Raw genomic sequence first — 72,089 nt, 5'->3', positions numbered from 1 at the left:
TTGAAAGCACGGTCGCATTTTTTTGTCTACAAGAAATCAACATTACCAGTTAGTGCATATAGAGGTGCAGCAATGTGTGAATAATGTTCTATAAATTGTCTATAATACCCAGAAAATCCAAGAAAGCTGCGTACCTCTGTTTGAGTAGTGGGGGTGGGGATAAGCAAAAGTATTTGAATTTTGGCCGGATCTACCTAAATGCCAGCTGCTGAAACATAGTGTCCTAGAATGAGCCCTTCAGTCATCATCATATAACATTTTTCGTGGCTTAAGCAAAGTCTGGTAGCAATGCAATGTTGTAGGACTTTTTCTAGAGTGTCTAAAGCTGGATCAAAATCATCTCCATATGGTGTAAAGTCATCCATGTACACTTCAAGTCCATCATTTATTAAATCTGCAAAGATGCTAAGGACAGCCCTTTGGAATGTAGCAGGAGCATTACATAGGCCAAAGGGTAGAACTCGATAGGCAAACGTTCCCCAAGGACAAGTAAAAGTAGTTTTATCCTGGTCTTCAGGGGCAATCTGAATCTGATTGTATCCACTGAAGCCATCCAGGAAAGAAAAGAATTTCTTTCCTGCTAAAGTGTCCAATACTTGGTCTATGAATGGGAGAGGGAAGTGATCTTTTTGTGTGGCTTTGTTTAACTCCCTATAATCCACACAAATCCTCCATTTCCCATTCTTCTTGGGTACAACCACAAGCGGAGAGACCCATTTACTATCAGAAATAGGATAGATAAAATTAACATCTAAAAGTTTCTGAAGTTCAGCTTTTACAACATCTTTTAGATGAGGGTTGAGTCTTCTTTGCGGTTGACAAACAGGTCTTGCATCTTTTTCTATATAAATATGGTGGGTGCACAATTGGGGATCAATCCCTTTCATATCAAGGTAATCCCACGCAAATGCTTCTTGATACTTTCGTAACAGATGGATGAGCTTTATTTCTTGGTCCGGTGTAAGGTTGGCATTGATATTTAGAGTCTTTCCCAGTTCAATTTCCACTACTTTGCTATTGGCAACAGAAGTCACAGGTATTGTTTGGTCATGCACATCTTTCAAAGGATCTTCTTCTAGTTCGCTATCAAATGCAGCTTCTATCATGAAACACTGTGTGTGAGATCTAGATTCAGTTTGACTAATGAAATTATTGATGGCATTGTCTTCTGTTTGGTTTTTAAAGTCTAGAGCCTTCTGTACAGTCAATGGGGATCTGATATTGTCAGTAAGGTATGACACAGGGTGCTGGTTAGTTTTTATCATTGTAAGACTTGGCTGTGATGGAGGGTATAGAACTAGATTTTTAATATCTGGTCCTCTAGTTATAGTCATATTTCCCTGTCGGCAACCAATGTAAGCATCGGATCGGCGGTAGCAAGCCAAGGTCTACCTAAAATTAGTGGGTGTCCATCCAGTCGGGTTTTTGGATTAATTATCAGGAAATCGGTTGGGTATTCCCAGGAATCTACAGAGACCATGACATCGTATAGAGTACCTTCTGGTCGAACTACAGATCGGTCGGCCAATTCTAACAAAGTAGAAATAGGTTCTACCGATGTAATGCCAAGCTTTTGGAAAGTAGAAGTTGTCAAAATATTAATTGCAGCTCCTAGATCAACTAAAGCATTAGTCAGGGTCTGACCATAGATTTGAACAGTTACGATTGGATTTCCCGGATCTTCATATTTAATGGGTGTTCCTGATAACAGGTCAAATAAAGTACCGACTACTTGGACTCTTGGGTTAGTGGTTGCATTCCTCCTTGATTTCTTTATGCACAATTCTTTTATAGTTTTTGCGTATATAGGGATGTTTTTGCGTATATAGGAAAGAAGTTGGGTCTGAAAACATACCAGATTGCCTTGGTTACCATTGGCGACGCTGGTTAATGAAGTATGTTGATTCTGACTCTTCTTCCGCTTCCTTATATATTGCCTTCAATCCAGGAAGTGAGGGGCAGCTCTCAGTAAGGTGATCTTTTGTATAGATAGCACATGTTTGAACTGCATCCAGTGGACATTCCTTGTGGCTATGTTTTCTTCTACATCGGGGGCAGAAGATCGCCAAATTCTGTTCTGCCTCCATCTGCTTCTATTTAGCCTGCACAATATCAAGTTGTGTAGTTAATGTCCCCAGAATATCAGTTTTAAAATTTTCTAATAAATTTCCAAGTTCTACACGTGTTACTCCTTCTGTTGATATTTTGTTATCTCTGACAAACCGATCATATTCTGCTGGTTTTATCCTTGTGTTGCCTCTCGAACTCCTGATACATAAATCAATGATGTCAGCAAAATTCTCTTGATAAATATCCCCTTTTCCCATGATATTAAATGTTTCAATCTACTATTCCTTCATGCCTATGATCAATGCAGTTTTTAACACATTATCAGGCAGAGGTAGTGATGCATAGGGAGATCTTTGTAAATTGTACTGAAAACGTTCTATGTATTCTTCTAATGTTTCATTTGGTCTAGCTATCATCTGAAATATTTCATCTTTCAGTTCTCTAGACCTACAATAATCTTGATATTTCTTTAGGAAAGATTCTTTCATTTGTTCCCAGTTATTTATAACTCCACCACCTAAACCCATAAACCATCTTAAAGTCGCCCCTTTCAAAGTGGAGGGGAACAATTTTAATTTCTGGGGGTCAGTGGTGTAATCATATCCCCTGCATAGCACATCAAATTCAAATAAGAATGCATCGGGGTCCTCTGATGTAAGTCCGTGAAATGTAGGAATGTGTTGAAGGGGAATTGCTTTCATAGGAGCATTTGCTGCGGAATCCACTATGGGATATTGTAATGTAGAAGTTTGAGTATTTGGCTGATTTTGTGCCATGGGATCGAATATATGCCAATAACCTTCCGGGATTTCTAGGAGGGTATTCCTAGGCTGAGAAGGAACGGCCTTGACAGGGATTGTTTTAATAGCACTTCCTTTGTCTGGAATAATGAAAGTCCCTGTTGTTTGAGGAGATTGAATTCCCCCAATAATGATTTTTGCAGCGCTCCCTTTATCTGGGCTATTTAATGGCTGAATTATCCTAGGAGGAGATCTTGGCTCCCCAACTTCCCCTGTTTCCCCTTCTCCTTCACAAAGATTGCTTAGATTCCCTTCCTGCAGTCGTTCTGGAATAGAATTTTCAATTTCTTGAAAGTCCTGTTCATCAGTCTGACTATGCACCTCAGCGAAGGCTACAGATGGTGATCCTGTGGCCTGAAGGGAGCTAGTAGGTTGTTTAGAATTGATTTTCTGAGGGCCTACTGATGGCTGAGATTCAATTTTCTTATAGATTTCGTCTATGAAGGTTGTTCGGCCAAGGGTCACCAGCCCTTTGGATTTTTCGGGTTTGAATGGAGGTTTGATATTCTTTTCTGGCTTTTTCTGCTTAGTCATGCACTCTAATAAACTACTAGATCCTATTCAACCAACAATTCTGCTAGGAAAGCGGACGGTGGAGCAGGGCTTTTACATACTCCGTACGCAGGTTCTTACCTTTTGTTTTTTAAATCCAACTCTCCCCTAGCAGATTTGTACACTACTCTGTAAAAGACAAATGGCTATACTCTTTCCCCGGCAACGACGCCAAAATGTAGAGCTGTAAAAAGGGTCTCTTTCACCTCTAGTTATCCCACATTAACAAGTCAATCCGGGAACGTTTTGTTATTGCAAAGAGTATCTCATTCCGAGGCTATTCGTCAGAGTAATGCTTAGTAGTATAGCGTTCAGAAAATACAAGAGTAAACGGATGCTAAACTATGACTAATTTACTTCAAAAGGATAAAATCACACAAGGCAACTTATCAGTCAAGGGTACGGAAGCGATAACCCATCCCTCTAGAAACTGATGGAAAGGAAATTAGAGCATGGACCATAGGTCTGGGAGCTAGGCAGCGACTGCTGAGGATCACTACAGCCTTAGACCTTCTCTCACACCAAAGCAGCAAATGCAAGTAAATGGAACGGCAGAAAGTAAAATGGAACAGCAAATAAGAAATGGAACAACAATCAAATAAACTAAGTCTCGCGAGTCAGAACCAAACTTGCTTTATTGAACCAAACTCACATTCTGCAATAAAATAACAATCTTCTCTCTTAAGGCAAAGTGGATGGAATGTACTTTATGGAACAACACTCATTGATGAATTATAGAACAACAGGAATCAATCATATATACACACAACACGCTAGTATAGTAATCTGACAGTTAAGGAGAATACGACTATGTTTCCAAATAGAATAACATTACTTTCAGATTCCACTAATCGAGATTTCAAATGAATCCAATAACAGTAATATTCAGTACAAACGCTCTGTAACAGAAATAGCTGGTTTAGACTAATAACATGCAATCAACTCTGAAAAGATTCACTCCTACAATGCAGAGTCACTACATGAATTTCCTGAAGAAACCATTAATGAATTAATCGTAGCAGAGCATGGAATAGCACATGAAAAGCATATCAGATTACCGAGCAATAAAGATAAGCAAACCACGCAGAAAGCAAGTTATAATGATACAAAAGCAAGTGTCCTTCGGAGCCGGGCCCTTAGCTTCCAATGGTACACCGCCTTAGATTACTCCAGACACAAAGATGAAATAAACACCAAGTCTTTTATATTAACGCATCAACAAACGTACAGTAAACCAAGTCTCAGTGAGAGTCGATGATCAAAGTTTAGTCTGAAACTGAAAATTACATAAAAGTCCCTTTGCTTAACGATGCTGTTCCTTTTTATAAAAGTAACGGCGGAGATATCTAGGTAACAAAAATAAGTAAAACAGCGATCCCTCAGGATCAAAGATCCTGAGGGATTCGCCAAGCCGTTAATTCTTTACTTTTCTTTCCCTGTTCCGCCGAATTGGTATCCCTTCTTCCTTTCCTGGGTCGTTCTGCTTCGATCTGTTCGATCTCATTTGCATCTGGTTCCCTTCTAGAGGGACAACAGTTATTCCTCCTTTGTCTTTCCCTTTTGAACGACAGCTCTTCGTTTCCACCTTTCCCTGCATAGAAAAATGACAATTATTAGCGATTAAGCTTTCCATACTAATTCTCACATGTTTTATTAGAATTCTTTATTTCTTTGAGTTCATGATGCAGAAAAGGTTACAATTGTTACTGAAAAGTCCTAAATTGTTTGTCAAAAACATACCTTTCAAGTGCTCCACACCAGCTGGTAGAGTAGAAGCTATTGATGCTGTTCTAATCGGAGATAGATCAAATTCCCATACTCCTCCTTTCCTCTTGACCTACGAGATTTATAATAGAAATCCGCACAATTTCCTAATAGACTCAAGGCTTCATCGAATATAATGCCAGCTTCGGTTTGTTCTAAACTGAATATTAAACCCCAAAAATCTGCAGTGCATATTGTCCAGTTGGATAGAACTAAGGCCCAAGTATTGGGAGAAATCAACTCAGTTACCATTAGGTTATTAGTTGATCCAAGAGTGGTTCAGAGAATTGATATATTAACTACTAATATTCCTGAGTTTTATGGTTTGTTTTTAAGTAGAGACTTGTCTAAGAAACTTCATGGTTACATTTCTACCGATTGGTCTCACATGTGGCTTCCCTATAAAAGAAAGTCAAATCAGATCAAGATTGATCAGGAGAAGCATATGACTCATACTGTAATGGAATTTGAACAAGAAAACCAGCCTATAGCATTCAACAATAATATTCTTGGTAGCTACTCATCTAAATCATTCTTTGGTAATTTTAGTGCTCAATCATCACCTTTCTCAGTTAATAATTTCACATCTCAAATTGAAAATTTTTCCCAAACAGATACATCAAGGTGTGTTAAAATTGCTGAGGAAATTGTAAATAAAACTGTAGATAAACCTTTATTTTGGTCATTATATTTTGATGGGTCTAAATCTAATGACGGTGTAGGAGCAGGATGTATTTTAGTTAGTCCTGAGGGAGAAAAGACAATGCTATCATGTAGATTACAATTTGAGTGCACAAATAATATTATTGAATATGAAGCCTTGATTCAAGGACTTTACATAGCAATAGCTCTTAAGGTGCAATATTTGAAAGTGTTCAGTGACTCTGAAATTGTTATTAAGCAAGTCAGAAATACTAAACATTGCCTTTCTAGTCACCTTAAACATTATCAATCCTTGGTACAAGACCTTGTATCTCATTTTCTAGCATTTAATATTTCTCCCATTCCTAGATCTTAGAACGCATCAGTGAATTTACTAGCCAATATTGCTTCTAAGCTCCTTCCATCTGAAGATTACAGTCCCAATAAATTTTCAGTAGAGTTAATTTTTAGGCCATCAATTCCCGATAATGTCACTAAATGGCGAGTATTCAATCATGACGACGACATTTTAAATTTCTTAACTTCTGATAAGTCCTATGATGATCAAATTATTGATGACAGTGAGCATGATCTTCAAATGAAGAAAAACTGGATGAAAATTCAATACCTAAACTAGTGTTCAAACTTGAAGACCTTTATGACATCAAATATAGGTTTAAATAGGTTACTAATTCAAAACTTCAAAGTCTACTTGAAGATTTGAATTAATAAATCTTGGCATAGAGGTCAAGCCACAAAATATCAATCTAGGATTCGGACTTACTTCAAAAGAAAGATTTTCATTTATCAGATTATTGAATAGATATAAAAATGTCTTTGCTTGGAATTATGATGACTTGAAAACATACAATACTTCTATCATACAACATACAATTCCAATGATATCTGAAGAAAAACCAATACAATAGAAATTAAGGAAAATTCATCCAAACCTTGAAAGTCAGATAAAAGCTGAGTTAAACAAACTCTAGAAGGTTAAGATAATTTTTCCTATTAGACATTCAAATTGGGTGTCCAACTTGGTACCCGTGAGAAAGAAGAATGGTGACATTAGAATTCACATTGATTTCATAAATCTTAATAAGGCGGTCAAAAAGATAACTTCCCACTACCAACAATGGAGCAAACTCTGCATTCAGTAGCTGGTTCTGAATTAATGTCTTTCTTAGATGGTTTTTAGGGTATAACCAAATCTTGGTGCACCCCGATGACAGACTAAATACTACTTTCAGAACTAAGTGGGGAACTTATGCCTATCAAAAAATGCCTTTCAGTTTAATTAATGCTGGAGCTACCTTCCAAAGAGCAATGGATATAGCATTCAAAGGTCTGATTAATAAATCAGTAGTTGTCTATTTGGATGACATTATTGTCTTCTCTAAGAAAAGAGAAAATCATTTACTTGATTTGAAACAAATCTTTGAACGTTGTAAAAGGTATGGGATTTCACTCAATCCTAAGAAGTTATTTTTTGCTCTTGATCAAGGTAAACTCTTGGGGTTTATTGTTTCAAAATATGGTATTTATATCAATCCAGATAGAATTTAAGAGATTTCTGATATTTTATTTCCACATAATAAAAAACAATGCAATCATTTTTAGGTCAAATAAATTTTGCAAAAAGATTTGTTCTAGATTTTTCACAGATTGTTTTACCATTACAAGTGATGATCAAGAAAAACTCAGTGTTTAAATGGGGACATATGGAAAGGGAGGCTTTTGATTTAATCAAGCAAGCAATCATAAATGCTCCCGTATTGAACACTCCTGATTTTTCAAATCATTTTATTTTATATACTCTTGCATCTCATTCATCTTACGCAACAGTACTTACACAAATCAATGATCAAAACATGGAAGCACCAATTTCATTTTATAGTTCAAATCTTCAAGGTGCAGAGCTCAATGATTCTGAAGTTGAAAAGCAAGCCTTTGTTGTATTCAAAGCTACTAAACACTTTCGGCCATTTCTCTTAAAGGCTCACACAAAAGTTATAGTCCCTTTTTCAGCAGTAAGACAGTTACTAGTGCAAAGGGAATTGGGAGAAAAAAGGGGAAACTATGTTACAACATTACAAGAATATGATTTTGACATTAGACCAGCAAAGATTGTCAAAGGCCAAGGTTTTTGCACGTTGTTAGCAGGAGCTTCTAATATTCAGGAATATGAAGGTACCAACAATATTGAAGAAATCAATGAGATAAGTACCATCAATCCTGAATCCCAATATGCAGATTTGATATTTTATTTGAAAAATGAATATGCTCCTTCTAATATTTCCTATAAAAATAAATGTGCCATAAGACTGAAAGCAAAAAACTTCATGATTGTTGATGATGTGTTGTTTAGAAGGAAATATGATTCAATTTTGTTACGATGCTTAGAAAAAACTGAGGCGCAAAAGGGCTTGCAGGAATTACATGATGATCCAGTAGGAAGACTTTTTGGAGCTGATACAACAACTCACAAAATTATTCATGCTCGGTATTATTGGCCCACCTTATTTAAAGACACTCATGAGTATGTAAGGAGATGCAGAACATGTCAAACTTTTAGTGGAAGACAAAGAAAGCCAGCTTTTCCTTTGCAAACAGTCAACATTGAGAAGCTTTTTGAACAATGGGGATTGGATATCATTGGAGAAATTATTCCGCATTCATCCAAATAGCACAGGTACATCCTTATAGCCACGAATTATTTAACTAAGTGGGTAGAAGCAATTCCTTTGAAGACAGAAAACTCTAAGGAAATCATTAAATTCATAGACTAGTTCGTCATTACCAAGTTTGGTGTCCCAAACGCTCTTATTTTTTATAATGCATCTTATTTCTCTAGTAATTCTATACTTAAATTTGTTATGAAAAGAGGATTCAAATTGAAATATTCTATAAACTACTACCCTCAAGGCAATGGTTTAGCAGAATCCACCAATAAAAATCTTATTAAAATCATTAAGAGAATGATTTGTTAGAATCATAAGAATTGGCATAAGTCTTTGATATTTGCATTATGAGAAAACCGCATAACATAGAAGGCTTCAATAGGCACTTCTCCATTTAATCTGGTCTATGGAAAGGAGGCTGTCATACCAGCAAACTTAGTACTTCCATCACTAGCCTTAGTGTAGTTTATTGAAGAAAATCCCTCATCTTCTATCCAATTGAGACATAATCAGATCTTGAAATTAGAAGAAGAAAGAGAGAAAGCCCGAAATACACATGTGAAGCATCAACAAATTATTAAGTCTTCTTTTGATACAACTTTCACTGGCCCAAAACTTTTACAAGTTGGTGATCTTGTTTTGAAATGGGACAAAGCCCACGAGGATAAAGGAAAACACACTAAATTTCAAAAAATGTGGCTCAGACCATTTCAAATCAGTGAAAAGATAGGCCCATCAACATTCATATTTCAAGATCTATCAGGAAAGATAGATTCTCTTCCTGTCAATGGGCTTATTTTGAAAACGTTCTTCACTTGACGAGGTAACCCCTTCTTACATTGTAAATATTCAATTTTAAGCTATATTTGTGTGAATAATTAGTTTAGTTTCTTCTTAATAAAGTTGTAAATAGCCCTCTATTGGTCTTTACTCTTTTGAAAAGGTTACTTAAAAGAAAAATAGTGTTAATATTTACTTTTGATAGATGGAAGCCTTGAAGGAAAAGAAGAAAGTTCTAGGAAATTAGGTATAATTAAACTCTGAAAACCCTTTTTATTTTTGTAAAATCTTCTCAAAACTTGAAAATACAGTGAATCATTCTAAGTTTTAAAAGCCTAAAAATATTATCAATAGAAAGCAAAGACTGATCCAATCTTAGCATCTTCAACTCTTAAAACTGTCATCCATGTTCTCTTAAGGAGTAAATTATTCACTCCATCCATCAAAGTTTATAATTTTTCAGAGTGTAATTCTAAAATATATTTGATATAAGAGATAACAGGTCTCATTACGAGCCTGCTTACCATGATCATGGGGGAGTAGTTCAACTAACATTAACAACACTTCATACCAAAACAAGGTAATGGCTTATAATTATAAGACAAGGGGTCTCATCACGAGCCAGCTTGTTCAGTTAAATTACAACCAGTGAATGGCATTTTCAACAGATGGCCACCAAACCAGGACGATGGCTTTTTATCTTACAAAATAAAGAAATAAGGAAAAGATAAAAATGCAATACAAAATATGTGGAAACATATATTTTGGATTCATTCTTTTAAATTATACTCTGAAATGGATGGGACAATGATAGATTAAATGGTTAAAATGTAATGCTGTCAAGACTATAGACGTTTGCTGGCAGCAGTGGCTCTACCCATGATAAGAGAGTCATTATATAAGCTAAGTTGGAGAAGTATTTTTTTTATCATTATCAACCAATAAAGGTTTACTTAAACTTAGAATGTATGTAATTTTGAGATGAGAAAGAGATAGCAAAAATAGTTTTCATTATATTCAGAGTTTATGATTACCTAGTTATATTAGATTTTCTCTATCCACTAAGGTTTTTAGATTAAGAAGGTTAAAATATTACATTACTTTATTAGATATAACTGTTTCTTCCAGTGAATCACCAATTGTTGTTCTGTACAACAACCCCCCATTTCTAAAAAACTTTTACACAAAAATTTTAACAAGAAATGGGTCCCTTTTTAAATAAACTTAGTGAGATTTGTGATTTGATAAATAAAACTGGTATTGACGTCATTATAAGAGAAACCTTTATAAAAAAGCCCGATGTAAGTAATTCATTTTGTAAATCCTTTTGAATAAAGTATAAAGTGTTCCTTTGAAAAATATTATAAATAATTCTACATTGTGATAAAGCGATCGGAGATCGCGTATCGCAATGACAAAGGGATACACCTAAAAAAGTCCTCGTCAAATCCTTCGATCCAGTAAAGGTAATCACAATCAGAAATCGGAGGTATCATATGCCAAACACCTAAAACACAAGTCGAACCCCTAATTGCGATCAATAAATAAGGCACACATCTCAAGAAGAAAACATTTGCGAAAACGGTTTGCATGCATAAATCTTTAAAAAATTAATAAACCAAGCCAATTCAATGAAAACATACTCTGCCTTATTATAATATCACCTTATCACAATCGGAGATATTCATCTCAAGTGATGAAGCCTAGCCCTTTTGAAACTCCTGATTGCAATTTGCGATTTATCGCCAATCGCTGATCGGTAAAATCAAAAGACAAGCTTGAGATAATCATTCAATATATGATCGATGAGATGGGTATTTATGGTATTTATTCATCATGATTTCCGGCTTGAACGACTATTAATTTCACATTTAAGAGTAAACCCTTCAAAGATTTCACTCGTGGTGGTTCTTAATTTCGTCCAACTTATCATATGTCAACTACCTTAATTCTGATCATCTTCATATTGGCTTTCAGCGGCAATATCCTTGTGTTACGATTTGTAATTGTCTATGAAATGTTTCTTGAACTCATGAATCCAGAGAAGATGGGGAAGAAATCTAAGAATTCTAAGGCAACTCCTATAGCTAAAGAACTAGGACCGAGCAAGAAGGGACTAATATCAGATAAAACATGTCTAGGTCTGGGAAACGTGAGCTGGGAAAGCATCTACAATTTGATAGAAGCTGAGGAGCCCAAAGAATTGGAAGAGGAAGGCATAACCGATTCCACCAGCAAGTTAGAAGGAACTCTCAAAGAACTGGCCTGTTCATACCTTCACAGGATAGTAGCGCGGGCCAAAATTTTGCCATAAACTGATGTGGTTAGATGGGTCATTGAGAAAATCCAAACTTCAGATAGAACATTTTCCACGACTAATGGAAGAATGTTCGGGTCATTTAAACCTGAAGATCTCAGGAAAATGTACCATCTACCTCCGCCCGAGAAGCGCTATAACAAGGCATTCCTGGAAGCATTTGCAAAAGAAAATTACTTGGAATCAGACCCAATTAGACACTGGAGGCATTTCCCGGAGAAACATAAGCATAAGTCATCGAGTAAGTATTCTGTTGATTCATTAGCCTCTCCTTATTGATATTCAAGCACTATGATGTGTAGACTATGGGGACAACATGATTCTGCAATATTTACTATAGATATGGTCCCGTTAATGGAAGCTACAATTCATGGTTATGTTATGGATTGGGCAAATATTCTATCTGATATAATAGCCACTGAAATACTAGAATACAGAAGGAAAGCATATACAACTTCCTGGATCATTCCTCCTTTTTACTATAGTGCATATATTCTTGATATTATTTTTTTAATTCTGAATACCCCGTACTTGGATGGAAGTGGACTTTCCAAGATCCTAATCCTATTCATATCTATCACAAACATTTGTGGAACGCCCACTATAAGAATCACTTGTATAGAATTTGCGATGGTTTTGTCCTACCTATATACTATTCTATCTTCAATAAGCCTACCCCTAGGATATCTCAAGAAGCAACAATTGACCTAACAGCAGTGGGTAGCTGGTTCGGAGAAGAGAAATTCACTTATGTAAGGATTTTTGGTAGTCTTACCAAACCCCATGTTCTTCCTCTATATTTTCTTGATAAATTGTTAGCCCGAGAGTTGTCATATCAGATAACAGTTGAAGGAACGTCAAGAACCCTGAAGAATTCCAAGAAACATATGTGGCCTACATTCCCCCTAAGGTGTGGCATTTTTACATTACATGATTATAAGCATGCACAGAAAGAGGCAGAGAAGGTTCAGATGTTAAATCTTGCCACCATTCCGAATAGGAAATTTGATCCAAGGAAGGTTACCTATAACGTTACTTCTCAGGCTAAACTTACTAGATTTGATCATGAAAAATATGACTTTGATGATTTGTTTACTTCAGCTGAAATATTTTATTGGATTAAAGGATTGGCTAGTATCAAATATGGTGAAGAGGGACTAGAAAAATTCAATAGGCTCAGAGCGCAGAGGTTGCAAACTTTGCCTTTGGATCTATTAGCTACAACCCCAATAGTTCAGCCACATAGTCAAAGTGAACAGAAAGTTGTCGATAATACTCCTGTAGTAGAGAAGGTTCCCGAACAGAAAAAGTTGCCAGAGCATGAGCACAGACAAGAAACAAGTAGTGGAGTCATTGATTCAAGCATTTATGTTGATCCTAAACTGATCAAGGAATGGCAACAATTTGATTCCATCATTAGTAATACTGAGAGCATTCAAGGATTCAGTACACCTGAGGTGACCACTACTCAGAAGTTAGTAATCAACACAGTTCTAACTGAAGGAACAAGTGGCCCACCCATGATCCATAAGGATGTAGAAATAATCCCAGAAAATCCCTCTGATGAATTTTTTTTTTACATATAGAAGAGATACCACCATTAGATGTCTTCTACAGCCCTAAGCATAGGGCTGTAATCAAAAGACAAAGGAAAAAGAGGAAAAATGATCACTCTCCTCTTTTGACTTCACAAACAGAGATGATGAATGTGGTATGGAGAGAGGAAATTAATCATTCTAATGATCTCACCAAACTTTCTCAGTATGCTGGAGCATACACAGTGACCACAATGGATAAAGCATCGAAGGTTAGTAATTTGCTAAAAGGAAAAGACCAAGCAGTCAGTTTGCCAGAAGCACAAGAACATGAAAAACAACAGACGATAGAATAGCTGGAACAACAATTAGCAGTCCAGAAGCAACTAAATGACCAGTTGAATGAGCAATTGCTCAAAGAAAAGCAAAGGATTGATGAGAAAGCAATTCATAAGTAACAGGACTTATCCCAAGCATTGAGTAAGTTGCAATTATTAAATGAACAGCTGAGTAAATCGAAGGAAGAACAAATTGCTCAACTATCAGTTCAGATAGAAAGATTCAAGGAATATCCTCAAGTGGGAGAATTCAGATAGGAGGCTCTATAAATTACCAGGGCATTGTCTAGTCAGTTGAGCCTATTATGTCATAATATCTCACTAGTTCTTCCTCTGTGTGAAATTTCATCATCCATGGTTGACAAATTTGTAGATGCAAGACTAGACTTGGAAAAAGCAAATGAAAGATTAACAATTTTTACAAATTCTAGAATCGCATAAAGAAATTTATTTATTGAATGGAAACCTCAACTAATGAAGGAAAAAAGAGCGACATAAAGATGTAGATCGGAAATAAACAACGTGGTAGAGTTAATTAATAATAGTCTTTATTTATCAAATTTAATAACAGAGTGTTCTCCATGGAAACTTCCACCAGTAAAAGCATTAGAACATACATGGAAACAAGAGCTGGAGAAGAGGGAAAGATTGATCGCAAGTATTCAAAGTTTAACGTGGGGAACCTTTTGGTTTTTCCTTGTCAAACCATATAGTCAGTGGACAGCGATGAAATGCCTCATCGATGCAATTGGCCATATGATTCCCGAACTTAATGATGCCACATACATCGCTCAGTTATTCTCACGCATGAGTCATCCACCAGAACTTCAGCCGATGCTCACCATTTATCAGCTCCAATCACAAGATGATCAGCGAATATAGTGAACCATTTTTGGCCTACCACAGCATGCCTATTTCAAGAAGATTTTCACATTTTTGTGATTTGGTTATACCAACGCATATCATATTTATTTCATAGTTTGTTAATTTAAATAGTATCTATAGACCCTTTCATGTTTTTAGAAAGGGTCCTCAAATTTTTGTATTAAGAATTGGATCAGAAGTTGCACTACTGTGCTTTCGATATATTTATTTTTATAAAAAATTGGACCCGAATTCTGAGTTTTGCTAAAAAACGCTTTTATGTGATATGCACTATTTCTTCTTGTGAAAGTATTCCCAAGTTCAAAGGTAGGATCTGAATGCGATTCATATCGAAGGAGATTCAAATGCATACGGTACTACTATATGTGTTTTTTCTTCATGCTTTTATGTGAATCAACACTTACTTATTTTGCTATTATTGATATATGTATATGTTCTTACAACAATTCTTTGAGTTATCACTATTGAATGTTTAAGAGTTGTTATCTTTCATATATATGTGTGTCAATGATATATAAAGATTAGTGTGATAATGTTTTAATTATTACTTTGTTCGACTACTTGAACAAAGTAAGTATCATATGAATGAATATTTTTATTTATGAGTAGAGTCATCTATATGCCTACTTGTCAATAAGAACCATAAAAAATTGCACTAGTAAAAAGACTTCCCGGGATAGATTAGTCACTTTTATATTGTTGCATTTTATAATACATCATCCATCATACTCATTAGATACTATAAGTCGATCACTTATTCATCCAACTTATATATCATTGGGAAACTAGTCCCATTATATCCAGCCAGAGCCACCACACCAAATGGAAAAGGAGCTGCTTTTAAGGTCCAGACTGGGTGGTTTTCCCCAATGTTGATGCAACTATTTTCGAGGCATCAACGCACTACTAAAGCAAAATTATGACTCATGGATTCTTCATTGCTACCAAAAATGATATCATCAACATAAACAACAATAATTAGAATTTATCATTTTCAATCTTTGTGTATAAATTTCTATTTGCAGAACCTTTTGAAAAACCTTGTTGTTGTAGATATTTTCAAGATGGTAATACCAAGCTGTTGGAGCTTGTTTCAAACTGTAGAGAGATTTTTTGAGCTTGCATATGAGTTTTGCATCATTTCAAAGAATGAATCCTTCTCCCTATTCAATATAAACTTATTCTTTTAAATCTCCATTAAGGAAGACTGATTTTACATCCATTTGATATACTTTGAATTTTCGAAAACTAGAAATGGCAAGAAACATTCTTATGGCTTCAAGTCTAGAAATAGGTGCAAAAGTTTCTTCAAAATCTATACCTTCTTGTTGAGAATACCCTTTACAAACAATTTTGGCCTTGTTTCTAATAACTTCTCCAATTTCATTCAACTTGTTCTTAAATATCCATTTTATTCCTATAATATTTTTATCATGAGGTCTAGGAACTAATTCCCAAGTATCATTCTTTTCAATTTGGTCAAGTTCTTGGCCTTGACCCAACATTCATCTTTGCAGGCTTCATTTACATTTTCAGGTTCAGTGGAGGATAGTAATGCTAGATAGCTTGAGGTCCCTGTAAGAGTTCTTCTTGGTTGTATACTAGCCCCCTTTTCTCCTAGAATTTGAGATTCAGGATGATTCTTCTGAACATACCTGGATGGAGTCTTTTCCCTATCTGTTGTAACTTCTTCTTCTGGTGCTTCATTTGTTTCTTCTTCTATATCATTTTGATTTGATGCAGGAAAACATTCCCCAACTTCCTCACTATCATAATTCTCTGTTGATTTCATTTGTTCCGGATTTCTCCATGCTTCATCAACTGCAACATCAATGCTTTCATAAAAATTTCGAAGTCTTTTATTATAACATTTGTAGCCTTTACTTCTAGAAGAATAACTAAGAAGAATACCTTCGTCTACTCTAGGTTCAAACTTACCAAGTTTTTCATCAGTTCTTTTGATAAAACATTTTCTTCCAAAAACTCTAAAGTGTTTTACAGTAGGAGGCTTACCATACCAAAGTTCATGTGGAGTTTGATTGCTATTTACCCAAAAATTTGCTTTTTTGAGAATAGTCACAGCAGCAAATGCAGCTTCACCCCAGAAGGTTGCAAGATTTCTAGATTTATCTAGCATAGCTCGAGCCATTTCTTGAACTGTTATATTCACCCTTTCTACCACACCATTTTGCTGAGGATTTCTTGTGGCAAAGAATTTCCTTTTTATTCCATGTTTCTCACAAAATATAAAGAATTCATCTGATATGAATTCTCCACCTCAATTAGATTTGAGACATTTGATTTTTCGATTTGATTCATTTTTAACTAAAGCTTTGAAGGATTTAAACTTTTCAAATGCTTCATCTATATGTTTTAGAAGACCTATCCAACACATCCTGGAAAAATCATCAATAAACAAAATAAAGTATTCTTCTCCACAAGGTGACTTTTTCCTTGTTGGTCCACATAAATCAGTATGGATGATTTCAAGAGGCTTACTTGCTCACCCTTTCTTTTCAATGAAGTGAACTCTGGTTTGCTTACTGATTTGACATGGTTTGCATATGGTATTTTCTAGTATGTTGATATCTGGAAGATCACAAACTGCCTTGAACCTGCATGCTTTTCTTATTTGAGAAAATCTTATATGTCCCAATCTTCCATGCCATAGCTAGTTTTCATCTGTTTTTCTTAAATAGCATTGTTGTTGTCTTCCTTTGAGTATGTATAAGTTTTTTGGAGTTCTTTTACCTTTGATCGAGGTATCTCCTGTATCAAGCTCACGAACGACACATACGTTTGATCAAAACACCACTTCATTTCATTGATCACACATTTGACTAAAACTCAAAAGGTTACGCTTTAAACCATCTACATACATGACATTCCCAGCTTTAACCTTTTCTTTCAAGAAAATAGAACCTTTACCTTTAATGACAGTTGGAGTTGTTAGTGTCAGTCTTTCGAGCCTTCCTCCAGTGATCAAATATGCTCTTACAAAGTGGTCTCAGAGTGTCAAGGTCAAATTTTGTCATTTCAAAGAGTTTTCAAGCAAAATTTGGTCACTAGGCATTAGGTCTAGGGTTTGCTTTCACTCCTTCTAAAGTTGTCCAAATGTCAGTCCATGTCATCATTCAGCTGAGTCTATCATCATTCAGAGGGTTTTCATTATCATGTCAGTGTCTAATGAGTCATTTTACACCTTGTTGATGCTTCAGTTGCGCCTAGGCAAGGTCATTTCCCTCTCCTAGGGTTTTGAAGGCAATTTCTCTTGGACGGTCAAATCATCGGTAAAACTTGTATCCTGATGTTCATACACTTTCCATCACTGAGATCCCCCAAAATCCTCATTTTTGCACAAACCCTAGTTTCTAGCTACAACCGGACAATTTTCTAGGTTTGGCCTGTGTTTTTCCCTTTTGGACCCCTTCCCCTCACTCAATCTCTAAGATTCCACTTTCCCCTGCTTCCTAACATCCCTCCCCACTCCCAAAAATTTCCCCAAGAATTTAGAAGCCCCTTATCCCCTTCATTTCACTTCATTTCGACAAAATTCCTTGTTTCACACATCGGGACAAGTCGCACTCAAATGATGTTACAGAGCAATAAAAGATGAATTTTGGAAAACTGAGAGAGGTTTTTGTCCATAACATGCCAAAGAAGAAAAACCTCCTTCACATTTTTCACAGGTGTCATGGTTTTAGAGAAATATCAAAATTGCAATCGCCTGATCCGAGGAGGTTGGCCAAGGCACTAAAACGACGGAAACCGCCCGATCCACTCCAAATTTTGGCCAAAGCCTCTTTGAATGAGCATGGTACTTGATTGGGGACTCCCAGCCCAAATTTCAAGAAATGTGGATAAAATTTTGTCATTTGTGAATTTTTTGTGCCATAAACAGGTTTTTCCCATTAACGGGTCTCACCCCCCGCGCGACCCTTCATCATGGCAACTCCATTTGACAAAAACTCAGCATTTCCAGATTTTTCATGCAAAGTTACACATGCTCATGGATGGACTTGAGATTTGGTGAAGTTTTGGGCCTCCAGAAAGTCAAAAAACTAGCAAAAAATGACTTTCTGCCACTTTTTTGAACTGCAGAAAGCCGTCTTAGGATATTTGATTTTTGACAGGGCAAATGACAACCAAATTCAGAAATTCTAGTTGGGTTGGAATGTAGACTCACAAACCTTTCCAACAAGCCTACGCTTGCTCAATTTGGACACCTGTAAGTGCCCCAAATGTGGTCCCAAAGGCGCGCGACCCGTCAGGCAGAGGCGCGCGACCCGTCAGGCAAACTTTTCCAAATTTCATTGTACAGCTCAGAAAAACGCAGTTTGACCGTGTCTGACTTTTTGGTGTGGATTATTAGGCTCTTTGATGTAATTATTGTAATTTTATTACACTTTTACTCTTATGTACTTCTTCTAGAAGATTCATTCATGAAAAGGGTGAAAATTAAATGAATGAATTGGTTTCCTAACTTATAGAGGCAAGTTGTTTTGACTGCCTAGTTTGTAGTGCTTAGTTTAGAAGTAGTTGAAACAGCTCCTAGGATAGTGAGCTCGACCCATGGAGGCAGGGAAAGAGGTTAGATCATCTATATTATGTACTTTCTTGCTCATTTTCATGGTTGGACTCTTGAGGGAGAAGCTATCATTGTATTATTCACTGTATCTCTGCAATTTTTGGCTAAGGAAGACCAGGGTTTTGCAGTCCTCTTTGGGATTCTTGTGGACTCATGTGTTGATGGTGTGTTTCTCAATGTACTTGTAAGCTTTTTATGTGACTCATTTCCTTTCTTTTATTTCTGCACATTAAACAAATGAAGTGTTAAAGTAAGAATTCATGCCTGCCATGCTCTGCTTTTAAGTTTGTTTAATTTCAATGTTTTCTTATGTCTAAAGAGAATTCAAAGTTATTGTTTGCTCTCTTTAGCTCCTCACCTTTCATTCCTGACCATCCACCTCAATCTAAGGCATCAATACTGTCTCCTACCTCGCCCCAAAGAACTCCCTGCAGAAACTGTGTCCAATCCCCGCACCCGAAATTGCCCTCTCCTCAATTTGCCACCAAAAACCCAAAAAACCCCAAATTAACCCTTTTGATCAGTTTACTAGCCTAATATCAGTGTTACCTTATTGGTCATTTCATCTATTGAAGATTTTACCGAGATAGACCGGAGAGAGCCTTCTCCTGCCCCGTAGGGCTAGCTACGAGGCTAAATGGTTTGATGTTGCCTTGAGGTTTACCTTTTTTCAGCCTGAGGTGAAATTTCAAGCGCTAACATATTGGCGACCATACTGGGGAAGAACAAACTTGTTTGTGGATTGATGTGTTTGTTTCATAAGTCTTAGACGGAGCCTGAAGTTATGCCAGGTAACCTTCGAAAACGCTCTTGTTTTACATCAGCGTTAGTAGATAAACGCTGCTTCAGTCAATCTCCGTGAGCTTGTGAATACAACACTTCGATTGCATTTAACCCCAGTACATGTATCAAGTTCAGATCTGATTGTTGATAGTGGACAACGATCAGACACTGACAAGGCTGAAATCATTCACTGGCGACTCCTTCACTGAAAACTCCAGAGATCAATGCTTCATGGTGACTTCACTGCAGAGAGATCAGTAGCTGTGAGATTTTCAAGATGGACCGAATCGCAAGAAGATATGCTCCCTTGAGCCGAGATCACATCCCTGGTTTTCCGAATAAAATTCGAAAGGTAGATTGGTCAAGGAATTTTCCTACATTTAATGATGATGGTAAGAAGGATGCCGCTTTACATCTAGTTAGATTTCATATGCATATTCGCAAATTGAAGGTGGAATTTCCTGAAGATTGTTTGATGAAGATATTCTTGGCCACTCTAGAAGGTAAAGCCCAATCATGGTATGAAAGTTTGTCGCCTGCTTGTATTTACTGTTTAAAGGATTTTCATACTATGTTCATTGAACGATATAAGGACTCTTATCCATCATTAAATTTAGTTCAAGACTGTTGCAAGCATGCTTATAGTGTTATTGAAAGCCTTGAGACATATTATGAAGATGATAATTTTATGGATGTTGAGATCATGGAGGCTCTATATGAAAATCTGTTTCAGCAGCACATAGAAATCTTAGAGGATACTTGTCGGGATCAGCAGGCTGAAGATGGTCATATAGTGGAAGATGATGAAAGAGAAGAGCTTGTTTCAGATCTACCCACAGAAGAAGACCAGATTGCAGAATGTGATGATGTTAGAACAGCTTCATAACAACATTTAGATTATGATGACCAGGAATATCTTGTGCTGAAGCCCATCAAAGAGAGCTCTGCTGTTGAGATCATAGACAGAGTTTTGGATTCAGATGTTCATGAACAACAAGGTGAGACCTTTGTGCAAGTAAGTGATGAATCTCCTTTCAATAACTCAGTAATAAATGATAGTTTGAGTGCTCTATCACATGAAGATAATTACTGTTTAACCAGAAGAGAACAAAAGGCATTGTCTCCTTTGTCTGAAGAGGAGATAGATCAGCTTTTGAAAGGTCTTGTTACAGCCCAAGCTACAGAAGATTTGCAATGCACACATAGTCAGGAAAGTGTTGGGGAAACTTCTTCCTCTGTTGAAGAAGATGATTGTCTTGTAGATCAGCAAACAGATAATGTTTTCCTTCACAAAGATGATAATCCGGCTGTCATATCATATGAAGATCACCTACCATATTGTCAGACTACCGAAGATCATAGCCTACAGGATTACCTTTCAGATTCTTCATATGTTTCATGTGCTGAAATGTTTTTCCAACAAGAGATCTGCCCATCCATTTGTTCAGAGTTTTTTGAAGCCCAGGAACATACTCTTTCTGAAGCACATGAAGAAGCCAGATCAGAATTTGAAGCAAAAGACACCTTGTTCTTTCAGCAGGAGGTGGCAATGTCAAATCTTCATGTTTTTCACGATCCTCTAGCAAGTTTGTTGTAGCCAGCAGTGATAGTGTTTATTGTAGTGTTCAGTGATGAAGGAGATCATGGTCAGCTATGTTTTCGGATGCCCAGTGATAGGTTTGTACTGTTGACCAGAAGTTCTGATAGGAAGAATCAGTCAAGAAGCCATCTTCTTGATTGGTTGCATTGGCATTTTGATATAGTTTGATGGTATATTGTCTTGTAAGAAACACAGGTGGTTGTCATCATGATTTCAAATCTTGATGGACTGCTGCCCTTCAATAAGCTTTGAAAAGTCTTGTTTTAAGTCAGTCATGAGTCATTTGTGTTTGGTCTGTTGAGTGAGTTTTTCAAGTTATTTCAGTTTGCCATCGAGTCGGTTTGAGTCAAGTTTCAGTTAAGTTTCAGTCAGTTTTCAGTCAAGTTTTCATTCAATAAATGAGTCAAAGTCTTGTGTCGTTTGCCTAAATAATGACTCCATTGCCCAATGATTGAAAGGCACTGGTCTGCTCTCCCAGAGGTCTAAGGTTCTTGGCACCTCCAAGGAGCTACCATCCCCATTGGAGCCAATGTTAGTGTCAGTCTTTCCAGCCTTCCTCCAGTGATCAAATATGCTCTTACAAAGTGGTCTCAGAGTTTCAAGGTCAAATTTTGTCATTTCAAAGAGTTTTCAAGAAAAATTTGGTCACTAGGCATTAGGTCTAGGGTTTGCTTTCACTCCTTCTAAAGTTGTCCAAATGTCAGTCCATGTCATCATTCAGCTGAGTCTATCATCATTCAGAGGGTTTTCATTATCATGTCAGTGTCTAATGAGTCATTTTACACCTTGTTGATGCTTCAGTTGCGCCTAGGCAAGGTCATTTCCCTCTCTTAGGGTTTTGAAGGCAATTTCTCTTGGACGGTCAAATCATAGGAAAAACTTGTATCCTGATGTTCATACACCTTCCCCTATCCTTAATGTACCTTATCAAACACTTTCCATCACTGAGATCCCCCAAAATCCTCATTTTTGCACAAACCCTAGTTTCTAGCTACAACCTGGCAATTTTCTAGGTTTGGCCTGTGTTTTGCCCTTTTGGACCCCTTCCCCTCACTCAATCTCTGAGATTCCACTTTCCCCTGCTTCCCAACATCCCTCCCCACTCCCAAAAATTTCCCCAAGAATTTAGAAGCCCCTTATCCCCTTCATTTCGCTTCATTTCGACAAAATTCCTTGTTTCACACATCGGGACAAGTCGCACTCAAATGATGTTCCAGAGAAATAAAAGATGAATTTTGGAAAACTGAGAGAGGTTTTTGTCCATAACATGCCAAAGAAGAAAAACCTCCACTTTTTGCGCAGGTGTCATGGTTTTAGAGAAATGTCAAAATTGCAATCGCCTGATCCAAGGAGGTTGGCCAAGGCACTAAAACGACGGAAACTGCCCGATCCACTCCAAATTTTGGCCAAAGCCTCTTTGAATGAGCATGGTACTTGATTGGGGACTCCCAGCCCAAATTTCAAGAAATTTGGAGAAAATTTTGTCATTTGTGAATTTTTTGTGCCATAAACAGGTTTTTCCCATTAACGGGTCTCACCCCCGCGCGACCCTTCATCATGGCAACTCCATTTGACAAAAACTCAGCATTTCTAGATTTTTCATGCAAAGTTACACATGCTCATGGATGGACTTGAGATTTGGTGAGTTTTGGGCCTCCAGAAAGTCAAAAAACTAGCAAAAAATGACTTTCTGCCACTTTTTTGAACTGCAGAAAGCAGTCTTGGGAGATTTGATTTTTGATAGAGCAAATGACAACAAAATTCAGAAATTCCAGTTGGGTTGGAAAGTAGACTCACATACCTTTCCAAAAAGCCTACTCGTGCTCAATTTGGACACATTTAAGTGCCCCAAATGTGGTCCCAAAGGCGCGCGACCCGTCAGGCAGAGGCGCGCGACCCATCAGGCAAACTTTTCCAAATTTCATTGTACAGCTCAGAAAAACGCAGTTTGACCCTGTTTGACTTTTTGGGGTGGATTATTAGGCTCTTTGATGTAATTATTGTACTTCTATGACACTTTTACTCTTATGTACTTCTTCTAGAAGATTCATTCATGAAAAGGGTGAAAATTAAATGAATGAATTGGTTTCCTAACTTATAGAGGCAAGTTGTTTTAACTGCCTAGTTTGTAGTGCTTAGTTTAGAAGTAGTTGAAACAGCTCCTAGGATAGTGAGCTCGACCCATGGAGGCAGGGAAAGAGGTTAGATCATCTATATTATGTACCTTCTTGCTCATTTTCATGGTTGGACTCTTGAGGGAGAAGCTATCATTGTATTATTCACTGTATCTCTGCAATTTTTGGCTAAGGAAGACCAGGGTTTTGCAGTCCTCTTTGGGATTCTTGTGGACTCATGTGTTGATGGTGTGTTTCTCAATGTACTTGTAAGCTTTTTATGTGACTCATTTCCTTTCTTTTATTTCTGCACATTAAACAAATGAAGTGTTAAAGTAAGAATTCATGCCTGCCATGCTCTGCTTTTAAGTTTGTTTAGTTTCAATGTTTTCTTCTGTCTAAAGAGAATTCAAAGTTATTGTTTGCTCTCTTTAGCTCCTCACCTTTCATTCCTGACCATCCACCTCAATCTAAGGCATCAATATTGTCTCCTACCTCGCCCCAAAGAACTCCCTGCAGAAACTGTGTCCAATCCCCGCAGCCGAAATTGCCCTCTCCTCAATTTGCCACCAAAAACCCAAAAAACCCCAAATCAACCCTTTTGATCAGTTTACTAGCCTTATATCAGTGTTACCTTATTGGTCATCTCATCTATTGAAGATTTTACCGAGATAGACCGGAGAGAGCCTTCTCCTGCCCCGTAGGGCTAGCTACGAGGCTAAATGGTTTGATGTTGCCTTGAGGTTTACCTTTTTTCAGCCTGAGGTGAAATTTCAAGCGCTAACAGGAGTGTCATTTCCAAATGAGACATTCTTTTCCTTTTCTAAAGCATTATATGAATGAAGTTTCTCTTTATCACCTGTCATGTGTTTTGAGCATCCACTGTCGATGTACCACTTATTTTCTTGTCCTTCTGCATACAAATATATACCACATCTTTCTGATTGATATTCCTTCCTTCTCCATATCTTGGGATTTAATGGCATTTTCTCCTGCATCCAGATTCTTCAGGACCAAATTTGTTACAAATCAAGCATTTTATTTCATTTTCAAGAGGATATAAGTTATTATAGGACCTTTTCTTGATTCCTGTTGCACTTCTTTGATTTCGTGCTTCTCTATTCATGATGGTTTTGTAAGCAACACATTGAGCAGCCTTGTGTCCAAAGTTATTACATGAAAAACATTTCCCATTAAAGAAGTTTTTGTGATCATAGAATCTTTTGACATTGTTTACCTATTGGTTGCGGCCTCTACTGATATTCATCCTTGGAGTAAATTGAGTATGATTTACCTAATGAGTAGTTTTAGGCCTTTGCTGATGATTGACATATTGTTCACTCGTCTTTGCTGCTTTAAGATAGCTTCTGGTGGAGGTTAACAGTTTCTGTGATTGAGATGATTCTTCAGTATATCCAAGACCTGTCTTTATCAGAGGAGAACACTGAACTTTGATAATTTAATTTAAAGTTTCTGATCCTTTATAAAATCTAATATTAAGAGATTTTATCTTCTCAAGATCTTTTCTTAGACCCACAATTTCACATTCTAGATTTTTATTTTGTTTTTCTCTTTCATCAATTTGGTGTGTCAAAGAATCTATGATCATATTTTTTCCTTCTAAATAGATTTTGAGTTTAATGATTTTTTCAAGAAAATCATCCTCTTCTAATTCATCTAGAAAATCATCATTATCATAGGCTATGAGAAGTCTATAATCTTGTTCAGTTTCATCTTCATCACTATTAGATAAACCATCACTATCTTCAGGCATATAGTAACTCCTTCTATTCACAACATGTTTTCTATTGCCTTTTGCATATTCCTTCCCTTTTTCATATTTATCTTTATGAGGACATTTGTCAACATAGTGACCAACTCTACCACAAGAAAAGGATTTGAAAGGTAGCTTACCTTTAAATCTTCTAGGACCCCTTTGAAGCTTCTTGACAAAATTTACCTCATTTTATTCTTCTGAAATGTGTCCTGATTCCATGGAGTTGAGCCACTGTAATAGTTTGATGATCCTGTTTTTCTTATATGGCACACTTTTGACGCAAATTTAGAAGACAAAGATCTCAAAATTTTCTCCACTAATGTAACTTCCTTTATCTCTTCACCCAGATTCTTCATACAATTAAAAATCGCATCTATACGTAAGAAGTAACTAGCAACACTCTCATCACTACGCATCTTAAGAGTTTCATACTGAATTCTGAGACTTTGAAGCTTAACACATTTTACCTAAGAGTCTCCTTTATAACTTTGAATGATTTTGTCCCATATTTCTTTGGTTGTCTTGAGTTGCATGACTTTGACAAATTCTAATTCTGACAAACTTCCCAATAATGTATTGACAACTTTGGCATTGGTTTTGTTATAACTTCTTATCTATAGAGTCTGTAGGAATTTCTGCTAGAAATTGATATCCTCCTTCTACAATTTCCAAAACATCTACTCCAAGCAATTGTAAATAAGCTCTGGTTCTTATTTTCCAATACACTAAGTTGCTCCCATTGAATATTGGTGGTCTGATGGATCCCATGCCTTCATGATTATTCATCTTGAAAGATCTTCCTTCAAGTGATCAAGCTTCTTTAGAAGGACCTGCTCTGAAACAAATTGTTGGAAATAAGACTAAGATGGGGTTGAATCAGTATTATGTGATCAATAATTCTTCTTTTCCCAAAAAAATTTATATACGCTACTTTTATAAAGTGAACTTGTGTGTACACGCAACTATGATTAGAGAAATGTTGGCTTATAGGGGCTGAACCAGGTTCAGAGATGCTTTAGCCAAACAAATCTCGATACTACTGGCCCTTTTGGCAAGAGTCCGAGGAGCGTGGATTGAGGTCTCACCTGAAGTAGTATGGGAGGCTGCTAGAACCAGTTTTCTGCACCCTAGAGATGTCTAATGGTTTTAGTGTGGTCCGCGGTTTGACCCTGCGCGCACGTCACTACGCGCACCTATCAATACCTCGTAGGCTACAATATTACCTTTGCACAACCCTGTTTGAGGTGAAATCCATGTTATTACCCAAGTTCCTTACTATTAACCTGAGATTATTTGATTACTTAACTTATCTATATGAGCCCACTTATACTTAACAGTGTTCAGTATTCATATAAGTGCACGCGATAAAAAAAACAGTATAAATGCATAGAAAATGATACAAAAATAGATACATAGTATTTAGAATAAAACTTCTCTTTATTATTCTTCTTCTTGGATTACAAACTCGACTCCTCCATGCGCACTTAGCTGCAAGAGTCTGCGTACTCAGCTGCGGACTCTACTAGGCCTCTGCACACATAGCTGCAAAGCCTCTTCCTACCACTACAACCCAAGGCACTTATACTTTTCCTCTATGCTCGCTATCTTCTAGACTCTACCCATCTTCATCTATCTCTGCTTATCTTTATAACTTAGAGCCTCGCTCTTAATTATACAATCCCATGGTTTGCGAACCATGGGTAGGATTACATGACATTACATTACAACACTTAGGGCGAACAACCCTATGACTCAATGTACATTTCGCACTCCGTGCCCACAATTTGCAAAGTCTTACAACATATTTGACCAAAACTTGGGCTTTGAGCCCCAAAACATGTTGTGGGGGGATTCCATGCCCAACAGGCCCTTAACACAAACATCGTGACTCGCCCTTGAGTCACTCTGTTGACGCGGAGTCCCTCCAGCTAGTCCTAAATGGCCTAAATGTCGATAGCGCACTGAGCTGCTGCCTGCTGCATTCCGTCTTCTGAGTCCTCTATTTCCGGCGTGTTGCACTGCATCTGTACCAGCATCTCCTAAATCTGTGCGAGCTTTCCTTCCATATTTGCTGTGATTGTGAAGGCTTCATTAATCCATGGCTAGACGCACACTTTGAGAACAACTTCCTTATGGCGGGCTGCCATGACCTCGGCTACCGCTTTTTCATTGCAGCTTTTCTCAACGAGTTGGGTGACGCGCTGCTTGGCATCATCCTTCCTCTTCTACACTTCTATCTTATCCAACTCCGCTAAATCTGGTGTGCACCACTTGGGAGGCCATGTCTCTAACACTAAATAGATCGCGTCGTCATTGGCTATGAATGGGAGCTTTGTCCACTGCTGCGTCAGATCCTTTCGCGCCCTAATGTAAATATTGTGCATGTCCACCTTGAAGTCTGCAAAACTCTGCAAACTGTTGTGAACTGTGGGGGACAAGCGTGGCCTCCTATTAATCCACATTCGGATGCTCGCCTCCCTGCGCACCCAAAAGATATTTATATCCCAAATCCACTTTGCATCCTTGGTAACCTAGAGGGAAGCATACGTCGCGGCCTCTGGTAAGTCACACTCAATGCTTGGGAACTGACTGTACTCCAGTAGTTCTCCCGCTACCAACAATATGGACAAGAGAAACCATGCGTAGTGCAAGGTCTTACCCTAATCCTGGGCTTCCTTGCAATTGAGCAAAAATTCTTCACAGAGGAATTTGGCCCAGTGGACCCCTTCTACACATTGTTCGGCCAACACAACTACTGGCGCTGCTACTTCATCGCCGCAACATTTTCTCATTACCTTACTGGCCAGGAGTTGGGTGGCCACGCACACCCATTTTTCCTTGATACTGCTGATGGCGTAACCCATCTTTTTCTTCTCGAGCTTATATTTTTTCTTCATGGCTTCCGCGAGAACCAAATTGTCGCTTTTTCCTACTATCATCGTGGGGTCCTTTCCCTTATAGGGTGTTGGAAATAATACTGAGAGGGGGGGTGAATCAGTATTATCAGATCAATAAAACTTTTCCAATTTCATACAAGAAACATATACGCTACTTCAGTTAAGTGAACCTGCATGTATACGCTACTGTGTCTAAAGAAACTTGCGTATATCCAGAAATCTTATGATTCAGTTAGCTTATCTTCAGTAAATGCATCAGAACATTATTAACCATATTAACAGTAAAAAGGTGCAGTATAACAGAACAGATCATCACACAAAAGCCACACACATGAACACCATGATATAAGGTGGAAACCCAATGTGGGTGAAAACCACCTGCTGCAATTTGTTTCTATCTTCCTTTAATAAGAAACTTCTTTTACAATGTACTGGTGCAGTCCTTACCAGCACGCAGGCTACAACCCTCATAGCTCTTGTACTAGCCGATCCATTTACTAGTACGTAGGTGCCAACCCTACAGAAGGCTACAACCTTCACTCGTTTTCCAGCTGTTCCTGGAAGGGAGCTACAACCCCCTGGCTCTTGTACTGGCTGATATGTTTAACAGTACGTAGGTGCCGGCCTAAGATCTTCCCGGGACCACGTTTCATACATTTTCATACTGGATCCATGAAACAATCACCATTGTAGTACAACCTGCATCATCAATCTCTGAATCACCCAATACTGAATCACTGAAACCCTGTCAACAACAACCAGACAACATAACAACAACCAGATCTAACTCCATCTTCAAATATCATACTTCACATTGTATACGCTACTTCTACGAACCCAACCTGCGTGTATACGCTCTTTTACCAAAACCAATCCGCGTACAGATCTGCAAATTCTAACTTATAACTCCACAGCTATATCAAAACATACCCAGATCATAACAATAAACATGCGTCAATAGATCTAGTCTATCCACAGTCATACCATATGAAGATAATCATTCCAAGCCTTGAGATCTCGTTCCATCATTCATCACATGAGTGAAACCTTGGTTCAGATCACCAACCCGTAACCAGCATTTGGATCTCACACTTCCTCAGATTTTCATCACTCACACACCCTCTCTCTTATTTCATCTGGCCTAATGATCTTCTCCTTATATAGGCTTAGGCCCTTCACAATACCACGGTCCAAAACCATAGTAACACAATACCATCAACTTCAAAACTAGGGATCAACACATCCGTCGAGACACCATGGTCCAAAACCATAGGCACAACTTCCAAGGACTAACCGCCACGGACCAAAGATATGTTTTCCACATGTACGCGCTTTTACTGAAGCCAACCTGCGTGTACACGCTGATTTTCCTTACTGAACCTGCGTATATTGCTTTCTTGTCCTGCTGTGCTAAGATCTGTCCTCTGATTAAGTTGCCATCACCTGTACCTGCCTCTGAGTGAGTTGCCATCAAGGACAACACTTGTATCATAATGCCAACAATCTCCCCCTTTGGACTTGATGGCAACCACCACACCAAGTCACTCTCCCGTTTGACATCAAGGGCAAAGGGCAGACTAGGATATTCTCTTCTTTGGTATACCTTCTGTTGTCCATACTCCCCCTGAGTACTTGCTGAAATATCCAAATGTGCTCCCCCTGAGTACATGCTGAAGTTTCTGGTTTGGCTCCCCTTTGTATATGCCAAGTTGTATCAATCTGTCCATGCTCCCCGTGAGTACATGCTGAAGTTTCTGATTTGGCTCCCCTTTGTATTAATCCATCCATGCTCCCCCTGAGCAGATGCAGGTTCTAAGACCAGCAATTTATTCAAGACCATGACTATCATTCATCATATATGATCTGTACCATAAGCATCAGCCTGCAATACCATTCCTTTGATCAAACAACAAGATGTATCATTTAGCTTCATAGACTTTATCAACAACTTGTAACCATAATGCCAACAATGCATTATTTGAAGTATATGCTCCCCCTGAGCTTGTGCCATCTGTTTTCAGTTAGATCTGATCATGCATACATCAGTAATAAGCATCAAGATATCATCATCATCAAGTTAGGATTAAAACACTTCTAGCATCTTAAGACATTTCCAGACCTCCTCAGCAGACTGTAACTGTTAACCAATAGAGCATATACTGGACTGAAACATATCAGACCCCTTTTCTGAGTCTGTTCCCACTGCTTTTCCACAAACTGACATATACGCGACTTTGCAGTGTAGAAATCGCGTATATACGCGGCTTCCCTTCATTAAACTTGCGTATGAGAATTAGAACACTGAAGTTTTACACTTTCAGCTCCCCCTGAGTCTGTTATGTCTGTGTTGTGTTGAGTACCCTGTGCTGTGCCACATCTTTCTGACTGAACTTCCTTCTTCTTCCATATCTTCAAGCATGTTGATGATTTCTTTTTATTATGAGCTTTGTTCCTGCAACCTTTTGCTCTATGTCCAAACTTGTTACATGCATAGCATCTTACATGTTTCATATTCCTCCTATAGCAATCAGCAGCTTTGTGGCCAAACATATTGCAAGAAAAGCAATATCCATTAAAGTACCTTGAATGTGATGATCTTTCTGCATGATGGTCTTGAAACCTTCTTCTTCTACATATGGCTACAACATGTCCAAGATTATGACATACATGGCATTCAACATTATTCATGGGAGGAGTAAAAGATTTTCTTTGAGGAGTCTCTTTCCTTGATTGTTGATGGGGTTGTCCTTTCATCTCCTTGTAGAGCCTTTAAGATTTTGCATTAGAGATTCTTGTCTTACTTTGTGAACCAGATTCTCCTTCAATAGACTCATGAAAACCAAGACCAGTTTTGATAGCAAGGGACCTTGGCTACTAAGAATATCATCCAAGATCTTAGTACTATCTTGAAATCGTAATAGTTTATCTTTTTCTTCTAATTTACTTTTCAAGATATTTACCTCAACTTGATGTTGTTCTTCTTTTTCCAGACATTGCTTCTTCAAGGTCTCTTCAGCTTTCCTTCCTTCATCCAACTGATGCCTTAGTTTGAGGATCTCGTTTTCTTTCTCTTCATTCACCGCTTGCAGCATTTGTCGAATTCTGGAGTCAAATTCCAACTAATCTTTTAATTTGATGATTTCTTCTTTGAGGGCATTCTCCCTTTTGCTAGGTAGATCTTACTGATATTGAGGTGATTCAGGATCTGAATACTTGCTTCCACTCAACTGCAGGTTGTCATTGTTCCTTTGAGCTGTCTTCTTCTTCTGACGCGCTTTCTTCCCCATTGTTCTACGAATCTCCTTCAAGCGATCAAGCTTCTCTGAAGGACCTGCTCTGATACCAATTGTTGGAAATAATACTGAGAGGGGGGGGGGGGGTGAATCAGTATTATCAGATCAATAAAACTTTTCCAATTTCATACTCAGAAACATATACGCTACTTCAGTTAAGTGAACCTGCGTGTATACGCTACTGTGTCTAAAGAAACTTGCGTATATCCAGAAATCTTATGATTCAGTTAGCTTATCTTCAGTAAATGCATCAGAACATTATTAACCATATTAACAGTAAACAGGTGCAGTATAACAGAACAGATCATCACACAAAAGCCACACACATGAACACCATGATATAAGGTGGAAACCCAATGTGGGTGAAAACCACCTGCTGCAATTTGTTTCTATCTTCCTTTAATAAGGAACTTCTTTTACAATGTACTGGTGCAGTCCTTTACCAGCACGCAGGCTACAACCTGCAGAGGGCTACAACCCTCATAGCTCTTGTACTAGCCGATCCATTTACTAGTACGTAGGTGCCAACCCTACAGAAGGCTACAACCTTCACTCGTTTTCTAGCTGTTCCTGGAAGGGAGCTACAACCCCCTGGCTCTTGTACTGGCTGATATGTTTACTAGTACGTAGGTGCCGGCCTACGATCTTCTCGGGACCACGTTTCATACATTTTCATACGGGGTCCATGAAACAATCACCATTGTAGTACAACCTGCATCATCAATCTCTGAATCACCCAATATTGAATCACTGAAACCCTGTCAACAACAACCAGACAACATAACAACAACCAGATGCAACTCCATCTTCAAATATCATACTTCACATTGTATACGCTACTTCGACGAACCCAACCTGCGTGTATACGCTCTTTTACTAAAACCAACCCGCGTACAGATCTGCAAATTCTAACTTATAACTCCGCAGCTATATCAAAACATACCCAGATCATAACAATAAACATGCGTCAATAGATCTAGTCTATCCACAGTCATACCATATGAAGATAATCATTCCAAGCCTTGTGATCTCGTTCCATCATTCATCACATGAGTGAAACCTTGGTTCAGATCACCAACCCATAACCAACATTTGGATCTCACACTTCCTCAGATTTTCATCACTCACACACCCTCTCTCTTATTTCATCTGGCCTAATGATCTTCTCCTTATATAGGCTTAGGCCCTTCATAATACCATGGTCCAAAACCATAGTAACACAATACCATCAACTTCAAAACTAGGGATCAACACGTCCGTCGAGACACCATGGTCCAAAACCATAGGCACAACTTCCAAGGACTAACCGCCACGGACCAAAGATAAGTTTTCCACATGTACACGCTTTTGATGAAGCCAACCTGCATGTACACGCTGATTTTCCTTACTGAACCTGCGTATATCGCTTTCTTGTCCTGCTGTGCTAAGATCTGTCCTCTGATTAAGTTGCCATCACCTGTACCTGCCTCTGAGTGAGTTGCCATCAAGGACAACACTTGTATCATAATGCCAACAATCTCCCCCTTTGGACTTGATGGCAACCACCACACCAAGTCACTCTCCCCCTTTGACATCAAGGGCAAAGGGCGGAACAGGATATTCTCTTCTTTGGTATACCTTCTGTTGTCCATACTCCCCCTGAGTACTTGCTGAAATCTCCAAATGTGCTCCCCCTGAGTACATGCTGAAGTTTCTGGTTTGGCTCCCCTTTGTATATGCCAAGTTGTATCAATCTGTCCATGCTCCCCCTGAGTACATGCTGAAGTTTTTGATTTGGCTCCCCTTTGTATTAATCCATCCATGCTCCCCCTGAGCAAATGCAGGTTCTAAGACCAGCAATTTATTCAAGACCATGACTATCATTGATCATATATGATCTGTACCATAAGCATCAGCCTGCAATACCATTCCTTTGATCAAACAACAAGATGTATCATTTAGCTTCATAGACTTTATCAACAACTTGTAACCATAATGCCAACAATGCATTATTTGAAGTATATGCTCCCCCTGAGCTTGTGCCATCTATTTTCAGTTAGATCTGATCATGCATACATCAGTAATAAGCATCAAGATATCATCATCATCAAGTTAGGATTAAAACACTTCTATCATCTTAAGACATTTCCAGACCTCCTCAGCAGGCTGTAACTGTTAACCAATAGAGCATATACTGGACTGAAACATATCAGACCCCTTTTCTGAGTCTGTTCCCATTGCTTTTCCACAAACTGACATATACGCGACTTTGCAGTGTAGAAATCGCGTATATACGTGGCTTCCCTTCATTAAACTTGCGTATGAGAATTAGAACACTGAAGTTTTACACTTTCAGCTCCCCCTGAGTCTGTTATGTCTGTGTTGTGCTGAGTACCCTGTGCTGTGCCACATCTTTCTGACTGAACTTCCTTCTTCTTCCATATCTTCAAGCATGTTGATGATTTCTTTTTATTATGAGCTTTGTTCCTACAATCTTTTGCTCTATGTCCAAACTTGTTACATGCATAGCATCTTACATGTTTCATATTCCTCCTATAGCAATCAGCATCTTTGTGGCCAAACATATTGCAAGAAAATCAATATCCATTAAAGTACCTTGAATGTGATGATCTTTCTGCATGATGGTCTTGAAACCTTCTTCTTCTACATATGGCTGCAACATGTCCAAGATTATGACATACATGGCATTCAACATTATTCATGGGAGGAGTAAAAGATTTTCTTTGAGGAGTCTCTTTCCTTGATTGTTGATGGGGTTGTCCTTTCATCTCCTTGTAGAGCCTTTCAGATTTTGCATTAGAGATTCTTGTCTTACTTTGTGAACCAGATTCTCCTTCAATAGACTCATGAAAACCAAGACCAGTTTTGATAGCAGGGGACCTTTGGCTAATAAGAATATCATCCAAGATCTTAGTACCATCTTGAAATCGTAATAGTTTATCTTTTTCTTCTAATTTACTTTTCAAGATATTTACCTCAACTTGATGTTGTTCTTCTTTTTCCAGACATTGCTTCTTCAAGGTCTCTTCAGCTTTCCTTCCTTCATCCAACTGATGCCTTAGTTTGAGGATCTTGTTTTCTTTCTCTTCATTCACCGCTTGCAGCATTTTTTGAATTCTGGAGTGAAATTCCAACTGATCTTTTAATCTATCTTGTACATGTGCTTTTGCAGATACGAACCGATGTATAGATATGCAAATATTAACTCATAACTTCGTTGCACTTCTGGACTTCAAATAAACCCAGATACAACATTTAAAGAATAAAATAGGTGTACATAATCAGATCTAGCCCAACCAAAATCAGATCATTTGATAATAAGTCATTTCAGGCCTCATGATCCTGATCCAACATTGAATTCAAGGTGCACAAAGTATTTCAAATCAAATCACAAACATAGCCCCTACAACATAAAATATACTTCATATAGAAGTATTCCTTAGAAACCCATATACTTGCACACTTGGCCTTATGATCTTCTCCTCCTTATATAGCTTTAGGCCCTTTGTCAATACTTTGGACCCAAAATACCTTGGACAAAATACCTCGGACCAAAACCTTGGTTTTCTAGCATGTACACTCTTTCCCTCCTGTGGGAGTGCATGTATACATATACACTCTTTTCTTCTATGGACTAGCATGTATATGCTCTTTTTGACTAAGTGGACTTGCGTATACTTCTTAAACTGCTTTCATCATCATTTTCCTTTACCTTCTTTATTCTGGTTAGTAGACCTTAGCTCCATCTTCCTGTTCTTCTATACCACTTCCCTATTACTGTTGAATATACTTGTTGTACTATGAGTTGCCTTTTACCAAAACTGAATTGACCTGTGAGTGAGTTTCTATTAAGAACAACACTTGTATCATAATGCCAACATCCATACCCCGCCACTCGCTTACCTGTCACATCCCATCTTACATATCCCCAATCTCTCATCAAATCCCCACTCATCCCATATGATCCGATGGCCTGAGTGCTTTTCTGACCCCCCCTCACCCTTCGAAATTTAATCCTAGGGGGGATCCGAAGTCAGTGATTTCAAACCACTGACGTGTCATGCTCTCATGATTTCACACCCCCCCTCTCATACCGCTTTCCACTCTCCAAGTGCCCCCAAAAATGGTTTATGTTGTTTAGCTAAATTCTTTGCCATTGTGACCATTTTTCGCTCCCGCCACCTTATAATGTCAGCCCGTACCATATGCCTATCACCTTTGTTCCCACCATTGTACATTCAATTGGCTAGACAGTTAGCCAACGGACCCACACCAAGTCAGACCAACCCAACGGGAACACTCCAAAGCCATAAAAGCACCATTTCATGCCATTTTTGAATTTTAACTTGCTATCTCTACTATCAGGCCCAATTCAATACCATTCAGTCATAAGTGGAAAGTGAAGTAAGCTCACTCCAATAGTAGTACAGTTGCAGGAGAATTTATTTTTTTGCAGTGATCACATATTCCCTTTCTCGAATCACACTTCTCGTTTATCCCTTTTCTTTCTCCCTCTCCGAATTCCCATTTCTTCTTATCCCCTTCTATTATAATTTCAAAACAGGTCAGTATTCAAAGGTTTCTGCAAAAGACACCCATGGAACCAAAGAAAAAGGAACAAGAAGTATTTAACCCAATGGTGCACCCACCATTGGATTTGGATCACATACCACTTGTATACAGGGATTTTAAGATACATGAAACCCTCTCAGAGTTTGACGTATTTGACATATATTGCTGATGGGAGGATAAATTTGTGGAGGAGATGGATGACATAGGCCTCTAGGACACTAATATACCTTTTTACATTTTTCCTAAAACACATAGTTGACCAGAATTGATCAGGAAATGCCACTTATGCTACAATCGATAGCAAAGGGCAGTGATGGCCCCAATAGGACATATATTGTTTACCATTGATGCCAATTCCATTATGCAGATGATGCAGGTCATTGTTATTGAAGGAACTACTCCCTTTTCCCATGAGATTCTCACTGAAATGTATCAGAAACTTGATTTTTATAAGAGATCCAAAACCTTAGAATTTTTCATGATTGGACACACACCTCTGCCAAACAAGAATCCTCCTTATCCCTCCTCTATTTTACCTAACAGAACTAGACACATTGTCACTGTTATTTCTTATTTACTTGGCTGCTATTCATATCAATGGCTTGACGAAGCTATCATAGCTTTCCTGTATATTTTTTCAACAAAATCGACGCCCTCTTTCCTCTTTAATTTTAGCCAATTTCTAGCATATGCCATTCATGAGCAGTTTTTCAATTTCTTTGTAGAGGAGGTGTTTCAATACTCGTCGGTTTTGGTTTATATGTTTGTTTATTTTCAGGTAGACAGGTTCTAGTTTTCAATGAGGAAGTTGAATGAGGAAGGTGAACCCCAATCTGTTATTTTCTAGACCACATTAGTGATGAAGGACTCAAAAGACTTTAGCTACAAAACATTTGTAGAAATTTTTGTTCACCTAGAAATGAGCCTCTTTGGTGGGACTGCAGAACCCAGGATCAATGAAGAAATAAGAAGAATTATCCAGTTGACAAACCAAGCAAGAATAGGTGATTGGTACTTGTACCAAAATTACACTGAATTAAGCATATATGGCTGTGAGTTGGCCCCTTATAAGCTGCCAAAGTTCCTCCCCATGAGGATCTTTTCACTTGAGTACATCAGACAAATTATTAATGCAGATGAAGTGCATTTTGTAACAATTAGAAAAAGTCCCAATTCAGGATCAAATCTCATATTAGTCCCTCCATTTGTAATAGCAGAGCAACAGGGGAGGAGGTAAATAATAGACTAAAAGAAATTAATTTTACCCACAGTTTTACATGGTCCTATGACCAATGGGGTATCATCTCCAAGAAGAGGGTGGAGAACAAGTCAACAACCTCTATTCACACTCAAAGGCTTGAAATTGATAAAAACATGAACCAAATTGAGTGGATGCCCGACACATTGTAGGAGGCTAGCAACAAGTGATTTATTCTTCCAGTGCACAAACTTCAAGGTAGTAGGAAAAGCAAACCATTGAAGGTAGAACAGAAAAGCGAAAAGAACAAGAATAGGGAGTAATAGGGAAAAGGACTAGAGAAGATCAATCACAAGGGACCGGATACTTTTATGACGGAATTCAAGCTGAAATACAGATAAAAACCTAGAAATCACATGGACATAGATAAAGGATCACCGCAACAAACATTCACCAATATCATCGATATTCCAGATTCATCCCCAATGGGGGGAAATCCTTTCCTGCCACTCCGATTTCAGAAAGGCAACAGTATCTTCAAGTGTCATCATCCACAAATATGACTAGAGAAAAGGAAGTGACAGTCTTTGACACATTCAGGGAGATCAAAATCAGGAATGAAATATTGAAAAAGAGAACTTATGCTCAATTTTGGAAATAGAGTGCAATTGCACATGCCAGACTTCTCTCTGCCTTTGATTCAGAAAAGGGAAAAACACATATGGAATTTTTAGAAGCACAGACAACAGAGTCTAAAACTCCAGTAGATTAAAAACAAACTTCTTTTGAGTTTGATGCAAGAAGTGTTCATCCAATTGACCAGCTAGAAATGCACAAACAAACAGGTGAAATGATTTCATCTACTCTAACCAACACTTCCATGAATTTTTTAAAGAGCAGGTAGCCCTATCAAATTCTCAATCCCAGTTAAATATGGAAAGGATTTCATCACAATTAAAGGACACTAAAATTAAGTCTTTAGAAGACTTAGTAGTGAAAATTGGGTATGATCCCTTAGATGTGAAAACAACTGAAGAAATAATAAAGAAAAAAGAGATGGATATAGAAACTTTGAAGAAGCAGCTCAAGATGCCTACTACACATGACCCACTGACCAAGGAGATAGAGGAAACAGAGAGCCAAAAGGCTGATATGATGAAATTAATAGTGGAGCAGTCTCTCCAGATCAAACAAATGGAAACAGAGATGGAGAAGATGGTGCAAGAGAAAGAAAAGGCAACACAGATGGCCAACACAACAATAGAGGCCCTTCCTCTAATAACTCTTCCCATAACCACTCCAACAAGTGCTACCACAGGAGCAGGAAGCAGCACAAAACAACTGGCCAGATCAATGGAAGGCATGAATCTGTAGACTGAGGAGATTAAAAGACTGGAAACTCAAGTTAATGTGTTGCAGGGTCAAATAAAAAGGGTCGAAAGTGACCACTAAGAAGAGATGCAAAGGGAAAGGACCTTGATTGAAAGGCTGCAAAATTCAGAGAAAGAATCATCCGTTGGGAACACTCTAGGAAGAGTTAAAGAGATTATTTGGAACAACATAATCAGTGGTATGAATGAAATTTGGCCTAGCATCCAAATTATCTTTGAGCTTAAAGAATTAGTGGAGAAGGCTAGAGAAGCTATTTTAGCTACTAATGAAGAGTTAGTAGACATGCCAGCAACAGCTAATAGGGTAATCAAATTTTTAAACTCTAGTAACAACAAGAATAAAAATGTCAAAATCTAGAGCTGACAACCAACAGGTTCTTCAACAGAATTCAGCCTTTAAATTAGAAAGGTATCCCCTCTCTATTTGTCATAAACGAAAAACTCATGGCCAGAGAGGATTATGTCAAGAAACTCCAGGCTATAGCTACAGATGCTGCAAATCTTTCCAACATCAAAGGCATCATAACAGGAAAGGCATTGCTAGAAGCTATCAGCAATCAAATCTACATTGAGCATGAGATGAAATATGTTTTTTTGGTTAAACCCACTTTTGAAAAATACACTGAAGATGATGAAATATATAGGAGGCTAATGAAGATCAAGATTCCAGATGAAGAAGCGTGGAGTGACCTGTGTGATTATCAAGAGGAATTTGACAAAGATGGATGAAGTGACAACGCAAATCTGAGTTAGCACCAGCCATATCAGCAGAGTCACTACAACAAAATTAATTTCTCAACAACAACATCCTTGAAAGACAAAACCAGGTGTCCCAGTTTTCTCAGTGTGGTCACTTCGTGATTACACTAGTCAAATTACTTTTGTTGTAATTAATAACAGATTGCCAAGTGTATAAGGCAAATCGTTGTAGGTTTTGAGTTAAATACTTCATGTATTGGAACTATTAGGGGTTAGACCCAAGTCATTTGAACTATCTGTTTTCATTAGAGTATTGTAATATTGAGTTGGAGCATCAATAAAAAAGGACCGTTTGCAAGATACTTGATCTATTTTGACCTGGTGATGTCTTCCCTTTTGTGCTAAATATATGTATGTTTTATTCATTTATGCATGATTAAGTCTTAGTGTAAAGCATAAATTATAGACTAAGATGTGTTGTTGGAGCACCTTATTTCTGTCTGTGTTTACAATCTAAATTTTTTCTTCTGATGTACGATTAAGAAATACTTAACTACTTTTTAATCATTACTGATATCACTTTTCTGTCATCTCATTTCTCATTCCACTTTTTTATCCAGTATAAACAGTTAGCATGCCTTGTAAGTGCTTTGGAAAATTGATGTTATCATCCACCCTTTGACTCCATAGCCCAATGGAAATGATTCATATACGATCTACCCCAACCAAACAAACAAACAACCAAGAAATTAATTAAAAAATATCCTTCATTTTTACATCTAGCCTAACACATTAAAACTCAGAAAATAAAGCCATATCCTAAAAATACATAGAGAGCCCTCTCTGAGTCTAGGAGGTCTAGATCCTAGACTCCTAAGTGGTTTGATGTATCTTTTGTGAATTTTGTCTTTCCAATCTTCAAAATCACAGAACGATAATAGTATCTACAATGGGTGTGATAAAAACACTTTGTTAGTCCTGAAAAACATAATGCTTTAGAATCCTGCCATTGACAGGTCCTCCAGGTAATTTTGTTCCATCTATGTTCTTCAGAAAAAATGCATTATTACCTCGGTAAGAATCAATAATGTAAGGTCCCATCCACAAGTTTCCGAACTTACCATGCTTTCCTTTTTCTTCCCTTATGGAATCCCATTTCAGAACCTGATGGTCAATCTAAAAGTCATCGGCATAGTCCTTCAGTCAAATTTCTTCTTGATGTTATCTTGGATCAACTGAGTTTTTCTATGAATTGTTTCTCTTGTCTAATGCAAATGAATGGCCTAGTTTATTCTCCTCTGTAAATCATTTGGTTCCACCTTTAATTCTTGCATCATCTTTAAACAGAGATTCCCAATGAATTTGGAAAAACAACATCTATCTCGTAAACTAGCTGATATGGAGACATGCCTATTTACTTTTTGGTAGTAAGCTTGTCTTCCCACAATGCATTAACGAGCTTGTTGTGCCATCATTTTTTATTGTTCTGAAACAAAATTTTAATAATGTTAACTAAGCTTTTATTGGAAGATTCTGCCAGTCCATTTCCCTGAGGGTAATAGGTTGTAGAATGTCCCAATGTTATCTGATATTTATTGAAAAAATCTACCATCCTTTTTTACCTAAAAGTTGTAGCATTTTCAGTAATAATTTTCCTAGGGCAACCAAACCTTGCAAGGACATTGTTCTCCAGGAATTTTATGATGACTGCATCGGAAGCTTGTCTTGTAGCTATGGCTTCTATCCATTTTGTAAAGTAATTAGTGGCTGTCAAAATCCACTTATGTTGGGCATATGAGGTAGGGTGGATTTCTCATATGAATTCAAGGCCCCGTTGTTGGAAAGGGGTTTCAGCATATATAGGCCTCAAGGGTCAAAAATTTCTTCTTACGTTCGAATATTTGGTATTTGTGGCATGAAGTAACCTTTTTTTGAAAATAGGGTGGGCTAGTACAAACTTGCCCTCAAAATCTTATTTGTAGTAGTCTTCCAATACAGGTGTTCACCACAGTCTCCTTCATGGAACTCTTGCATGACCTTATCTGCTTCATTTTTCAAAAAATAGTTTAGTAAAACACCACCAACATCTTTCCAATACAGATTTTCATTCAAAATACAAAACTTGGTAGCTTTAAGTTTAATAAATCTAGCCTTTGTTTTAGTTAAACTAGGAGGATCTTGTAAATTATGTAAAACATAAATAATTTATGCATACCAGGGAGAGGTAGCAAAAGCTTCTGCTACCATTGGAGTCGCCAGCTCATCAAGTTCATTAAATATTTCTAGAAAAAATATATTTAAAGCATGCAAGTTAGATTCTGTGATTAATTTTGCTACCCCTTGACCTTTGATGAGTTTAATAGGCCATATTTCGATATCATATTATGTATAACATCAATCCACTTACCCCTTTTTCCATCAAGATCGTTTTGAGTCAGTATATCTATAACTACTGCACTTGGAACAAAAGAAATGATGGGTGAATGAAGAATATACACTCTAAAATCTTTTATGGCCTTTACCAGGGAAAAATATTTCTTTTCCATAATGTCATATTTCAATTTTTCATCTCTCAAAGCTTTGCTGAAGAAAGCAATAGGTTGTTCATGACCCTCATTTTTGTTTTGTAGGAGAACTGCAGGAATGGTGTGCTCAGAAGCAAATGAAAAAAATAGGAAATCTTTAGTAAAATCTGGACTAATTAACACAGGTGCCTGACTTAAAGCCTGCTTTACATTGTTAAATGATTGTCTAGTTTCCATATTCCATTTCACGTCAATGTATTTCTTTAGCATATTGGTTATATTTTTTAAAAGCTCAGCTAAATTTGGAATGAATCTACTTAGAAAATTTATTTTTCCAATAAAAGATTGAACTTCCTTTATATTCCTCGGGGGATTAATTTTTAGTATAGCTTCGATTCTGCAGGGATGTATCTTGATTCCTTCTTTCGAAATTATGTGTCCCAAAAATTTTCCTTCTTGAAAACTGAATAATGTTTTCTTGGGGTTGAGGGACATGCCAAATTTCTGACATTTTTCAAAATCTTTTCTCAGGTGATTTAAGTGTTCCTCATCAATTTTTGAAAAAACAATGATGTCATCTAGATATATGACTATGAAATGACCCATTTCATCAGCAAAAGTAAAATCCATGACTCTCTGAAAAGTTTCCCCAACATTCATTAAACTGAAAGGCATTTTCACATACATGAAAGTTCCCCAAGGTGTAGTAAACATTGTTTTCTCTTGATCGTATGGGTGTACTAAGACTTGCTTATAACCAGAAAATTCATCCAACAAGGAAATCTTGTTGGATCCAAACACCTTCTGTAGGATGTGGTCCATCTTGGGCAGAGGGTAATTTTCTTTTAGAGAGGCTTTATTTAAATTCTAGAAATCAATGTAGAGCCTAATTTCACCAGTGTTTTTCCAAGTGGGAAACAAATTGGATACCCATTTGGAATATCTCAGAGGTACTATGATTTTTGCATCATACATTCTTTTTGCATCTTTTTCAACTAGAGGCATAAGCATCAGATTAATCCTCTTTAATTTTTGTTTAAAGGGTTTATGATATTCTTTCAAGGTAATTTTGTGTTGTATGATACTGGTGTCATAGGATTTTAGGTCCTCATAACTCCAGCGGAAAACATCACTGAATTCTTTGAGCAATTTAATGTACTTCATCTTTTCAGTTGGGGGTAAGGATTTGGATGGTTTGATCATTTTGGGTTGAATTTCAATCCCAATATTATGTTCCTCAACACCAACTATAGTGGGTTCAATTTTGGGCTTCTTAGCTACGTCATTGAAATCAAATAAATCTTATAAGGGAACAAGCCCTATAGGTAGGATATTATATTTTAGTTGTAAAATATATGTTTCTTGTTTCTCTTCATCTATTTCATGAAATTATAATTTATTCACACTAGTATGTACAGTATCTTCTACATCAAATTCTATATCTATTAGCATCTTCAAATTCGTCTTTAGACTGCAAAAAAATTTCAATATAAGCATCCTCCCCAAAAACATGCCAATATCTAATGTTATTAGGTAGAGTAGGTCAATTTTTAACTTTGACAATAGATGAGTAGGAAGAAATGGTAATTTACAAGTATGTGTCGAAGTATCAAGACCATCAGGGAGTATATTTTTATCTCTTGAAACTGAAAACAAACTATATTCACTAAAATAATATAGAATGTCTAACACTCATTTCTATAGGGTCTTGACCTACGATGTTTTCCAAAGTATTCTCGTTTGATTTGTTTTATAACCAACTCAAAATATCCATGAATGGAAATCCATTTAGCACCAAGTTTCTTCAAAATCTGTAAACCTAAGATTAAGGCTTCATACTCAGCAACATTATTAGAACCCTAGAAATTCAATTTGTAGGAAAAAGAATGTAGAAATCAGGCTCTGTGTGGAATTTAGAAATTTGAACAATTAAAGGATAATTACCCTTTGCCTAAGATGGACTAGTTACTTCAAATGGTTTCAAGAGCACAAAGACTTTCTATGCTTGATGGTTTTTCAGGTTATAATCAGGTGAATGTTGGTCCAACAAACAAGGAAAAGACATCCTTCACTACACCCTGGGGTACATTTATGTACCCTAGAATGCCATTTGGCTTATCAAATGTTGGAGAAACATTTCAAAGAGCTATGGATGTAGCTTTCATAGGTCAGGTAAACAAATTTGTAGTTATTTATCTTGATGACAGTACTATTTTTTCTAAATTTGATTAGAAACATCTAAAGCACTTGAACAAAGTTTTTGACAGGTGTAGGAAATTTGGGATATCATTGAACCCTAAAAAGTCTTTGTTTGATATAAAAGAAGGAAAAATATTAGGCCATATAATCTCAAAGGAAGGAGTGGTAATTGATCCTAAGCGTGTTTCTGCCATTGAAACATTGACCTTACCTAGAAACAAGAAAGAAATTCAAACTTTTCTAGGTAAGATTAATTTTTTAAGAAGATTCATCCCGAATTATGTAGAGATTGTAAAAGATATAACTGAGCTCCGAAAGGATCACAAAGTTAAATGGATTGACTCTTCGAGGCATGCATTTGATCAAATCAAGAAAGCTATCTCTGAAGCTCCCACCTTGGCCAGCCTTGATTATACTAAACCATTTAGTATCTTTTCTTTTGCCTTAGAAACAACCCTTGTTGTTGTTCTATTACAAAAGAATGAAGATTCCCATGACCAGCCCATAGCATTTTTTAGTAAGGTTATGAGAGATGTCAAGCTTAAGTATGACATAATCAAGAAGCAAGCCTATGCCCTCATTCAAGCCTTGAAATCTTTCAGGATGTATGTCCTACATTCACCTATTACTTCTTATGTTCCTAATGGTGTTGTAAAAATTGTTTTAACTCAACCTGACACTGATGGGAAAAGAGGTAGGTGGATCACTCAAATACTTGAGTTTGATCTAATTATCAAAACTACAAAGCTAGTAAAAGGCAAGGGATTAGCCAAGCTTCTAGCAGAATCCAATGGCAAAGTGCTTGGAATCAATTCTATTTTAGAAGTACAAGGGAAGAATCCATAAGAACCTTCTGTCCTAGTACAAGAGAAGAATCCACAAGAACCTTCTGTCTTAGTACAAGGGAAGAATCCACAAGAACCTTCTATCCTAGCACAAGAGAAGAATCCACAACAACCTTTTGTCCTTGCACAAGGAAAGAATCCACAAGAACCTTTCCTAATTCTAGAAGGGGATAATCCACAAGAACCTTTACCTTCAAACCAGATCATCCCTTTACATATTTATGACAAATTTTTATTGTCAGATTGGTATAAAGACATTGTAAATTTTCTCCTCCATTTTGAATGCCCAACATCATTTTCCAAAGCCCAGTGTAAAAGCATTAAATTGAAAGTGGTCAAGTACTGCATAATAAATGAAAATTTGTACTGGAAAGATCCACTGAATATTTTGTTATTATGTTTAACAGAATCAGAAACTGAAGGAATCATTGATCAATTTCATGCAGGATTTTGTGGAGGACATTATGCTTGGAGAGAAACAACATACACGATATTAAGGGGAGGATTCTATTGGGCAACATTATTCTTGCAAGTAGGGGAAAAGGTTAGAAGTTGTGTCCTTGTCAGATGTTTGCTAGTAAGCAGAAACTAGCAACTCTTCCACTAGTACCATCAATAATCTTGACACCTTTCCTTCAATGGGGATTAGATTTTATTGGATAAATCCATCCCACTTTAAGTAATAGCATAGATGGATTCTCAAAAAACCAGACTACAATAAATGGGTGGAAGCAATTCCAGTAAGAAATTCTATTGATTTAGTAGTAATTAAATTCATTGAAGAAAACATCTTATCTAGGTTTGGTTGCCCAACTCAAATTGTCATAGATAATGCAATAGCGTTATCTAGTGTTAAAATGATTGAGTTTTTCCAGAAATATTAGATTCTATTACATCATTCAACTCCATACTACCCTCAATGTAATGGCCTCATGGAATCCTCAAATAAAATTCTAGTAAAGGTAAAAGACCCTAGCAGATCATAAAAAGAGCTGGGACTCTCATTTAGTTTATGTAGTATGGGAAAACATAATAGCTCCAAAAAGATCTACTAGTAAATCTCCTTTTCTGTTAGTCTATGGGAAGGATGCAATTTTTCCCACCAATTTGGATTTCCCAATTTTAAAATTCTTGCAAGACTCAACAAATGAACCTGATGATTTTTCAAGAAGGATAAATCAGATTATTGAACTAAATGAAAATAGAGAGGAAGTTCAATACAAATTGAAGAAATATCATAATAAGATGAAAAGCCTGTTTGACAGAAGAGCCAGGGAAAGGGACTTCAGAGAAGGTGACCTAGTTCTAAGATGGGACTCTAGGAGGGAGGAAAAGGGAAAGCATGGTAAGTTTGAAAATCTATGGTTTGGCCCATTAGCCATTGCTGAAGTAAAGGGTAACAACACCTTTATGCTGCAAGATCTTGAGGGACAATATTCCACTTATCCTGTAAATTGAAGGTTTCTCAAACATTTCATTCAGTACTAAGAAGTTTGGATACATTTCATTGTAAATATTTCAGTTTATTTTAGTTTTGCGCTGTCAGTGAGACTTTTTACAGCAAAGACTCCAAAGCCCGAGGGGAAGGTACATAGATCTACAGGTTCTCTGCATTCTATAGGAGAAAGCAGTCCTCAGTTAGAGCCAATGTTGTAGCATTTTTTGGTTTTGATAAGTTAGAATAAATTAGACAAAAAATGAAAATGTATATACAAAATGTTAAGATAAGATATGGACAAACAGAATATTGAATAAAAAATGTTAGGAACGTTTTTGAATAAATATGTCCATATCAAATAAAATGTTAGGGTATATGACCTAAAAAATAAAGGCAAAATAAAATGCTAGGTTAGATAGAAAAGAAAACAAAAATACCATGAAAGTGTGCAAGTCTAAATGCCACTAATATTTACTTTTATGCATAGTAATGATTGTGTGCAACTTGTTATTCATGCCATAATCCATGGTAATCAAACTATTTAATCTTGGTTATTCCATGCTTTGAATTTTATGTTTATAGGTAGAAAATAAAATCTGACCGAACAGTTTAATCTTGGCAGATCATAGTTAGGTAGAGAAAGTAAAAGGAGTTCATAAGTTTAATCTGATCCCTTGGATGATATAAGGTTAAAAATAGATAGATTACTTTTCAAAATAAAAATAGATGAATAAGGATTTTCTAGCCTAAATACACCCAAAGAAATGAAGAAAATATGTTAGAGGTAAGAAATGGGTAAGTAGAAGAAAGTTTGTTGAACTACAAGGCTAATTAGATCAAAGCACATGCATCATGCTTATACACATCTTTCAACATGTATGGTCCACTATGGAAGCAAAGACAAAGGTTTACAAGTTCATGTGATTAACTTCCCCCACATTCATTTTTCCCTTTACTTACTAATTTCCTATCTACAAGTATATTCTAAGTACTTTTAATCCTACAAGTCAAATAGGCTTAGAGCATTTCTCTGAAATTTGGTGGGACCGGACGCTCGGCTTAATGACTTATTGACTAAAGTGCTAGAATCCCCATATAAATCACTTTCCGCTCAAAAACTCACAAAAGAACCATTTATCCTAAGTATAAAGCAAAGTGTGGAAATAATTACATTTTTCCCTTTTACTTAAGAAAACCTCACTCTGCTCGTTTCATATCAATTCCTAACTTTACTATATAAATCTAATATAAACCCTTTTTCCGTATATAACTAAATCCCTATGTAAAATACCCCCAACCCTTAGTTTTAATAAAAACTATAAGAATTACCCATATCCCGACAAAACATATAAATCCCCCATTAACCCCAAATAAACCTGAAATTACTTCTTATTAAAAGTTTTGGGCCCATCTTAAGCCTCCGTACATTTCACCCATTCTTCTTCATCAACCCGACCACTGTCCGATCTGTTAGCCTCCTATCGCAATAGGTGTTCATATTTCATGATTGACAGTTGAAAGTGCCAAATATGTCATCTTCTCATGCTGCAAGGTTCCATATTTCCAGAAAGAGGCCAAAGAAGAGGCCATGAAAGTGTGCCAGTCTAAATGCCACTGTTGTATTCCAAATTTTGATGAGTTTTTTCAGTTAAGGGAAGTCCAAACAGCTTAATCTTGGCTTCCCTAGGTTTCAATTTCTTGTTGTAGAATATAGAGAATGAATATATGTCCAAACAGCTTAATCTTGGCAGATTTGTGGATAGGTAGAGAAACAAGGGTGCTCAACAGCTTAATCTGAGCCCCTGGATGATATAAGGGTACGTTTAGATAGGAGGGCAGTCAAAATAAAAAGGATAATCAGGGTCTGCAAGTCCAAGTGCACCCATGCAAAAAGAAGAAAAAATGTTAGGTAAGTAGGCTGGGTAAGTAGTTTTGTGGTTTCAGAATCAAGCTATGTGATCCATTTCATGTTTTTTAATGTTATAACTATTCAGATCACAAGTATAAGGAAATTTCCCATTGGAGGAGCTCAAGCAAGGCATGTCTAATTCCCCTTTCTTCTAAATCTCCAAATCACTCACTAACATCCCCTTGAGGACCTTGGGATCTGCCCAACCAGTCCTGTCATCACTTCATTTTTGTAAAAAACCAAGTCAAGCTTTGACTTTCTTCAGTGAAAAGAAGCCACATTTCTTTTGTAAAAATCATGTCTCCACAGTCCATTCACTTCCTATGTCTAAGTTTCAGCTCACAAACTTAGCCTCTCCCCTACACTTCACCTCACAAATTCACATTAACTCCTAACTCTACTATCTAGCTTCCTAGATCATTTCCTTATCCCCTGTTATACAAAAAACTATATAAAATCCCAAAAATATTACATATCCCACCCTATAGCACTATAGCTATGTACATACAGTTCTTGGAAATGATAGTCCATCTGGGGCTACTGTCAACCCATCCGCGTCCTAACCCTGGGATTAATCTAACCTCTGGTTAGGCTAATAACCTATATCCACCCCTTTACCCTTAAAACCTCACATATCCTACCTTTCGCGCACTTAAAACCCCCAAACTCCGCATTAACCTAAGGTTTTCAACTCCCGTCGCGTATTTTTGTTTAAATATTACGGGCGGGTCTCGTCCCTAACCTCCCGCTACCTCGCCTACCCCGCCAACCGTCCGATGGCCAACACCCGAGATCAACAGTGGGCGGTTATTACTGCACCCTGATCTGCTGAAGGTTGATGTATGGGGGATGGGCGGTTTCCTTGCCGTACCCCCGCCATGTGTCAGCCTCCCGGTGTGTTCGGAGGCCCCTCCCCTAATACCACCTACGCGGAAATGCGATGCAGGAGAAAACCGGATAACGCCTCCGCCGAATGACATCAACGCCACGTCTTCATGACGTCATCAACCTGTGTCGGCCTCCTACCACTGTATCTTGTGCCATGTCACTGCCACGGCGTTGCCACCGTGTCATCGCCACGTCAGCCTGTTGTACTGCTGACATCACCTTGCTGACGTCACCCTGCCACATCACCGCCGTACTAGGACCCATCGCTAACGTCTTGCTGACGTCATCACTGAAAAGGGCGCGAAGTGCGAAATCTGCAGCAATGGATGCCTGGAATGAAAAACCGAGGCAGTTTTTGATGCGTGAAAGAAAAATAGGCCAAAATGGAAGCCCTCTCATGGCTCAGCTACCAGCGGGCCCGAAATTTGCAAATTCACAGGAATTTCTTCACGCAGGATTCAGAAAAGGGGCAAAGATAGTTCTTAAGGCAAACAGAGGGCCAAATAGTAGCCATAAAGTGTCGATGGGACAATTTAAAGCATTCAGAAGACAATAAGGAGCCCAGTTTCAGTGAAAGTGTATCAGAGGAAGTGGTGAAGACTATCAGTTACTGTTTTTGGTGGAAATCCGTATTTCCGAAGTAGGTAAACATTAAGAGGCCCCCATCAAAGTCAATAAAGCAGTGTTGGGCCATCAAAGCTCACCAGATCAAATTTAATGCATAAGGCCACCTAAGGGAAGCGCTGCAGAAATCAAAGCACCGTTGTGGCCAAATGCCAACACATAGCTCTAAGGATATCATAGTTACTCATTTTTGAGGCAGCTGCCCCTGGCGCAGCATTAGATAGATATTTTGGCATTTATTTCAAGCATATGTTAGGTTAAAGACATTTATTGCATCAGATCTATCTCAGATCTGATTCTTGTAGATATTTTGCTTATAAAACCACCCTAATTTACTGTTTAGAGGGTTGGTTGGTTGATTTGCTCCACTAGAGACTCGCTCTATATACTTGATGTTTTCCTTAATCAAAGACTGCTGAAAAGCTTGGAGGATGGACTGTCTACTGTGTTATTAATGTTTTGAAGAATGAATATGGAATTCTTGTGCTGCAACATGACTCAGTAAGTGTTTTCTATCTCTATTTTCCATTGATATATGCTCATATAATACATATATCACCATCTAAATAGTAGATAGAAAGATTAACTTAGAACTTGCTTGGTTGCACTCTATGCTCAATTTCTACTATTTCTTTATGTTTTCCTTTGAATCGGTAATGAATATGAATTCCCTTTGGCTCATATTTCCCCTAATTCACCCATGTTTGACAGTTATCTAGGGATTCTTTACTGCTCCTAGATAGAGCTCATTCACCTTCCCTGTATTAAGCTAAAAGCGAGATTCTTAATTGCCTCTCATTCCTTAGCCTCCAATCCATCTCCATTTAGCTTGAATGTTGTTTCAAGTGCTTCTATCTTGCTCCATTATTCCTCTTGTGACCAAGAAAACACACCAGCAGTCCTACTCCATGACTCCATGCCCAATGGTTTGAACTTATCATACTATGCATTACCTCTCTACTTGAAAGCTTCATCCTTCCCACCAAAACTCAAACAAAACCCCTTGAACTCAATAACTAGCCTAAAATCATCATCAACAAAACTAATTCATTAAGAGAGAGCCCTCTCTGATTGCAGGTGAGCTAGAACCTGTAGTCCAAAGATTGGTTAGTGGTTACCTCGGCCGTATTCCATTGGGAGTCAAAGGGAACAACCTGACTGATAACATAATGGCGACTCCACTGGGCAACCAATGAATTTTCTAATTGTTGTATATTCCTTAAAACTACAGATGAAGCCTGAATGCCAGGCAGGCAGCCTTTGAAACTGTTCTTTCTTTGCATTTACAGGAGTAAATAAAAGCTGCTTCAGTCAATCTTCATGCTAGTTTTAAGCTGTAAATAGCTATTCCAAAATTTGATCAGTTCCTTGATAATTCTAAAAACATTCACAGAAAATACCAAAACAAGTTCAGACTCTGGCTCCCAAAAGGAACTCATGTTATACAAGGTCAAATCCAGACCCAAATCCCCCAGCTATTTTTGAAAATCCCAATTTAATCCCAAGGAACCTCAGGAAGCTAGAGCGAAGAGAAGATTTTGCTGATTCTAGTCCTGAAACAGTCCAGCCAAGCTGTGTTCCAACCCCTCTCAAAGTTTTATTTTGTTCAACCCCTACTTCCCCTTGTTCATCATCCACCTCTCAAAGCACTCCTTCCACACCTCCATTCACTGCACATACTCCCATTACCACTATTATTACCGTTGTTCCAGTCATTCCATTTATCCCTGCTGTTCCACTTATCCCTTTGAATATGGTGAATAGATATGCTCCGTTACAATTTCCTGCTAATCCAGGGGCTATGCCTCAGGATTACCAAACTAAAATCACATACTTTGATGGTACTGGTTCTTGCACAAACCTTTAGCATACCAAGAAGATGCAAGACTATTTTGAGAACTATGAGATAGATGATGATAGCGTGAGAATGAAGATTTTTGTCCAAAGCTTAACAGGAGATGTAAGACCCTGGTTTAGAAGCCTTGCTGCAAATTCCATAGCTAACCCAGAGGCCCTTTACCAAACATTTCTTAACAGATGGGAGAAAAAGAAATATCCCTTGCACATATTATCTGAATATGACACCATCAAAAGAGGCCCTCAAGAGTCTGTCTTAGACTATTGTGTGAGATTTAATAATGTTTATAATGCAATACCACAGAACTTAAGACCTCCACCTGATCTTGCTTTGTATAGATTCCCTGATGGTTTTGATACTGAAAAGGCTTATCAGTTAAGGGAAAGAGCCCCTCAAAGCCTAGCAGACATGCAAGATGTTGTTGTTAGCGTAGAGGCAAATCTGATTGCCAAAAGAAACATAGCTAGAACTGAGAGAAGAACCACATTTAAGGAAGAACCCTCAACCTTAGACCAAAAGCTGGATGCTATTATCAGTGGCATACACAGGCTGGGAGATAGAGTGGAAAGCGTTGAAAGGAAATCTACATGGGAAGGACAACAGCCCAATACCATAAGGAACCCAAATTTCAGGAAAACTCAGAACACAAATGCTGGTAGGGCTAGCCCAGACCATGATATAAGGCCTCCTTTCCAAGAGAACTACATAGAAGCATCCACATCTAGTGAGCAGACAGAAGACACTCACATGAATTTGATGGATCTAAAGGGTGAGCAACAAATTTTCCTAACCCAAGAAGACCAAGATAACCATGAGATAAATCAATTTCGGACTAAGTCAGGTGAGTCTTCTGATTTTAAGCAAGGTCATGATTCAGCTGTTTATGAGGTCCACAAACAGTATAAGCTGAGGACAAGAACCATAGATGTGCCCGAAAAGGTTAAACCAAGTGATACCAAACAACCTAAGAAGATCAAAGAAAATGTTGCCCTCATAGAAACTACTGATAAAACAGTCCCAAATCCAAAGGATGTCACCATAGAGGATGTCACAGACATGCAGCCCTATAATGATCACCCTCTGCCACCTTCTCCCTCAAAAGAAGATTTGAACAACTCTCCTAAAAACCTTTCCAAATCAGAAATAGTTCAAGAAATCAATGAAGAACAAGAGAAAACCGCTGAGAGTGCAATTGAAAAGGGAAAATCTACCAGTCACAATACTAAATCACAGTCAGAAAATCCTTTTGATTTATAGGCAGAAATAGGTAAACTGAAGATATCCATCCCTTTATCTAAACTTTCCAAACATGATATCTATAGGCAGCAAATCAAAAGATCGCTGCAAATGCCAGAAAATAGGGATGATGTGAATGTATTAGATGATCAACCTGAGCTCCTTTTCAGTCCTGAAGTCAATGGTAAATTAGGACATGGAGCTGTGTTACCATTCTATGTCAATTTTCACATTCATGATAAAGTATTGCATAATGCTATGTTTGACTCAGGTTCCTCACACAACCTTATTCCCAAAGCTGTAATGGAGAAGCTAAACCTTGATGTTACAAGACCCTACAAAGACTTATTCTCCTTTGACTCAAGTCAGGTCAAGTTTTTAGGCTTAATCAAAGAATTATGTGTCTCCTTAGTCCAATACCCAAACAAGACAATCCTCATGGATGTGGTGGTTGCTGACATTCCACGAAAGTATGGCATGCTACGGTCAAGATCTTGGGGAGCAAAACTCCAAGAATCTCTCCAATTAGACCTCTCCTATGCCACCATATCTGTCTTTGGGAAACTGATCCAGGTGGATCTTGGTGGCCACCTGCTAAGTCCACCTGGACACCCACCATTGTTTCTCTCAGCATTTTCAATTTCCTTAATTGTAACACAACTTACTATTTTTAGCAGTTTTTCGGGTCCTGAACTTCCGGAGCTGTTTTGAGGCCCTAAACGGAATTTTTTTGGAAATCTACCGCCAACAATTTTTTTGATAAAAATTGTCTTTTTTGTCGTAGTCCTCGGAGAGATCTTTCAAACGGGCTATCATGCGCGTCAAACGGAGATAATACGACCAATTCGCGACCTCGGGAAGTTGGCTGTCCAACTCACCCCAAAACGGGGCCCACAATTTGGCGTTTCATCTTCTAGGGTTAGGTTTTGGAATGTGAAGGGTTTTCCATTGTTTCTCAATAATAAATAGGCCTTCGAACCTCATTGTAAACACAGTTCGGAATAGTTCAGAGGCATGTAGCCGACACATCTCTTCTCAGAGATAAGCTACCATCGCCTTAGCTGGGTTATTTCTATTTCTATTTGTAAGCATATTTCAGTATTTTCCATTAATGAAATGAAGTATTATTTCCATTGCATATCGTTTTTATGGTTATCTCTATATTTTATTGTGTTCCTATTTAAGTCCGGATCAGTGGTATCAGAGAGGTCTGCTTTTTCTCTGTTTTTTTTTGCATGTCCCCAACGAGGTCGGGATATAAGGAGTTAGGGCTTGAACTGGTCGAACCTTTGCGAGACCAGCCTCGCAGATCCCGACGGCCTCCTATGGCAGATGAGAAGAAAGATGAGGGGGCAAGAGATCCTATCAAAATCTTGCTTGAAGAAGCCCTCGAGCGACAACAGAACGCGATGATGGACAGTTTTGCCCAAATCCTTCAGCGGCTACCCAGAAGCGACGCATCGGCTTCCAGCAGCTACTCTGGAAATGCCACGCCCTTTAAGGTACAAGTTAATTTTGAAATCCCCATATTTGAGGGTCAGATAGACGCAGATGCTGTAGATAAATGGTTAAATCTGCTGGAGGGTTGTTTTTCTGTTCATGAATTTTCAAGTCGGGAAAAGATTGTTTTCGCTTTTCTCAAAGCAACCCCCCACGTCAAGGATTGGTGGGAAACCTACTGCGAGCAGAAGGATGAAAATACTGGCTCACTATTTTCAGCTGCACCCACCTAGAATTCATTCCGGGATGCCATCAAGGAGCAGTACTACTCTGTCGGAAGCTATGAGGATGAATACATAAAATGGACCACGTTGCGGCAGGGAAGGGACCAAGATGTGCCGGAGTTCACCAATCTTTTCCATACCCTTCACACAAAGCTGGGTATCAAGGATACGGAGCAGCATTTGATACTCAAATACCGTGGCTGCCTGCACAAGTACATCCAAGAAGAAATACAATTCCTGAACATCTCCTCGCTCGACACAGCGTATCGATATGCCGTCAAGGTCGAGTAGAAGTTTAAACAAAAGAAGCGAGACTTTGGATCTGCGAATTTGAAGCAAGGGAAAGGTGCCCCTGAAACACAGAACAAAGGACAAAGCCAAGGCGGGGCAGCCCAAGACAACCCACCAAAGCTGCAGGCAAAGAAAGGCACCGCGAAGACGAAAAAGGACACGGGAAAATGGTGTGAGTTCCATAAGAGCTCCACTCACAACACCAGTGAGTGTCGAGCCAAGCAATCACTGGTGGCTGAACTAAAGGTTCAAGAATCAGATGCATGTTCCGACTCTGAGTCAGAACCCAACAAGGGGGATGACAAAGGGAAGCAGATCATTGATGCGGATCCCAATGCCATGGTTGCTACCGCAAAGATCCAGTAAAATGAACCCGAAGATCCAGAAGAGGAGGAGCGTCTCTTCCACTCCCAGATGTGGGTAAAGGGCTCCCCGCTACAGTTCATTGTCGATAGCGGGAGCCAAAAGAACCTCATTTCGGTAGACTTCGTGAAGTGGTTGGGTTTTCTGACCACAACACATCCACAACCATACACCATTGGGTGGCTTCACCAAGGACGGGATCTTCGCGTGAGCCAGCAGTGTCGCCTTCCGTACAACATCAAGCCCTTCACAGATGAGGTATTGTGTGACATTGCTCCCCTTGAAGTTTGTGATGTATTATTAGGACAACCATACTTTTGGAAGCGACATGCTGTGTATGAATCAAGGCCCCGTGTTGTTATTGTTACATTGGGAAATAAGTTGTACAGGATACCAGAGGTAGCACCGCCTACTGCCATCTCTTTGATTACTGCAAAACAATGCAGTAAGCTCATTTCCAAGACTAGGAAATTTGTTTTCCTGATGATACGCCCGCAAGGAAATAATAAGATAGTAGCCATGGCCTCCAGACAAGACCCCTCAGCACGATAACTACAGATGGATATGGTCATGAAGGAGTACGAGGACATCTTCACCTCCCCCGCAGGGGTTCCTCTGCACTGTCAAGTCAAGCACTCCATCGATCCGACCCCAGGTGCGCCGCTACCCAATGGACCAATTTATCAGCGCTCCGTTCTGGAGAATGATGAAATCAAGAGGCAGATTCAGGAGCTGTTGTAGAAAGGTCACATCCGTCCAAGTTCATCACCTTGTGGGAGCCCGATCGTGTTGGTACAGAAGAAGGATGGGACTTGGAGACTCTGTATTGACTATCGGGCGCTGAACAAGATCACTGTCCCTAATAGGTACCCGATCCCGCGGATTGATGACCTCTTGGACCAACTAAAGGGGGAAAAGTATTTCAGCAAGATCGATCTGAAGTCAGGATATCACCAGGTACCAATCGAACCCTCTGATGTGTGGAAGACTGCCTTCAAAGCCAAGGAGGGCCTCTTTGAATGGTTGGTTATGCCTTTTGGATTGACGAATGCTCCTGCAACCTTCATGAGGCTAATGGATGACATCTTGAGGCCATTCACCAACTCATTTGTAGTGGTATACTTGGATGACATTCTGATCTTCACCCAGAGTTGGGAAGAGCACCTCCACCACATCCGACAGGTTCTTCAAACATTGCGGCAACACAAGCTATGTGCCAATTTGGAGAAATGCACTTTTGGCATGACCCAGGTTCAGTATCTAGGATACATTATTGATGAACAGAGGGTGCATGTAGATCCGGCCAAGATCCAAGTCATTCGGGATTGGCCATCTCCAACCACTCTGACAAAGCTCCGCAGCTTTCTAGGTCTTGCCAACTTCTACCGCAGGTTCGTGTTGGGGTTTTCTCATATCACTTGGCCCTTGAGTCAAGTCACCAAGGGAGGAGCGAAAGAGAAATTCTTCTGGTCTGCATCTCAACAGAAGGCATTTAGAGAGTTGAAAGATCGCCTCTCCACGGCACCGGTGCTCGCGTTACCAGATTTACAACAACCATTTGAGGTCGAGACAGATGCCTCTGACTATGCTGTTGGGGCAGTCCTTACTCAACACGGGCATCCAGTGGCATATCACAGTGAAACACTTTTAGACACAGTCCGGAAGTATCCCACTTATGATAAAGAGATGCATTCCATTGTGTAGGCCTGTCGACAATGGAAGCATTACATTTTGGGGAAGGAAACGGTCATCCACACAGACCACCGACCCCTGCAGTTCATACAGACCCAAGGGAAATTGCAGAATGATCGCCATCAGAAGTGGTCTACATATCTGCATCAGTTCCATTTGAATATCAAGTATAAGAAGGGCAACACCAATAATGTTGCAGATTGCCTTAGTCGACCACCAATCATGGCGTTAACCACCGTGCTCAACTCTTGTGGACACGAGACTTCTGATTGGCCACTTCTCTACAAAAGCGACCCAGAATTTTTCCACACATACCATGTTATATACCTAGGGGGGATAATATGGGGTACCAAGGGAGGTACCCAAGGTAATAATGTAATAATGGGATGGGCCATAGTAATAAAGAAGGTGGTTAACCCATGTCATGTAAGGGACCACAAGTAGTTAATAATAATGTAAGGGGCCCATGGTATTAGTTGATGGTATGAGGAAACCATGGTAATGATGCATGTTATTGTATGTATGAGGCCTATATAGAGGCTAGAGACTCCATATGAAGATGAAGAGAAGTATTATTGTATGAACAGGCATATGGCTTGTGGAGTGCTCTCCTTCCTTAAGGAGTGAATGTATGGTGTTGACCTACCATAAGGGTTTTGATAATAAAGAATCATTTCATATTATTTCTGGGTTTCTTTGCATTATCTTATATTTTTTATCTGATTTATAGTATTTCCGGGTTAGATCTACAATAATTGGTATCAGAGCTACAACAAGTGGTATCAGAGCTATCAGGAAAGCGATGGAGGTTGCTCATGGGATTAGGGTTTCAGAGGATTCGATTTGCGCAGCTGCAGCCCCTAAGAAATTGTTCTGCTGTGGATCGGCCAGAAGCCTGCACGCTGGACTCTCAATCTACGATGGTTCCCTCCAGCACAGGGCTGGATCCGCTGATGGCAAGGACTCTCACGATTCGTACCTCAGAAATCAGAGCCCGGAGGTTTTCCCCTCCTTCTGGACGCAGGCCTGTGTTGATACGCTCCCCTTCGCAAACGCTCTGCTCAAGACTGGCAGATCTGCCTACGACTATCGAAAACAAAGGCGTATGACAGTCCCCAGACCCCATTTTGGTCTGCCATGGATCCGATCTGCTGATCTAGGGCCGATTTTAAATGGCATGGTCGAAGACAAGGTATGGGGTGGGAGTATGGACCTGTTTCCTCGGCATTTTGAGAGTTCTCTGCTTTCTTCAGTACAGATCTGGGCTTCTACCATCTGGAAGCATCGCTCTAACAGAGGGCTTGTAGACCACGACCGGCAAACAAGAGATAGTCACAACAGGAACCCCGATCTGGGGAATGGCTCATCAGATTGGATCGAATACTGTAGAATAGGAGTGAATCTATCAGATCCGACCAGATCCAGGCAGAAGCAAAATAGAAGTTCGCCAGATCCAAAACACAAAGCAGACATAAGGGATCTGAAGCAAATTTTTATCAAATCAGTAGAAGGGAGACACGTTTGTGTGCAGATCTGGGACCGGACGAGTGTCTTGGAGCTAAAAAAAGAGATCCAGGACAAACTAGGGATTCCAATTGCATTACAAATTCTAATATTTTCTGGGCACTGCTTGCAGGATCAACACACACTGCAGCATTACAGGGTGGAAAAGGACTCAACTATTATCCTCAATCATCGACTGCGAGGTGGATCTAAGGGATCTACCTCAAAACCTACAGGTACCTACCGCGATGCAGCCAAAGGGAAAGAACCTCCAAAGGGGAAAGAATCCACAGCTGTCAATATACCTCTAGGGCAGTATATCGTGGATCAAGTGCCAGAGAGTCCCTCCATCTCGCTGGATACACCAGAGGTAAAGTGCATATTCTCAGATCTACAGAAAAATGTTGTTATTTGTAGATTTAACGGTTTCTGGCCTAAAACAGATGCTTTGTATCAATGGATTCACACGGTCTGGACAAAAAACTGCCAGATCCACCTATGCTCGAAGGGTTTTTTCATAGTAGTCTTCCTCGTAGAAGGAGAAAGGGAAAAAATTCTCGATGAAGGACCATGGTTCTGGGGCAGTGCGGGATTGTTTGTTACCCCATGGTTCCCGGAGTTTGATGCCAATACTATGGTGGTATCAAGGATGCCAGTATGGGTAAGGCTGCATAATCTTCCAATACACTTTTGGCACTACAAGACCTTATTAGCTATAGGGAATACCCTTGGAAGAATGCTAAAGATTGATTCAGAGAGACACATAAAAGGAATCTTTACTTTTGCTAGGATATGTGTCGAGGTAGATCTTAGCCAAGGATTACTTGAAAGCATCATTCTGAACTTCAACAATTCTTAGTGGAAACAACCTCTGGACTATGAGAATACAGCATTCAGATGCAGGGGATGTCAACAAATAGGCCATCTATTCAATGCATGCAGAAGCCTCAACAAAAGCAAGACACAACAAAGGAAGCCCAAAGGATGGCAGAATATAGATGATGTCCTAAAGAAAAGAGACGCGGAAAAGAAAGCCTCTTCGGTAACAGAAGATGAAGAAACAGAAGCAGAAGAGGATGATACCACCATAGAGGAAGTTGAAATAGAGAACCAGAAGGAAAATGTAGCAGACAACAAGGCATCACAGTTCCACTCAAATCAGCCAGAGACACAGAAAAATCAGGCAGAGATGACAAGCGTGGATCAAAGCATGGGAGGCATCAAACGGCATCATCACTCAGATACTTCAGACTCAGACAAGGAATCAGGGCCTCAAAATACAACAACACAGTTAGTCATTGCTTCGATCGAGCCCACTCAAGGAGAGTGGCGCAAGGTCGAAAAGAAAAAGGGGAGAAAAACTTGAAGCGTGAGTCTTACTCACAGCCGGAATTCAGGTTTTTACCCCTTTTTCTTTCTCTTTTCTCTCCTCTTTCTTATTCTTTGTGCACGTTATTCTTCTAACGTTGCGTGGGGTGCAAAAGCACTCGAGCCCATGTGGCAACTTACTGAATGCTTCATTGCATCTACTAGTGTAACTTTTCATTAATTCTTTAATAAAAGGTTACCGTTTTTTTCCTTGGAAAAAAAGTGGTATCAAAGCTACAACAATTGGTATCAGAGCTACATTTTCATATCAGATCTACAAAAATTGGTATCAGAGCTACTTAGATCTACAACAATTGGTATCGGAGCACTTTCTTGGGCAAACCGTGGATTTTTTTTTTTTTTTTTGCAGGGATTTTTTGGGTGGCGAATTTGCAGATCTGATCTGTACGTTTTGGTGCAAGATTTGCAGAATATAATTTCAGATCTGTATTCCTTGTGAAAAAATACACAAATTCAAAAAAAAATCAGTTGAATCGGAGTCCGGATGAAGGAGATATCGTTGATCTAAAAATCAGTGGGGTTGCCGACAATTTTCAGGGAAGCAAGTTTGCGGCGCAGACCTAGAAGCCCTGGTGCAAGATCTGCAAAATATAATTGTAGATCTGTATTCTTTGGGAAAAAACACCCGATTTCAAAAAAAAAATCGGTCGAATCGGAGTCCGGATGAGGGAGATATCGCTGATTTAAAATCAGCTCTTTTTGCAGACATTTTGGGTGACGGCGAGAGAGTAGCAGAGCAGATCTGAAATATCAAGTGCCTGGATCAAGATTTCTACCACATGGGTAGATGCAGAATGATTGTTTCATTTCTAAAAATAGGTTATAATAAAGATTCTGAGCAATATTGAAGGTATTGTGGCCATTTCAAATTTTCGCCAAGTAAGTGAATTTTTTCAAAACTCTCTTCATGGCTTCTAGCAAGGTTCTATTATTTACAGGAAAAGATAATGGTCCTACTATTGAAGAATACATAAAACAAAAAAAGTCAGCATGGGAAAAAAATTGGAGAAATTCATGGTGGTTTGGTTTCAAAGATGAGGCTTATAAATGGTATCTCTCACTTGATAACAAACAGTTGACCAAACTCTCAGATGCAGAATTTGAAAAAGTCCTTTTAGACAAATGGTCTCGTGCTAGAAAAAAGGAGAATGCGACACATAAGGGATTATTTGCTACAGGTGTCTCCTTATTGCAGGTTCATGGATTGATTCAAAAGGAGAAGATCATTGTGTCTATAAATCATAGTTGCAAGCATAATTTTATCAATGTTAATTTGGCAAAAAAATTGCAAGTTCCAGCAAAACAAGTTGAAAATACACAGGTTGATGATGAGGATGTGCAAATTTATAAGGATTTGAAGCTTTCTATGGATAAGTATGTGTTTCATGGTGATTTTTATGCTTCATATATGGATCACATGGATGTTGTTTTGGGATACCCTTGGATGGAATCAGTGGGTACTATCAATATTAATGTACAGAAGAAATTTCTGAAGCTCTGGTATAAAAAGAAGAAAATTACATTACAGGATATTTCCATTAATAAACAGGGAGAGTCCAAGGAGGCTGAAGCAGAAGATGTTCCAGGGTTTGACATATTAGACGATGAGCCAGTGATGATAGACAATCAAACACAAACAGAGGCTGAAGCAGAAAAGGTTACAGGTGCTGATACATCAGATGAGGGTTCAGTGGTTGAAGTCATATTGAAAAAGAAGACACCACAACAGGGTGAAGTAAAGAAACAACCATCGTGGGTTAAAAATTCAACATATCATCACCCACATCACCCAGCGAGACAACCATCAAGATGGAAACCAAGTCGTCACATGACGGATCGCGAGGAGAGAAGATCCACCCACTACACATCAACACAGAAGAGCTGCCATAGTCAACTTCCATCTCAAGCGAGCGAGGCACCAGTGAGATCGAGGGTTCACCTTTCTCTTGGATGGCTAGATGCACGTGCATGGTATCAGTGGACTACTCTTTTGAGTAGATCTTATTATTTGTGTTCTTCCCATGTTTCGGGGACGAAACATGCTTAGGGGGGTGGAATGTTATATACCTAGGGGGATAATATGGGGTACCAAGGGAGGTACCCAAGGTAATAATGTAATAATGGATGGGCCATAATAATAAATAAGGTGGTTAACCCATGTCATGTAAGGGACCACAAGTAGTTAATAATAATGTAAAGGGCTTATGGTATTAGTTGATGGTATGAGGAAACCATGGTAATGATGCATGGTATTGTATGTATGAGGCCTATATAGAGGCTAGAGACTCCATATGGAGGGATATGAAGAGAAGTATTCTTGTATGAACAGGCATATGGCTTGTGGAGTGTTCTCCTTCCTTAAGGAGTGAATGTATGGTGTTGCCCTACCGTAAGGGTTTTGATTAATAAAGAAGCATTTCATTCTATTTCTATCTTTTTTCTTTCTTGGGTTATTTCTATTCTCATATATCTTAGTATCAGAGCAAGAAAGTGCTCCGATACCAATTGTTGTAGATCTAAGTAGCTCTGATACCAATTGTTGTAGCTCTGATATTAAGATATATGAGAATAGAAATAACCCAAGAAAGAAAAAGATAGAAATAGAATGAAATGCTTCTTTATTAATCAAAACCCTTACGGTAGGGCAACACCATACATTCACTCCTTAAGGAAGGAGAACACTCCACAAGCCATATGCCTGTTCATACAAGAATACTTCTCTTCATATCCCTCCATGTGGAGTCTCTAGCCTCTATATAGGCCTCATACATACAATACCATGCATCATTACCATGGTTTCCTCATACCATCAACTAATACCATGGGCCCTTTACATTATTATTAACTACTTGTGGTCCCTTACATGACATGGGTTAACCACCTTATTTATTATTATGGCCCATCCCATTATTACATTATTACCTTGGGTACCTCCCTTGGTACCCCATATTATCCCCCCTAGGTATATAACATACCAGACACTCTTGGGGGGTCAGCATGTTCCAGATTTTCATCTCCAAGATGCTCTGTTATGCCACCTGGGTCACCTTTGTGTTCCTTCAAGCATGCGTGCCAAAATGATTTGGGAAGCACAATACAGCCGGGCTGCTGGGCATTTCGGGGTCGAGAAAATGGTGGCAGTACTGCAAAAGTATTTCTATTGGCCAAATCTTCAACAATATGTCGGGAAATACATCAGATCATGTACTGCCTGTGCCATTGCCAAACCAACCATCAAGAAGCAAGGCCTCTATACCCCGCTGCCTACCCCTAGTCGACCTTGGGAATCCATCTCCATGGATTACATGTCAGGCCTTCCTTCCACTAAGCATGGAAATGATTATGTTTTTGTGGTCGTCAACAGGTTCTCGAAGATGGCCATTATGGCGGCCTGCAAGAAGAATATCACAACAGAAGCCACTGCTAAACTCTTCTTTGAACGAGTTTGGGTGCACTTTGGGATCCCACAGTCTATCATCTCAGATCAGGACAGTCGGTTCCTCAGTGCATTTTGGTCCAGTCTCTGGTCAATGCTGGACACCAAACTCACTAAGTCCACAACCTTCCATCCTCAAACTGATGGCCAGACAGAGGTTTTCAATCAGATGATTGTACACATTCTGCGCATGTACAACTCAAAGCATCCACGCACATGGGACGAGAGCCTCCCCTATGTTCATCACAACTACAATCGAGCTCTTCATAGCTCGACGAGCCACAGCCCTTTTCAGGTGGGCCTGGGATTCCAGCCACTATGCCCCATTGATGTGGCCATGCCACTTGCAGCTACTCACACAGATTCAACTCATGTCCAGTCCAAAATAGATAAGGCAACCAGCTTCATTGAGCACATCCAACATATTCGCCAGCAGGTGCATGACATTCTGGAAAAATCAAATGCCAAGTACAAGCAGTGACATGATCAACATCGGGTGCCACACAAGTTTCAAGTGGGCGACAAAGTCTGGTTGCATTTGCAAAAGGAACGCCTTACTGGAGCCTATCAAAAACTGAGACCACTCCGATATGGTCCTTACACCATTATTAAGGCTGTGGGAGACAATGCATTCGAGCTCAACATTCCCCCATTCCTTGGCCTACACCCAGTGTTCAATGTGGACCACCTTCGGCCATACTTTCCACCATTGCTAGACACATCCGACATTGCCGAACAGCTCACACCAACAGAATTAAATGCAGATTGCATGGAACAAGCTGCAACTGATCAGATCATGGACACACAGGTCAAGAACACTCGCCAACAGAATATCCAACTGTATCAAGTTGTCAAAGCAGGCCAACTCCTTCACCAGGGCAAGTGGTTCACCAGGGACCAAGTTCAACAAAAGTTTCCTCATCTCATGGAGGAACTCAACGCAATGGGGACCATTGCTTCCTAAGGGGGGAGGAATGATCCAGGTGGATCTTGGTGGCCACCTGCCAAGTCCACTTGGACCCCCACCATTGTTTCTCTCAGCATTTTCAGTTTCCTTAATTGTAGCACAACTTACTATTTTTAGCAGTTTTTCGGGTCCTAAACTTCCGGAGCCATTTTGAGGCCCTAAACGACGTTTTTTGGGAAATCTACCGCCAATGATTTTTCAAATAAAAATCGTCTCTTTTTTCATAGTACTCAGAGAGATCTTTCCAACGGGATATCATGCGCGTCAAACAGAGATAATACGACCAATTCGCGACCCCGGGAAGTTGGCTGTCCAACTCACCCCAAAACGGGGCCCACAATTTGGCGTTTCATCTTCTAGGGTTAGGTTTTGGAATGTGAAGGGTTTTCCATTGTTTCTCAATAATAAATAGGCCTTCGAGCCTCATTGTAAACACAGTTCGGAACAGTTCAGAGGCATGTAGCCAACACATCTCTTCTTAGAGATAAGCTACCATTGCCCTAGCTGGGTTATTTCTATTTCTATTTGTAAGCATATTTCAGTATTTTCCATTAATGAAATGAAGTATTATTTCCACTGCATATTTGTCTTTATGGTTATCTCTATATTTTATTGCGTTCCTATTTAAGTCCGAATCAGCAACCAAAGAGACTATATAGAGAAACACTGATGAAGTATGTGGTAAGTAGTGAGGAAAAGCCCCAAAACTTCCCTATCTATTCAATCCATTCTGATATGGATTCTTTTATTTTATTTAATGATGAAACAAGTCCTCCCACTGATGATAAGCCGTTGGCTTTAGAACTGGACACACACATCAATGAAGAATCGGTTGCCCATACTAATGAAACTGTCAAAACAATCAAGGCAACCAGCATACAAGAAAAGCCTCCCCAAATAGAAAATTCAAATTTGCCCACTGCAAGAATGACTGAAACTTTTAATACTAACCACAAGCAAGCAATCACATGGTATTTAGAGTTTGATGGCTCTGTTAACAAGTTAGGAGTAGGGGCAGGTGTATGGATTCACAATACACACAACAATCATGCAGAAGGCCATGCCTACAAACTAAACTTCAAATGCACCAATAACATGGCAAAGTATGAGGCTCTCTTTTTAGGCCTTAAACTGCTCAAAGCTCTAGGAGCTGCAAAATTATCCATTCTAGGTGACTCTGATTTAGTCATACAGCAAATGAAGGGCAACTTTGTCACTAATGACAATAGAATGAGGGCCTATAGGATTGCTGCCACTAATATACTCGATGCATTCACTGAATCCAAGCTTGCCAAGATTTCTAGAAATCATAACATTCATGCACACAGCCTAGCCACTTTTGCTAGTACATGCAAGCTTCCCTTTGAGCCAAATCACCATTTCACTGCTGAGATAAAACATAGGCCTGTTGTCCCAAATAATGTTAAAGATTGGCAAGTGTTCGAAAATGATGCCAGATTAACAATTTCCTCACTCTTGAGCATGAGTTTTCAAATATTAACATTGACATGGATGCTATGACGGATGAACAATAGCAAATAAATGAAAATCAGCAGGCTGTAACAGCTGTAACAACCAAACAAATGCTAAACCCAACAGTTTTTGACAATGCAAACATAGAAGAGCTGAAACAGATGCATTTGGAGGATATAGTCGAAACAGAGGCCGAGATCGTTGATCTAAAAGATAACTTTCTCCCTGCTGGCCTCACCCCATTAGAAGATATGTTTGATGCAAATGATGTTCCCAAAAAAAAAAATGCAACCCTTAAACATTGCTATAGAAGAACACAACATTGGGACAACAGAGAAGCCCAAAATCATCAAACTATCTCAATCTTTGCCACACGATCAAAAGCCCAAATATGTTGATTTGTTTAAAGAATTCCAAGATGTATTTTCTTGGAGTTATGAGGACTTGAAGTCCTATGAAACCTCAGTGATCCAACAAACCATTCCCTTAAAACCAAATCAAAAGCCCTTCAAACAGAAACTAAGGAGAATCAATCTTGTGCTTCTCCCTTTGATTGAAAAGGAAGTGAAAAGAATGTTTGAAGCAGGTATCATAGCACCCATCATATTTTCTGAATGGGTATCCAATCTTGTTCCCACATGAAAGAAGACAGGTGAGATTAGGCTATGTGTAGATCTAAGAAATTTAAACCAAGTCTCCCTAAAAGACCACTACCCATTGCCAAAAATGGACCACATCCTACAAAGAGTAGTGGGGTCATCTAGAATCTATTTGCTAGATGGACTTTTAGGTTTTAATCAAATACTGGTTCACCCGAATGACCAAGACAAGACAGCCTTTACCACACCGTGGGGAACATTTAAATATGTGAAGATGCCTTTCGGACTTAAAAACGCTGGTGCTACCTTTCAAAGGGCCATGGACATTGCATTTTCCAAGGAAATCCATGATTTCTTGGTTGTCTATCTTGATGACCTTACTCCTTTCTCAAAGTCTGATCAAGAGCACCTCAAACACTTAAGGCAAACATTCATGACATGTAGGAAATATGGCATTTCCTTGAACCCCAAGAAGTCTCTCTTTGGCCTTGAAGAAGGTAAATTACTAGGCCATATCATCTCAAAAGATGGGATTAGAATTGATCCCGAAAGAATTCAAGCCATCCTTCAAATCCCATTTCCAAGAAACATAAAAGAGTTGCAAGCATTCCTTGGAAAGATCAATTTCCTAAGGAGATTTATCCCAAATCTAGCCAAGATGATAAGAATGTTAAGCAACATGTTAAAAAGGATGCCAAGGTAAAATGGTCTCTTGAAACCAAGCAAGCCTTTGAGAGTATCAAAACTGCCTTAACCCAAGCCCCAGTCCTCACAAGTCCTCAATTTGATAAGGATTTCATCATTTTTTCATTTGCATCTGAACACACCATAGTTGTTGTCCTTTTGCAAAAGGATGATCAAGGAGCTGAAAAGCCAATTGCATTTTTCAGCTGAGCCTTAAGAGATGCCCCTTTGAAGTACCAAATCATGGAGAAGCAGGCCTATGCCCTTGTTAAAGCAATCAAAGATTTCCGAGTTTACATTTTATATTCACATGTGATTGCCTATGTCCCAAATGCTGTTGTAAAAGACATATTAACCCAAGAGGGGTTAGAAGGCAAAAGAGGCAAGTGGATTGCTAACATCCTTGAGTATGACATAGAAATAAAACCAACCAAGCTCATAAAGGGACAAGGTTTAGCCAAACTGATGTCCGAAACAAACTTTCAAGCCTTAGACATTAACCAACTGGACAATGAACAGGAGTTGGCGACTCCACAGATCAGTGAAACCTTTTTGCAATCCCCATGGTATGCTGATATATGTTTTGTATTGTTAAACCTGTTTGCTCCCCCAGGATTGTCCAGAACCAAGAAAAGATTTTTAAAGATGAAAGCTTCCAAGTTTTGTGTCTTAGATGGTGCATTATTTTGGAAAAATCATGAAGGCATATTGCTTAATTGTTTAACCATGAATGAAACTAACAATGTCATGAAAGAATTCCATGCAAGGGAATGTGGAGGACATCTATATTGGAAGTCCACTGCTGATAAAATTTTAAGGGCTGGTTTCTATTGGCCCTCTTTGTTTGCAGATGTAAAGAAGTTTGCTATCTCATGTCATAAATGCCAAATCTTTGAGGGCAAAAGAAAGTTGTTACCTTTTCCTCTTAAGCCCATCTCAACCAAGAAGCCTTTTCAACAATGGAGTCTTGACTTCATTGGATAAATCCACCCTTCTTCCTCAGGCCAGCATAAGTGGATTCTAACAGCCACCGACTATTTCACTAAATGTATTGAAGCCATCCCATGTAGACAGGCCAATGACTCCATCATTATCCAATTCCTTGAGACCAACAACCTTTCTAGATTTGGATGCCCTGAGAAGATCATTACTGACAATGCCGCTGCCTTCAAATCCAAAAAGATGATCAATTTTTGCCATAAATTTCACATTACCTTGGGCCACTCCACAACCTATTACCCTCAAGGTAATGGCTTGGCTGAATCATCCAACAGAAGCCTCATCAACATCATAAAGAAAGTGCTAGAAGAAAACAAGAAGAACTGGCATAGAAAGCTCACAAATGCCCTATGGGCAGACAGACTTTCAACAAAGAAATCCATTGGGATGAGCCCTTATGAGCTGGTGTATGGCATGGAGGCCAGATTTCCATCTTCCTTGGGCATTCCTATCATCAAGCTATTACAAGAGATCCAAGCTGAACCAAATGATGTTCAACGAAGAATCAACCAGACCATTCGTCTTCAGCAAACAAGAGAACAAGTCTATGATAGAGCTCAAATTTTGCAAGAGAAGCTCAAAAGGATGTTTGATAAGAGAGCTAAGGCTGAGGATTTCTGTGTTGGCAACAAAGTTCTAAGGTGGGACTCACGAAGAGAAGACAAGGGCAAACATGCAAAATTTGATTTTTTATGGAAAGGTCCATTTGTTATCAGCACTGTGTAGGGCAATAACACATATTTCCTCAAATCTATAGAGGACGACATAACTGAAGAAGGCCTTGTCAATGGCCGAATGCTAAAGCATTATTATGATCCCTGTTGTTGAAAACAACGCAGTTGTAGTATATTTGTACATAAATACTTGTATTTTCAGCACTTTGTTTTTTTAGCAGGCCGAATAGTGGAATAGTGCAGCAAAGTTCTTTAAAGGCAGAACCAAAGCAAGTCCTCCATTCAGATCTCTGTCATTGCACTAGTCTCAGCAAAAGAACAGGCAGTTTTTAGTCAATAGTATTAAAAGAAAGGGGGATTTTCAGTTTACATCAGCACCCTTTTTCAAGATAGAATCAAGGGAAGTGCTCCAATTTTGTTCCCCTATGCTGTGTTTATTTCAAAGGCAGGTTCTCAGGCAGAGGTGCATATAATAATAGAGCACGCATAAAAAAGCAGGCAGGGCTGCTATTGTATAAAAATTTAGTTTATGAGAATGTTGTGTTCAGGTTTCAAATTTTCAATCATTTGACAGCCATCACAGGGGAAGTTTCAGTCTACAGCAACAATAGAAGATCAAGGCAGTCTGACCTGTTGTTCTTGGCTTTTCACAAGGAAAATCCATCCCCAAGTGGAGCCACTGTTAGCCTCCTATAGCAATAGGTGTTCATATTTCATGATTGATAGTTGAAAGTGCCAAATATGTCATCTTCTCATGCTGCAAGGTTCCATATTTCCAGAAAGAGGCCAAAGAAGAGGCCATGAAAGTGTGCCAGTCTAAATGCCACTGCTGTATTCCAAATTTTGATGAGTTAATCCATTTTTATGAGTTTTTTCAGTTAAGGGAAGTCCAAACAACTTAATCTTGGCTTCCCCAGGTTTCAATTTCTTGTTGTAGAATATAGAGAATGAATATCTGTCCAAACAGCTTAATCTTGGCAGATTTGTGGATAGGTAGAGAAACAAGGGTGCTCAACAGCTTAATCTGAGCCCCTGGATGATATAAGGGTACGTTTATATAGGAGGGCAATCAAAAGAAAAAGGATAATCAGGGTCTACAAGTCCAAGTGCACCCATACAAAAAGAAGAAAAAATGTTAGGTAAGTAGGCTGGGTAAGTTGTTTTGTGGTTGCAGAATCAAGCTATGTGATCCATTCATGTTTTTTAATGTTATAACTATTCAAATCACAAGTATAAGGCAATTTCCCTTTGGAGGAGCTCAAGCAAGGCATGTCTAATTCCCCTTTCTTCTAAATCTCCAAATCACTCACTAACATCCCCTGAGGACCTTGGGATCTGCCCAACCAGTCCTGTCATCACTTCATTTTTGTAAAAAACCAAGTCAAGCTTTGACTTTCTTCAGTGAAAAGAAACCACATTTATTTTGTAAAAATCATGTCTCCACAGTCCATTCACTTCCTATGTCTAAGTTTCAGCTCACAAACTTAGCCTCTCCCCTACACTTCACCTCACAAATTCACATTAACCATTAACTCTACTATCTAGCTCCCTAGATCATTTCCTTATCCCCTATTATACAAAAAACTATATAAAATCCCAAAAATATTACATATCCCACCCTATAGCACTATAGCTATGTACATATAATTCTGGGAAATGATAGTCCATCTGGGGCTACTGTCAACCCATCCGCATCCTAACCCTGGGATTAATCTAACCTCTAGTTAGGCTAATAACCTATATCCACCCCTTTACCCTTAAAACCTCACATATCCTACCTTTCGCGCACATAAAACCCCCAAACTCCGCATTAACCTAAGGTTTTCAACCCCCGTCACGCATTTTTGTTTAAATATTACGGGCGAGTCCCGTCCCTAACCTCCCGCTACCTCGCCTACCCCGCCAGCCGTCCGATGGCTAGCACCCGAGATCAATGGTGGGTGATTATTCCTGCACCCCGATCTGCCGGAGGTTAACGTCTGGGGGATGGGCGGTTTCCCTGCTGTACCCCCACCACGTGTCAGCCTCCTGGTGTGTTCAGAGGCCCCTCCCCCAATACCACCTACACGGAAAAGCGGTGTGGGAGAAAACTGAATACCGCCTCTGCCGAATGACATCAGCGCCACGTCTTCATGACATCATGAACCTGCGTCGGCCTCCTACCACTGTATCCTGTGCCACATCACTGCCACGACACTGCCATCGTGTCATTGCCACGTCACCCTGCTGTATTGCTGACATCACCCTGCTGACGTCACCCTGCCACGTCACCACTGTACTGGGACCCACCGCTGACATCATGCTGACGTCATCACCGAAAAGGGCGCGAAGCGCGAAATCTGCAGCAACGGATGCCCGGAATGAAAAACTGAGGCAGTTTTTGATGCGTTTAGCGCTAATCGCGCATCGCTAAGAAAAATAGGCCAAAATGGAAGCTCTCTCATGGCTCGGCTACCAGCGGGCCCGAAATTCGCAAATTCACAGGAATTTCTTCACGCAGGATTCAGAAAAGGGGCAAAGACAGTTCTTAAGGCAAACAGAGGGCCGAACAGCAGCCATAAAGTGTCGATGGGACAATTTAAAGCATTCAGAAGACAATAAGGAGCCCAAGTTCAGTGAAAGTGTATTAGAGGAAGCGGCGAAGACTATCAATTACTGTTTTTGGTGGAAATCCGTATTTCCAAAGCAGGTAAACATTAAGAGGCCCCCATCAAAGTCAATAAAGCAGTGTTGGGCCATCAAAGCTCACCAGATCAAAGTTAATGCATAAGGCCACCTAAGGGTAGTGCTGTAGAAATCAAAGCACCGTTGTGGCCAAATGCCAGCACAGAGCTCTAAGGACATCATAGTTACTCATTTTTGAGGCAGCTGCCCCCAGCGCAACATTAGATAGATATTTTGGCATTTATTTCAAGCATATGTTAGGTTAAAGACATTTATTGCATCAGATATGTCTGAGATTTGATTCTTGTAGATATTTTTCTTATAAAACCACCCTAATTTACTGTTTAGAGGGTTGGTTGGTTGATTTGCTCCACTAGAGACTCGCTCTGTATACTTGATGTTTTCCTTAATCAAAGACTGCTGAAAAGCTTGGAGGATGGACTGTCTGCTGTGTTATTAATGTTTTGAAGAATGAATATGGAATTCTTGTGCTGCAACATGACTCAATAAGTGTTTTCTACCTCTGTTTTCCATTGATATATGCTCATATCATACATATATCACCATCTAAATAGCAGATAGAAAGATTAGCTTAGAACTTGCTTGGCTGCACTCTATGCTCAATTTCTGTTGTTTCTTTATGTTTTCCTCTGAATCGGTAATGAATATGAATTCCCTTTGGCTCATATTTCCCCTAATTCACCCATGTTTGACAGTTATCTAGGGATTCTTTACTGCTCCTAGATAGAGCTCATTCACCTTCCCTCTGTTAAGCTGAAAGAGAGATTCTTAATTGCCTCTCATTCCTTAGCCTTCAATCCATCTCCATT

Source organism: Pinus tabuliformis, chromosome 3_1, assembly GCF_031772625.1.
Source record: "Pinus tabuliformis cultivar Carrire ecotype Pingquan chromosome 3_1, CPIR1, whole genome shotgun sequence".
Classification (NCBI taxonomy): Eukaryota; Viridiplantae; Streptophyta; class Pinopsida; order Pinales; family Pinaceae; genus Pinus; species Pinus tabuliformis.
This window is presented reverse-complemented; position numbering follows the sequence as displayed.